This window comes from Coloeus monedula (assembly GCF_965178545.1).
Source record: "Coloeus monedula genome assembly, chromosome: 7".
NCBI classification, from domain to species: domain Eukaryota; kingdom Metazoa; phylum Chordata; class Aves; order Passeriformes; family Corvidae; genus Coloeus; species Coloeus monedula.
This window is the reverse complement of record NC_138787.1, coordinates 22,049,665-22,110,612: the sequence shown is the minus strand read 5'-3', so window position 1 is coordinate 22,110,612 and position 60,948 is coordinate 22,049,665. Positions and strand designations below refer to the sequence as shown.

General features: G+C 36.2%; 1 protein-coding gene across 8 annotated transcripts; it reads left to right on the top strand.

The window, feature by feature from the left end:
• Window positions 1-1,684: 1,684 nt before the first annotated feature.
• LOC309574964 (sodium channel protein type 2 subunit alpha) lies at window positions 1,685-55,004 on the top strand (the record flags this gene model as incomplete). Of its 8 annotated transcripts, none has more annotated exons than XM_082285006.1 (26): window positions 1,693-1,959; window positions 5,041-5,189; window positions 7,675-7,755; window positions 9,412-9,540; window positions 10,031-10,122; window positions 11,202-11,414; window positions 15,418-15,481; window positions 16,043-16,184; window positions 16,970-17,176; window positions 18,607-18,897; window positions 22,041-22,388; window positions 23,413-23,545; window positions 25,122-25,360; window positions 26,222-26,395; window positions 28,126-28,482; window positions 30,127-30,606; window positions 39,676-39,796; window positions 40,154-40,308; window positions 42,379-42,552; window positions 44,821-44,943; window positions 49,729-50,010; window positions 50,557-50,610; window positions 51,397-51,538; window positions 52,145-52,269; window positions 52,434-52,704; window positions 53,809-55,004. In XM_082285006.1, 26 exons carry the CDS (start codon window positions 1,693-1,695, stop codon window positions 55,002-55,004), a joined length of 6,009 nt encoding a protein of 2,002 aa, XP_082141132.1. The 8 variants fall into 8 exon arrangements, with proteins under 8 accessions (XP_082141134.1, XP_082141132.1, XP_082141130.1 ...); XM_082285004.1 differs by having other exon boundaries at window positions 22,041-22,421; XM_082285002.1 differs by having other exon boundaries at window positions 11,202-11,474; window positions 18,610-18,897; window positions 22,041-22,421.
• Window positions 55,005-60,948: the final 5,944 nt, after the last annotated feature.

Genomic DNA, 60,948 nt, shown 5'->3' with positions numbered 1-60,948 from the left:
AGGAAGTTAGGTGTGGTCTGTAAAAGGAGAATTTGAAAAAAAAAAAAAAAAAGAAAAGACATGATGGAATTTTAGCTGCAGTCTTCCCTGGTGCCATTCCAAACCCACATAAGTGCAAGATTCTTCACTGGTAATGAATTTTTAATTGTTTCCTGCAGTATTAAAACAGAATTATGCTTTTCTTTTTTCTTTCTTTCTTTTTTTTTTTTTTTTTTCCTTCTGTGATTAAAAATAAAATCTGACAGGATTCTGCTGCAGGACCACTTTCATTTTCCTAATGAACCCTTCTGCTGCTAGTCGTCAGTGCAGCTTCCAGCAGCAGTTTGGTACAGACCGTTCATGACAGAATGCACCAGGTGCATTTGCCTGCAGTGGAAGAGCATGCTCACCGGGAGACCTGCAGGAGTTGGGATGTGTGTGGATGTTTGTGTAGGTGGAAGTGGCTGTGTGCATATGGTTGAAAAGGAGGAGAAAGCATCATGTTGCAGCTTATTTAGCAGCCTTCAAAAATATGAATTTGTTGCGGCTGTGCTGGAGTATGTGTGCTAAGTGAGAGTAAAATAGGATCAGACTGATTGTATTCAAACTGTTGTATCATTTTAATCTGATAATTGTTTCTGGGTATATTGTCTTACTCAGAATTTGTTACTTTATTGCATTTGCTGTATTTTTAATGTGCTTACTCAGGAGGACTCCTGAGAAAAATTCTTGTAGGCTACAGCAGAGATACTGTTTGTGATTTCAGATCAAAGTATTTGCATTGGGAATATTTTCCACTTGTTCTTTTTAACTGAACTGCCCAGAAACATTAAAAAGAGATGGTCCTGCACTTCCTAGTGAAATTTGTGAAAAATATATACAATTGATATGATATCAGACATGAAAGATCTAAGTGCAGTATGTAATGATTAAAAATATTTTTTGTTTAATTCAGCAATTCTTCCAGTGCACAGTGTGTTGCCAGGCAGGGGATCTGAATACAGGTGCTTATGCCTGAACCTTGTTTCCTGAGCTGGCAGCTCTGCAAAGGCAGCATATTTGTACTCGAAGAGAAGGAGCATCTTGTATTGCTTTCAGCTGATCCCTCTGGCCTTACACGGCAAGAGTGGATTCAAAGAGTCATTTCTGGTCCGTATAGCTAGAGGGAGGATTGGTCCAAGATGCAGCTTTCAGAATAATAAGGAGCTGCATTGTCTGGAGTCTCACTCCTCAACACTGAACCAAATGCTTCAGAACTGTTGATTCCTCACACTGAATGCAGTGGAAAATATCTCCTGCTTTATTCACTAGAATGAATAACATTATCCTTGATAAAGGCAAAAGATGTTATTGCATTGCATGTGACTTTTTTTATCAGCCTGTAGAGTTGGCAATCTATTGGTGCAAGCACTAAGTGAATTTTAAACTAAATGTTTTAGGAATTGATACCTATGAGATAACTCTAAGAGGCAAGCTGCAAAGGAAAATGGTTTGTCTTGAAATAAAAACAAATTTAAAAAGTAATTTCACAGCAGCCTCCTCTTGGATGATAATTACTGAATTTAACAAAATGTCCCACACAAAATTCTGTGATGGTATATTGCTTTACGTTGTTTGTAGCTGTGTTGCTCTAAATTTTTTCTGTGTTTTTATATTTTTAGCACTTTTTTATGAGAGAGGCTAAACAGTAATTAAGAGGTGCAGGATGAAAAGATGGCACAATCAGTGCTGGTACCACCAGGACCCGACAGCTTCCGCTATTTCACAAGAGAATCACTTGCAGCTATTGAACAGCGTATCAATGAAGAGAAAGCTAAAAAATCCAAACAAGAACGCAAAGATGATGATGATGAAGATGGCCCAAAGCCAAACAGTGACTTGGAGGCAGGAAAGACACTGCCATTTATTTACGGCGACATACCTCCAGGAATGGTGTCTGAGCCCTTGGAAGACCTGGACCCATATTATATCAATAAAAAAGTGAGTGTGTTGTATATTTTTATCAGACTTTAAGAAGAATAAATAACAAAGAATCCTGCAATGACGTAGTATTTCTGTTATTTTTGACCCAGCCCTTCCATATAACAATTTCCCCAACACCTGATGTGGTTGGCAGAAATCTCCATTGTAAGAACAGAAATTAGTAATCCAAGTTTGTGGGACCTCATACATCAGTAGAGATGCACTTAGATTTTTATTTTTTTATAAACCTGGCATTTTATAAAAGCCTGTAACTTTCAGTGGTTTACACACGGGAGAACTGAAGTAGCAGCACAGAAGTTATCTTTAGAATAACTACTGAATGCTGTATTGTAATGGTGAAAGGAGCAGGTCTTCAATATGAAACCCGTATCAAAGGTAGCTAGACATCATCTTACTAGATTTCTTCACTGTCGTGGAAAGTTCAGGTTGCATTCTCTTGTCACTGGGAAGGATAGGGAAGTATGTAAAGGTAATTTCTCAGGATATGATGATGATCATCCTCATCCATATTTACCTCTGAAGAGGCATCAAATATCCAACTTAGTCTGGGTGAAAAAAATGTCTTATCCAGTTCTAATTTCTTCTATGATTGTTTTCAAAGAGGAGGTGTTTAAAAGAGGGACGTAAATAAAGAGGAGGTAGCAATTGCACTTGGAGTGTTGACAGAATGTTACATAATTGAAAAAAAAATTTTCATAGAGATATTAATTAAAAAAAAAAAATCCACATATTTGCTTTGATTTAAAGTAACAATTACTGCTGTGGCCAGCACTGAAGTGTTGAACTTTAGACTAGTGTCCAGATGGCCTTGGGTTTCCTCCAGATTTTCAGTCCCTTTGATTTTGGCATCAAATGTATTGCACTTTCATTATTCTGCTAGTAAAGAAGAAATACATTTTTTTCCTGTTTTCATAATTTTTTTTTCTCCTGCTTTCTTTTCTTTCCTGTGGAAACTAGCTAGCTAACAAAAACAAGTGAATTAAAAAACAAAACCCATGAAAGTGAAGAAACTGCTTCAAAGAAAAATGAAGAAAAACCCCAAGAAAAGTTATGAGTCAAACTCAAACTAAGAGAAAAATGCAAATGAAGATATTTCCTGCAGGAATTAGGGGTATGCCTCATCAGTAATATGTTGAAACAATAGCAATATAGGCATACCATGAGGAACTAAGCAGAACAGCTCAAAAAAATTAGTTGTGCCTTAAGTATTCATTGAAGTATTTCTAAAACTCAGTTTATGTATGGAGAATCATAAGCTAAATTTGAAAGCAAGGTTTTCAGTTAAATATCATGTTTGCTCCCTTTACTCAAATGATTTACCCTGTTGAAGTCTGGAAGGCAAATAGAATTTGGGTCAAAGTACTGATTCCTTTCTTTAATTATTTCCGCATTCTGTAGTAGTAAAAATCTAAATTCAGTGCCAGAAATCCAAAAGTTAGAGCATGTATTATCATGTTTTGGAAACTAGAAGCATAATTCTGCAATTAAGTGTGGATGTGAAGTAAAATCATGCTGAATTGCTTGTTCCTGATTGAGAGATGCGTAGCAGTTGTCATGATCTTTTCCAAAAGCATAGTGGTTTCCAATAGGAGAAGCAAAGACTTCAATCTGTATGTTTCAATCATAATTTCTCCTATTATTTTTCTTAGTGTTCTTTGCATATTTTTGTACATCATTGTTTGGGTCAGGCTCCATTTTCATTTTTTAGTATAACTTGATGAGTCAGCGTAACACAAATGATACTTCATCAGAGGTTTCATCAGAGTAAAGGGAATAGAAAACATAAGAACTGATTATTAGAGGTCCTGTTTTCATGGACTGCAGGAATAATAGTAAGAGAGTTGAAAAATGATGGTAGTAAAGAACATGTTACAGACTCCTGTACAATAAAGGATCAAAGTGCAGCTTGAGAATCACTAAGTATGGGAGAATGGAAATATGTTAAGTTTGGAAGCACTGATTTTTATAATTTATATAATTTTTATCCTTTATAATTTATTATTTCAGGCAGGGAGAGGCGTTGTGTTTTCAGCTGCTCTATTTGACACACCTGCTCAGAAAGTAGAGCATGATCTTGACAAATGCTGCTCTCTGATTCCAGTTGAGGCAGATCATGGCTGCTGGTAGTATTCCAGGTCTGCATGCCTTATGTGCCCTTTGGGCTTCCTAGGACTGCCACAATGCTATCTAGATCCACTTCCTTTCAAAAAGCATGAACTTTCATCCATGTGTAGAAAGAAGAGATGATGGAAATAGATAGGACTTTCCCCAGATATGTGGCAATCAAAATAATTGAAAAAAAAAACCCCTTAAAGGCTTTATTCTTTATTTCCTGGATTTTAAGAACACTGTTACATTTAGAAATGCTTTTTTAAATGTCGGTAATATGCATGAGTTATTGCTGAAACTGTGGAGAGACAGTGAAAATACAGGTATACAGTGAATAGGGTGAATTCTGTATTAGGTGAAAGTAAAGTATGACAAAGAAAATAGTTTTGCAGGTACAGAACTATCACAAGTAATAGTTGAAAAGGCGAGTAACACATTACTCTCAGAATATGGCAAAAATTGAGTGCATTAGTGTTATGTTCAGCAACTGGTTATTGAACACTCTTAATTTCCTTATTTTCATGATCACTTGAAATTTAGATCACTTTGAGGTACTTTTGTCTTAGTACTTTGATGTGATAATTTATGGTTGCTATTTGATTTAGGGATTGAAGTTTTAATGGCTCTCATTTTGATTACAGTTACACACCTCACTGTATATATTATACTGTACAAAAAGTGTACTAATTCTTCAAATATTACCTACATTACTTTTATACTTGTATCTGTTTACTAGCTCGCAATATCAGGATTACTTACGATTTTTAAATAGATGTATTTAAGTGTTCATTTAATTGTATTTATAGTAATTTGGCTGGACTCTACAGTGTGTGAACTGGACAAGGGGATTATGTCAATGCAAGAAGAGCATATTGACCAGATATGATTAATAAGGAAATGAAAATGATTCAGGGTTTGTAACTTGGTATCTTCTAAATGTTATTTTTCATTCTCTTTTTCTTTTTCCAGACTTTTATAGTATTGAATAAAGGGAAGGCAATATTCCGATTCAGTGCCACCTCTGCCCTGTACATGTTAACTCCTTTCAATCCTCTTAGAAAAATAGCTATTAAGATTTTGGTACATTCATATCCTTTTCCAGTGGTTAGTCTAAAACGGTAATGAATGAGATGTTACTTAGTATTTAAATAATTCTCTGGCACATGTCCCAGGATCAATATGATCTGTAGTGCTTTGTCCCTCTTCTCTCTACTATTTCTGTCTTCTGTTCTTTTTCTCATTCTCCTTTTACATTTCTGTTCATGGCTGGATCCTAATATAGTAATACCAGAAGCCAGACAACCATCCTTTACAATTTCTGTGTCTTCTTTCTTCCCCCACATAATTTTTCCTTCCCTCTTATTTTTTTCTGTAATCATCACATCTTTTTTTCATCTTTTCCCCTCCTCCACATTTTTCATAAACTGCAGATATGTTGCTCAGACTACTTTCAGTTCTTCACTGACACTGTGTATTAAAATCAAATCTTTGATCCCAGGCCTGTGCTTGCATGAATATTTAGTGAAACTACAGTTTCATTATTTCTTTTCATTTTCTGATTCAGATAACACTTGCAGAAAGATAGATTCCTAAAACAGCTTAGGTTTCTTGTTTTATTATGCATTCTTAGTCCTGTATGTATCTCACCTGTCTGTTTTATTTCTTGATCATTATTGCTTTATACACTCATAAGCCTACTGATGTTTTCATTTCAGTCTTCAAGCAGGTCATGAGATTTCCACATTGCAGGTAGAGATTTGAAAAGATAAATTATTATAATTACTTAATTATTATTTTGTCTTTTTCAGTGTTTTAATAGCTGACTATAGTAGGCATCCCACTGGTCTGATCCCAAATACCAATATGAGCAATGAGGGCATTGACTTCAGAAAGTCAGCTTACTTAAGGAACAAATACAAATGTTTGCACACTTGTATTTACAGAAGTCTAACATCAGCACAACAGAAGTAGTTTTGTGTTAGCATTGCATATAGGGATCCTAAGATTATGTAGACTAAATCTTGAAAGGATTTTTTTCAGTCTTTGGTATACTGGAAGACTGATATTACAATAGTTGGTATGCGTTGGATGTTGTTTTCAATGGCTAGCCTATGAATGACTTCCAAAATGATCATGATACTACATAGCCTGTTTTCAATTGGCTTGCTACAGATGCCACTACAAATAATTATTTTTCAAATATATGACACTCTTTACCATATTCTGGAGCGTTACTGAGTTATGTGGAATAATAGAAGATTGTGGGACTGAGGTATTGGTGAAGACCTAGTCAACAAAGTCGGAATGCTTAAACACGTTGTTTAAATTTATGGTAAGGTATATTATAGTTATTTTTCCACTAATGAAAGTGTAGTGTGGATTTGCAACTCTAAGAAGACATTTCATCAAAAAGGATTTTGAAAACCTATGCAAAGTACAGGCTGGTGAAACACCTGTAGCATGGTTTTTTATATTTTTAAAAATGTATTCCTTTCTCTTTTGCTCTGTTCATATATGAATTACATAAAGAGAAGCTAGGTTCTCAGTAAAGGATTTAAAATATATTCATTGCACAAATGAAAACCCAAAGAACTGTTGAATGTAATGCCACATGTTTTTGACAGTTCACAAGGCAGAGGTATTTATCATCACTTGAAGGTTTTTTTAATTAATGTAAACCTGCAGAGAAAAGTTCACAAGGGGAACCTCACAGTACTTCTCACCCCATTATGTTCGGATTTCTGTTTAGGAGCACCACATGAACCTGCAGCTGTTCTCAAACTCGATCGAGCTTTGTCCTTTCTGTAGCTTTAGGTGTTGGTGCCATCATGTGGACGTTTTGTGGTTCATCTGCGTGGTTTTCATTTTGGTCGTTGTATTTTTGTACCTTAGAAGAATGTCAGCAGTTCTGAGAGTAAAATGTTGTAGATTTAGAGCGGTTCTATTCAACTAAATGAAATTATTTATGACTTGGACCTGTTCCGGAATTCTATTTGGATTTCTTTTTTTGAGAATCACATGCGCCTTCCCCTCCCAACAGCATTTATATTACAAAAGTCATATATAAAACAAACAGCAATAAAATACTTTTCTTGCTAAGAGTTCCCTATGTTCTCTCCTACTATGTGGCAGCTAGCTTTCAATGTATCATCACGATAAGCAAAAATATTGATACATGCCTAATTTTATGGTAAAACATAAAAGTGAAGAAGATGTATTTTTCATTGCTCTGTATGCATGAAGCAGATCAGATTTGTCTAGATCATCTAAAAGAATTACTTTTTGTGTTATTCCATGGAATTAGAAGCTAATACTTCAAATGTTGACATTTTTATTCAATAAGAAAAAATAATTTAGAGTTGGGGCTCTTTTTAAAATGTCTTTCAGATTTTTTAATTTTTAGTGTATGATTGTTCTCTTCTAGCTATAAAGCAGTGAAGGAAAGCTTTAACATATTCAAGGCTTTTCCCTGGTTATTAAAAGAGCAGTGAAGGGATAGATGGCTCCTGATAGTGAAAGTCTACCAAAGCAGTGTGCTATTTGATACTCTTTTTATGGTATTTCCTGGCTTACATTCCTTAACTCTTGGCCTACATTATTCAGCATGCTTATCATGTGCACTATTTTGACCAACTGCGTATTTATGACCATGAGTAACCCTCCAGACTGGACAAAGAATGTAGAGTAAGTTAAATGGATTTTCTCTGAATAATATCCAGTAATCAGAAATAAACTACTGTCAATTACTTTAGATGAGGATGGCTTCCACTGGCAGCAGCTACCTTATTGGGATATCCTTGCAACAGCTATTCTGATGCTAGTTTGCTGTAACATACAAGTGTCTCATGATAAGTTCTTTAATGTCCTTCCTCTGTTTGCAGTGCTAGATGGGAAACGTAAGAAAAGCTATCCTTATGATCATACAGAAAAAGTGGATTATAAATATTTTTGACTGCGTCCTATGTCACATCTGTGCAAGAACGCAGGGAAATGCACTCTTTCATCTCTATTGAAATAACCATTACTGATAAAGGGACCATCTTATGGATGGCTGTGTTCATCACAGTGCAGCTTTCTCTTACCAAAATCAATGTAACAATGTTAAACTTGTTTGCAAAATAAGCTATAAAAAAGTATTGAAATGGTTAGCTAATCATTGGTGCAATATGATGTCAGCTTGGCTGATTGGTCCAGTACGATGTCAGCTGCGAGGTGCCAATACACAATGACAGTTCCAAGGCTGCAGGCCGCAGTGTGAAACTGTTCTTGGGGCTTCCTTTCTGCTGCTGCTTCATTTCTTACTGCTTGGGCTGATACATGTCTGTTCAATCTTCAATAACCAAAAGTGAAGTCATAGGGCTATTAAGGTCAACAAAGACATTCTCATTTTGAGTTCAGTGTGAATACATATGTATTCAGGATATCTAGCATGTCATAAGTATTTATGATAAAGATTGGTTGCTTTGGTATTTCTTCATGTCTCTTTATTGTACCATTTGGAGTTACCATGCATGTCCTCATACGTGGAGTAAAGTTCTGCAGGAAATAAATTCTTTAGTAATTGAACTGAAAACTTTTGTATTGGAAAACTGTTTTCAGGTTGGTTCAGTTAGAGTAAGCTTTTTAAGCAGTTTAATTTGAATTCCTTTTCATTAAAGATATAAATAAAACTAAGTTTCAGGATGACATCACTTGGACACAGAAGACGAAATTACTCAAAATGCCAGAATTACATATTTTTTCAATTTACATTTCAACTACATTTTTTAGTCAAAATGAGTACCTGAATTTTATTGGCATTCATAAATATTTTTGGTTGTTCTTGCACTTGTTTGATTCCAGTACTACATCTGTCTTGCTGGAGGAGAAGTACTGGATATTCCTGCTCTGTAACACAGTTACAGAGGAATGAGGACTGATGAGGGTTGGCACTCGCCAGCTCTTGGTAATAAGCAACATTTCAGCATAAAAATAATATTGAAGAAAGGAATTTTTAACTGAAAGAAACTTCTAAAATCCTAATGTAATCCATCTGTGTGTTTTGTTATAACATGGATTCAGACTGGACATAAACATGCACCACTGTAGTAACTGGGAATTTTGCATGTGTCTTATTGTATAGATTATAGAAGTTGAATTTAAGATATAGGTTATCAGTTTTTTAATCCTAATTTCATTCCTCTTTCCCTATGGTATGAATTATGCAGGTGTTAAAGTTGGATGTAACTCTCACTATTTCTTATGCCACTTAAAGTGAAGAAAACGAGAATAAAACAACTAGAGAGCATCAATTGCAAAGATAACATGATCTATAAACTCTGTCTTGCGTATTTTCCTCAGATACACATTCACTGGAATTTATACCTTTGAATCACTTATTAAAATTCTTGCAAGGGGCTTCTGTTTAGAAGATTTTACATTTCTCCGAGACCCATGGAATTGGCTAGATTTCACTGTCATCACATTTGCGTAAGTCTTCTACTTGTTTTTTTAAATAAAAATTCTTTCTGGTAGCATGAGATTAGTGACTAAAAATTGCCTCGTATCTTGTCAGCCAGAGTATTTGGAGCCTGGACTTCCTGCAGTTTCAATATGTTTCTTCTACCTCTTTTACACATTTTAGTATTTCTAGCCAAGCATGTGCTGCAGAGGCCAGCATGGTGTGCCAGCCCATTAGGATTGTGAATGCCATCACCCTGAACTGTTCATATCCTGTCTCCTTTCTGCATACCAGAATTAAAGGGATCCTTTTGACTTCCTGCTGATAGCTGACCAGATTAGTTTTCAAACATCAAGTCAATGTGGTTTATTATTATAAAAATTAATTTAATTTTATGGCCAGAAGCATTTTTATAACACAGGCAAAATACAGTGAATGGTGAAAAGGTCTTGCTCAAAGACCCAAGCAAACAGAATAAAATCTGCCTCAATTCTGAGTAATTGTGATTTAATCCTACAGGTATGTAACAGAATTTGTAAACCTAGGCAATGTTTCAGCTCTTCGAACTTTCAGAGTATTGAGAGCTTTGAAAACTATTTCTGTAATTCCAGGTAAGAAGTAGTTGGTGTAAGGTGTTAGGCCCCTCGTATCTCCAACTGTTATTTGTGTGCTGTCATTGTGTTTGTGTGTGAACTCCCCTATTACAGATATGTGACAGAGTTTGTGGACCTGGGCAATGTCTCAGCGTTGAGAACATTCAGAGTTCTCCGAGCTTTGAAAACAATATCAGTCATTCCAGGTGAGAGCCAGGTTAAACACCGAGGCTGACTTTTGTCCTACAGAGGCTGTACTCACTTTTTTAAAGCATAAGCCTTGTTTGCTACACATTGTCAACAAACCAAAAAAGCAGGAGTCAAGACATGTAATTTTATTTAAATTGATTCATGCTTGTATTTAGTTGTATTTTCTTCTCAAAAAAAAATCAGCCTTTGAGTTTAACAAATTCTTGCATGAGATATTTGCAGTAAACAGCCTATGTGATTTGCATCTTATGACATCAAGCTTTCCTTTACATGTTTTAAATATAAGTTAATTTTAAGCTTTCATACTGATGCAAATTTTCTCATTTATTGAAGGCACTTGATATAGCTACTTAATTCAGTTTTAAGTTATGTCTAAAAAATTGAACTCTAAAGGATAGCATGGGCCATGCATGGGGTATTGTTTTAAAGATGTCTTTCTTCTCCAAACCATCACCCCTCTTATATTGTAAGAAGATTATTATAATATCATTTGAATATTCATGTATAATGTCTTTACAATGGGGTTACTAATATAGAATACATCACAAAAGGTTCATAAAAGAAAGGTTTGGGCAAGAAGCATCAGCGAAAGCAAACAATGCTATTCTATGTAGGGTTGAGATGTAGCATGAATAATAAAATCACTTGTTTTGGCACAAACAATATGTTTGGAATTATCTACTTTTTATTTTTATACACCATAAAATAAGTATAAACTTACATATTTTCATTCATCTTTCCAAATAATAAGGCTTTTCATGAAAATTATTGTGTCACAAATTACTAGTCTTTTTGCATGAAATCTTTACCAGGAAAGCAGTCACATGACTTTTTGTGTGTGTTTAGAATCTATTTAACATCATAATAAAAATCTTATCTCTTTGCAGGCCTGAAGACTATTGTTGGAGCCCTGATTCAGTCTGTGAAGAAGCTCTCAGATGTGATGATCCTGACTGTGTTTTGTCTGAGTGTATTTGCACTGATAGGGCTGCAGCTGTTCATGGGCAACTTGAGGAATAAATGCCTGCAGTGGCCTCCAGACAATTCTACTTTCGAAACAACTGTTATTTCCATTTTTAATAGCTCTATAGGTGAAAATGGTACATTTATTAATGCAACAATGACAACATTTAACTGGGATGAGTACATCGAAGACAAAAGTAAGAGTTAGTTATATCATCTACTGCATTGATTTTCTGGTATTGTTTTAAACAGATTTGAGAACATCAGTATCTTTCCTTTAAAAGTGTGTAACCTGGCCAAGAAACATAAAAGCACTCATTTTTCTCTAGTAAATAAAAGCACAGTCATTATATAATTTAACATACTCATAATATTATACTGGGTAGCAAATTATCTTTTTTACCTTTCACTGAATATGACTTTTAGAGTAAAATCACATTGCAGCATAAACCAGAAATTTCCGTGCTAGCTTCAAGCCTCCTGAAATAGTGTGACAGCCCTAACATGGGATCTGAAATGTAAGAGCTAGGTTAGTGCAAGATAGTGCTCAATATCATAAGCCCACATCTGAACATCAGCTAGCCCAAGAATCCTGCCAGAGCACGTAAACGTAGCTACGTTGTTCCTCCTGGAGTTGAGTGCCTCTGCACCACATGCCCTTGCACAGCACAGACACACCTTTAAGAGAATACTGGTGATTTATCCCATCTTTCTTGCAAAATAAGAACTAGATTCCACATTTCTGTCTTTTAATTTGTTTCTTATCTTTGGAAAATCAAGAAATGAGCATTTTGTACCTCATAGTACACTATTCCCACCATTTTAGGTAGTTAATGTTAGTATTGTGTTAACAAAACTTGTTGAAAAATTCAGATAAAACAACTCTGAACATATATATAGTACACTGCTATTTTGTCTTTCATAATACTATTGTTAATCTCTCCATTTATCTGTTCAGCCTCTTCTATTTATTTTAGTGTATTTCGTATATTTAATGTATTCATAATTAGGCCTAATAGGTTTTTAATTAAGTCTGTATAAATATTTTAACTGGTGACTATATCACTGAAAGTTAGGAAACCTCAGTTTAAGAATGAAATGCTTTTGTATCCAAGTCTCATTGCCTTATAATCTTTTAATATACTTATAATCTCAGCATGCTTGAAATATACAAATGTCATGCAAAATTTTGGATCATAACCTATTCTTAAAGCCATCTGAGGAACAGATTCCATTCCATTCCCCTTTAGTTGTTTCTGGTACTATGACACACAAATAGAAAGGTTTTTTTCTAAATATCTGACCTACATTTTCCTAATTTCAGATTGAATATATTACTACATCTGCTGTGGACTTAGAACTAAGATTCTCATAGACTACTTTATATTAGTCTTTATGCAGTTTAAAAACTCTTATCCTCTATATTTCTGGTCTTTCCCAAGTCAAGCAATCCTATTTTCTGTTTTGCATTTTCTATACCTATTTTCTTTTTTTTTTTCTTTTTTTGAATCTTTCCAGTTAGTCTGGCATTTTTTTCTTGTTGTTGTTTTTCTTTTGCCCTTTTTTGTACAGCTTTTGTTTGCTTGAGGTTTTTTGAGATCCTCAAATTGGGTACTAACTCCTCCAGCAATTGCTTCTATTTTGTATCTTTCCCTCATGCCATATATGCAACATTCCTATTAACACATTTCAAAATTACCTCATTTTAATGTCATCACTGTATTGTTGATTCACAGTCAATTTGTACTTTGTGACAGGTATTGCATCTTTTGGTACAGCGGTGGCTGTGGCCACATCCTGACTGTATTGTATTTATGTATTTGATTTTGCCTTGATAAGTGTAGCATTTTCCACTTGTCTCTATTGGAATAAATCCAATTGCTTTTACTTGTCAATTTGTAAAGGTCATTCTAAATTTCAAATACCTTTTCTCTAGCTTAATGTCTTCAGAATACTTGATGCATTTTTTTTCTATTGCTTTGTGTCCTGAGTTAGTAATGAAACTTGTTAGAAAACCATGTCTAGCACAGATACCTGGGATATCTTCAGAGAGTTGCCCTTATGAATTGGCATACCATGGGTCACTGGCAACTGCTCTCTAAGAACTTTCTTCAAGTATTTTGTGGTATTTCCAGCCAGAACATATCTCCTTTATTTCTATCTGGAATTGTCATGTAGGACTTGTACCCATTACTGTTCTGTTATTAAGTTGGCAGGAGACAGGAATAGTTTTGTATCTGGCATATTTTCTACAAACTCATATTTGCTATTTTTATCATTTTATCATTATCATTTTTGTATTAAAAAAAAAATCTTACTTAAGTGTTTTCCAAAGTAGTGGACTAAAAGTGGAGCTGTGCCACATAAGAATGTGTATTAGGCCCACAGACAGTTTTGCAAGTTCTGCTTGGAGCCCGTTTGCATCTTTAAACTTCTTTTTAAGTAGGGGTTAGATGTCTCACAGGGTCTGACTGTGTGATCACCAGAATGTCTGAAAACCCACTGATTTCTTATATGGTATCTGAGACTAGAATTGCAGATACATAAATTATGGACATAATTTCTCTCTCTCTGTAAAGTAAGCAGATTTTATGCTGCCTCTATTGTATACTGGTGATGACAGAGTAGAAGCAGTCAGTAGGAACTGGTTGCAATTCTCTTCTTGTCTGTTTAGCATTAGCCCTCAGTTAGTTCATGCCAGCTAAGCTAGTCCATGCCATCTGGCAGTGAATCTCATGGAACCATCTGCTTCCTGAGAACAGCCAGAACATACCTAATTCTGGCAACTTTAGCTTAATGTGCCACCTGACCCAAAAATCTCCGTTAGAGATTCCCATTTTACCCTAAGAATGCCAAACTAGGAATTGATGGCAAAATGTGTTTCCCTTTCTGTTGCAAAGAAGGGAAAATAAAATAAAATAGAAGAATTTGTTGTGGGCTTTTAGGGCTTCTATCTCTTTAAATTATATTTTACCTCATCTTAATAGTTAGCCTAAACGTTCAAGTACATTCCACCGCTATTGAATTTTGTGTATTAGTTTTGCCTAATGTACAATAAAAGCTTGGTTTCTCCCTCAGCTGTTCAAATCAAGATCCAATTAGAAATTTCTTGAGCATGTTGTGTTATCACATAATCAACTGGAAAAGACTTTTGAGGTCATCGAGCCAAACCTATGACCTAACACCACCATATCAACTAGACCATGGTACTGAGTGCTATGTTGTCTTTCCTTAAACACCTCCAGGGACTGTGACTCCACCACCTCCCTGGGCAGTCCATTCCAATGTCTAATCACCCTTTCTGTGAAGAAATTCTTCCTTATGTCCAACCTAAACTTTCCCTGGCACAGCTTACAGCTGTGTCCTTTCATCCTGTCTCTGGTTGGCTGGGAGAAGAAACTGACCCCCACATGGCTACAACCTCCTTCCAGGGAGTTGTAGAGACTGACAAGGCCTCCCCTGATTCTTCTGTTCTCCAGGCTAAACACCCCCAGCTCCCTCAGCTGCTCCTCACAGGACTTGTGCTCCACACCCTTCACCAGCTTCCTTGCCCTTCTCTGGACACAGTCCAGCACCTCAATGTCCTTCCTGAACTGAGGGGCCCAGAATTGGACACAGCACTCGAGGGGTGACCTCACTGGTGCTGAGTACAGGGAAAAAATCTCTTCCCTAGTATTTCAGGGTTTTTTTCAAGGAATACTTGGATAAAATAATATGTAATGAATAATTATAATTGAATAATACTAAACATTATGTATCAAAATGCGCAAATGAAGGCAGAGAATTGCCCTCATCCTTTGCTTCATTTTCCTGGTATTTTTTTGATTTGCTAACATACACAATTTGGTATTTCACCTATTGTATCTTATAATTTGGTTAGGTTGCTAAGAATTAACTGTATAACTAACTTTCTGTTTTCTAAAGAAAGGCTAACTTGAAGATTCTGTTGGAAGTAATTTTCCTGTCAAAAAAATACTTACCATGCTTTTTTCATTCCTAACCACTATATATTGCAGTTGAACATTCTGTTAGCTCTGCTAATTTCTTTCATGTGTAAAAGTCTGTATAATTCCTCAATTTTCATTCGGCATAAATATTATCTTTCTCATCACCTTTTTGATTTTTTTTTTTTTTAAACAGGTCATTTCTACTTCTTGGAAGGACAAAATGATGCACTACTGTGTGGCAATAGCTCAGATGCAGGGTAAGAAAATTATCATCATTCTTCTTTATGCATCAAAGAAAAATAATTACCTACTTAGAATAGCTCAGGTAGTCAACTTTAATATCAAGTGTACTATAGAATTGCAAATTACCAGTGTTTTGCATTTGAAGCTATACCTAAATACAACCATCCCTGTGACTTGAATTTACACAGGCCTGTCCATCAGCCTCTTAGGCTACTTTTGTAAAAGTAACCACATGAATGATCTGTGCATAAATGTTGCTGCCAGCTTGCTGACAACCGTTTATCCGCCGTGCTACTTGATGTTCTTCTCTCGTCCTGGTGGAGATATGTTATGACAAATTGTGGGGAAGGGTAGAATGCTATTAGTTATATTATTAAAGCATTGAAATATTATTAGGAAGTGGAATTACAAAGTGAAAAATAGTAAGCTATATATTTTTATCTTAGGTATGTAGAATAATATTTTACTTGTTCATAATTTCATTAGAAACTAGTACTCCTGAACAATTTTGTTTTACTGCAGCATATTGTAATGTAGAGTAGTTGTTAAAAATAGCATTTCCTCTTCTTTTGTAGTCAATGCCCAGAAGGATATATATGTGTGAAAGCTGGTAGAAACCCCAACTATGGCTACACAAGTTTTGATACATTCAGTTGGGCATTCTTGTCACTGTTTCGATTGATGACTCAGGACTTTTGGGAGAATCTTTACCAGCTGGTGAGGACTTATTAAAATAAACAGCACCATCACCAATACCATTACTACATAGTACTTGCATAGTTATTTTCATTCACTTGTCCTTAAGGCCTTTGGAACAGAAATGATCTTTAATTTCATACCTGTAAACTATTGTCTAAAACAGTAAGGCCCTTATTTATGATTTAGAAACTCGTGTGCTTCTTAAATACATAATAAGGAATAGCTGCTATTTTATGAAGATGGTTAAGCATTATTGTTTGTGTACCTAAATGAATAAATGAACTTAAGTTGTTAAAGTTTCTTACCCAAATATGCTATAAATAGATGCTATGTTAAATTAATTTGCAGTCTAGTACAAATATGTTTTGTTTGAAAATGTTACATCTTGTCCCTGAACTACACATATCCATACCTGAAAGACAGCAATTTTGTCCACTGTAACATATTGTATAATGAAATATTTTTGTGGGAGTGTAGTTTGGGACTGATGAGGCAAGAAGCTAAGGTGCTGATCAGTGGCCCCACCTACTGTTAAATTTAAAGGCTGTAATGTAGGTATATAGATTCTTATTGGTATAAGTTCTGAAGTATTCAGAATTGGATTTGCCTTGATAATAGTAGACACAAAACTTTTTCATATGTATCCAGGATATAATAATTCTATAAGGAAAAAGTAACGAAAGAATCTTGTGCTAACACAAATCAATCTTACAATGTTTTTCTAAATTATAACACAGAGGCTAACTTACTATGCAACAGTATTTAAAGTCTGCTAAAAAAGTGTATTATCTCTTTTTCTCCAGACCCTTCGTGCTGCTGGGAAAACATACATGATATTTTTTGTTTTGGTCATTTTCTTGGGTTCTTTCTACCTGATCAACTTGATCCTGGCTGTGGTCGCCATGGCCTATGAAGAACAGAATCAAGCAACAATGGAAGAAGCAGAGCAGAAAGAGGCAGAATTTCAGCAAATGCTGGAACAACTGAAAAAGCAACAGGAAGAAGCTCAGGTATCCCTGTAAAGTAAAATTTCTTCTTCCATTCGTGACTGTGAACGGATGCTTTATGTCCACATATGAGAATACTTTTACTCCCCTACTCCTAACAATATATTACTTTGTCTCATAAATTCCTTCATGTTGTAAACAATCTTTAATGTTTTCCATTGCACTTTTTTTTGCTGGTTTGAGTGAACCTGTTAATTTGTGTCAAAAATAATAACCAACAAGCTGAAGCACTGGATTTTCAAATTGGAGTTGGAAATTAACTTTTTAACGGAGCACTTGAACACGTTGCCCAGAGTGCTTGTGGAGGTAATGAAAAGCTGTCTGGATATTGTCCTTGGGCAGCCTGCTTTAGATGACCCTGTCTGTGCTGGAGAGTTTGACACGATGACCTCCAGAGGATCCCTTCCAACCTCAACCATTCTGTGATTGTCTGAAATGGAGGTGGAGATGTGGAAAAAAAATCCAAAGAGTAATTCTGCTTATAAAAGTAACAGAAGCAAAACTATTGTAGGTGATGGTGCTTCAGCAATATTTGGCTTTTTCTACTCCCTACACATCTCTCACAGCAGAAAGCCATAGCTTTCCAGTTCTAAAGAGAACTGGAAAATGTGGAGAAACCAAAGAAAACACTTCTGTGGTACAAATGGAATGATTACATACTGCTTTGAAATTCCTTTTCATTTTTTGAAGGCTCTCAAATCTTTAATAGAATAATTGGTAATGTCTGCTTGGCATGTGGCCACATAGAGCAGAAGTTGAACTATGTCTTCCACATAAGCACATTACTAAAGTCAGCAATCAGGATTTTTCTTTCATTGGTCAATTGCAATCTGTTGGGGGAGAATTGTGGGGGATTTTTGGTTTTTTTGTTTTTTAGCCTGTAAATAAATGTTAATAAAATTCTCCACACATTTTGAAAATAAAACAGCAACAAGTATGTAATGCTGTGTAGTTTAACTCAAACCTCTGATTATTATTTGCAAAACTGAGATATCAAAATTACAAGAGATCTTTAACAGACTAGGGAGTATTCAAAATCCATCAAAATGTTGTAAGAAGGTGTTGCTTCCTGTTAACAGGGATTTTACCACCTGTTTGAGCCTTGATTCTTTATTTTTACATAGTACTTCAGATGAAAAATTCATTGCAACATGTTGCTTCAATCTGAAACAGATGCTTGTTAACTTGGTTTTTTGACAGCCCAGTTTTCCCTTGGGTTACTCTTGCTCCTGGTTTATGGAGCAGTGGCAAATTATGGTTTCTGTGGTAATTCACAAATTATACTTCTTATGATATGCTGGGTTTGGTGAAGTGGAAACATTGTTTTTATTTCAAAATACTGATTTCTTTAAGAGTGGCAATAAATTTGAAATAGTGAGTGGTGTGTGTATTTGTATAAATGCTGTAAATTGCACATGTGCTTGTATGTATAGGCGGCGGCAGCAGCTGCAGCAGCTGACTCAAGAGATTATAGTGGAGTAGGTGGAATAGGTGGATTCTCCGAAAGTTCTTCTGAGGCATCAAAACTGAGCTCAAAGAGTGCTAAAGAGAGAAGGAATAGAAGAAAGAAAAAAAAGCAAAAAGAACAATCTGAAGGCGAGGAGAAGGATGGGGAAGAATTTCACAAATCTGAGTCAGAGGACAGCATCAAAAAGAAAGGTTTCCGATTTTCCATTGAGGGGAATAGACTGACATACGAAAAGAGATTCTCTTCCCCACACCAGGTACCACAGTATTATTACCTCTTAAACACCTTTTTTTTTGTCTACTCATCATATAAACAAAGTCCTGTAAAGTAGTTTGGTAAATTCTTGCAAGATACCATACATCCATTAATATCCTAAATCAAAGACTAACCAAGTAAAAACTTGCAGCCAAATAGGAAACTGTAAGAATTTGAGAGATTTTGGTTTTACTCTGAGTTCATGTGTGAAAAATCAAAATTACATGTATTAAGTAACATGAACTGTGTTTCAAGCTTCTTAATGAAAATGGACTGATCTCCCCATGAAGTTGGATGTATTCAGCATGATGAGTGGCTTCAAAACATGGTGCATACATACAAAATGTAATGTTTCAAATGAGGAAAGTGTTAAAAATTGGGATGCAAAAAGCTCAGTAGAAATTACATTAATGCTCATGTGAAATTTGAGAAATTAATTGATGTGAGAACATTAATTGTGTTATCTTAAGGTGGAAATATGTGTGGCAATGTGTCTTTGCATGTGGTCTCTTATACTGAAACACCAGTGACTCAGAGTGCCATCTGCATCTCCCATCCAGACATTTATTTCATTTGATAGTTTTGTAACGTTGTATCTTCTACAGTTTTCAAAGCTCCTCTTCATTTGCCCACCTCTCACTCTCCCCTTAGCACTGCAAGTCCAGATCTCGCATACATTCTCTCCTTTTTCTGCCCCTTTTTTTGCCTCAATATGCTTCTTTTATCTCCACCTTCGCAATTTTCCCTGGTCTTTATGACTTGCTTTCTCCCTCTTTTTAGTCATTATTACTAAACTCATTCCTGCCTTTTTAATCCTCTTCTATTTCTGTCTCTGGAAAGCCTGTTTCATCCCTTAATAGATCATGAGTGTTCATACTCTCTTCATGTATTGTTTTCTCCAGCTCCCATTCTCAAAGAAGCTCAGACCTCTTCATCCAATATTTTCTTACTAAAGACTGTCCTCCTTGGATCAGACTGTGGTGGGAATATAATGTTTCCAGCTATTTCTGCCACTCCTTCCACTCACTTCCTAATGTATTTTCTTTTTCAATAGTAATGCATCTTTCCCCCACCCCACCTCCTTGGTCTGCCAACGTTTTATGTTGTTAACTGTCTAACTAATCTCTGTGAGGCTTCATTGCTGAATTTAGTTCATGATTCATTCTGTTCCTTATACAAATTTTCTCACATATCGACTTCAACTTCATGTTGAAGATCCATTGGATCCCTTAGGTGCATATTCTTGCCTGTCTCATCATTCAAACTGCAGCCTTATTCAACTGCAGCTCAATTCATCCATCTTGTAAGAAATGAAGCATTCCTCATACAACTCTTTCTTCTAACATTTTCATCTCCAAGTTCATTTACAGTTGTTTGACTATGACAGTCTAGAAATCACCTCCCCTCTGGTTTTCCAACCCTAGTACCTTTTCACTGTGGATTCTAACCACTAAACAGATGTTCCACTCACCAGTTTTTAGTAACATTTTCCTAGAGAAAACTCAGGCTTATATATCATCTTTAACTTTTTCCTTGGCATTTCATTTTCTTTCAATGTAAATGACCATTTTATTCCTCTTGAAATCTTACTCTTCCTAACATTTATAACTTTGTCTCCTCTCAATTCTCCTGGTTTAGAAGATCCTTTTACCCCTTTGACAGTTTTCTAAGGGACTTCCACAAGGCCTTTTGCTAGATCCCTTTTCTCTCTCTTTTTCTCTTCTTTTTTTTTTTTTTTTTTTTTTTTAAACTCTATTCTGGATCCACAACTCTGAATCATTTTTAACTTGGACCTCTTTACTGCTGTATTCATCAAGAGTATTGTTGCAAAGACCACTAACCTATCCCATTGCTTTTCCTTAATCTGCTAGTAAACATATTTACCTAAAGAATTTTTTTTAATACCATGAAACATACTGTACCTAAAGTTCCTTCCAACCCACCTTGTCTACTTACAGTAAACAAGTCCCAGCTTTGACCGACCCATACCAGTATTCATAACCTCCTGTTAAATTTTCAAACTAGTTTCTTTGAGCCCTTTCTGGTATGCTGCCCTTCATGCTTGGAAGAAGCTCCCATGAGTTTTCACAGAACACTTCATTGCTTTCCTCAAATCCCTCTTTAAAACTCTCTTTTACCATGCTGCCTACAGAAAGCTTGACAGGGAAGTGACTTCAGGTGAGCTAAGATAACTGTTTATCATACTCATCAATTTTGCCTCTGTGTATTCCCTCTCTTTTTGTATCCATCTGTTGTGTTACATTTAAATGATAAGTTCTTTGCAGAGTGCCTTTTTGTTCTGCATTTTGCAGTCTCTAGAACAATGGGGTTCAGGTCCACAAAGATACGTTTTAGAAGAGAAACAAAGACACTGCTTCATTATGTATCATCTGCTGTTCATAGAGCTCTTGGGTGAAATCAGGTGCTAATACTTATCAATCAAGGCAATTACTGATACGAATTAAAATTAAGAACATGTGTAATTGTTTGTAAGATTAGAGCATTATTTTGACTCTAATACTGAAGAGATCCTCCCATAGCAGAACATTTACTCATATGAGTAAACTGATGTAGATTAGCAAACCCGATCATACAAAATTACAGGCAAATTATTGCATATTCAGGATAGCTAAGACTTTAAAAAAGAAATAAGAAACCCATTATGGCCCACTTGACTAGTATCTGAAAAGATATGTATGTTTTTTAAACTAGGCAGTATTTGGGAGCTACTTCTATGTGCAGACTGAGTCACAGAAAATTTGCCTAAAAATTTTATTTACTCAGCCTGTCATACTAATGCCAGCCTGGGGTAAACAGTGTCTAGATATACTTACTCAATTTATGCACAGTTGATAATAACATAGGCAGAATAGCAGAGGAAACAATTCTGTCAAGCAGTTTCTTTTACTCTAATTAAACTGATTAATTTCATATACCCAAAGCAGTAAAATAACTAGTCTTTGTCTGTCACTTATGTTCTCTTTGTTTACTACCCAAAAGGGAGTGTATTAGGGGGGGACTGTACCAGTTCATTTCTTCTTAGACGACCTTACCCTTTAAGACATTGTGGATTTTTCCTCTGTATGGAAATGTTGTATTTTAAAGGATTTCCTTCTGATAATAATTGTTTTTATTTACCTGCAGTCCTTGCTGAGCATTCGTGGCTCCCTGTTTTCCCCAAGGCGCAACAGCAGAACAAGTCTTTTCAGCTTCAGAGGTCGAGCAAAGGATGTAGGATCAGAAAATGACTTTGCTGATGATGAGCACAGCACTTTTGAAGACAATGAGAGCAGAAGAGATTCTCTCTTTGTTCCTCACAGACACGGTGAACGGCGCAACAGTAACATTAGCCAGGCCAGTAGGTCATCCAGAACAGTACCTGCACTTCCAGCAAATGGGAAGATGCACAGCACTGTGGATTGCAACGGAGTAGTTTCTTTAGTTGGTGGGCCGCCAGCTCTGACATCGCCTACGGGACAGCTTCTGCCAGAGGTGATGATTGATAAAGCAGCCACTGCTAGCAATGTAAGAAAGTCTGCAATAGCTCAGGCATGATGTTCTCTCCCTGTATGATCAGTCACTGTTTCCACAAAATTTAGTCACATGGCAACGATGACCTTTCTGGCTAAGCTGTGAATGCTCCTTTCATGTATTCTGGCTATAAGCTAATAAACTAAAATTATCCAGCTCTCATTAGCTAAATATGTGAAAATGCATGCTAATTGACTGGGAATTAACAGAATAGCATAGTAAACCATTGAATAAATTTAGTTTGTGTAGTCTTACACCCATTGATTCATTATGGTTAGACTTAACTGGATGGTTCTGTACTTGTATATCAGAAAGGATATCAAAATGGAAAAAAGAAATTAATTACATTGACTTAATGGAATATATTAAAGTATATATACATAGTGAGTATTTAGCTTCCTGGTGTCCATACGTGAAACTTTTGATGTTACCCTGGTAGTACAACATGCAAGGGTTATGATAGTGTTCCTGTAATATAGCTAATTTTTCTATGGGTTTTTTATGTCAACATTACTAAATATTTTTTCTTTTGTTTGAAAAATGTGCTAGGAAATTCATAGTTTATTCTAAATTAAGAGTTATCTTAAGAAAATACACTTATTCTTGGTTCCTTTGCTGCTAGCTGTGTGGGCTGTGCATTTTCATCTTTAGAAAAAGACCTCACTGCCTAAATTGAAAGATATTTACAGCAGAGCTCATTGACAAGCATTCTGGAACATTTTTTAGTCTGAAACCTGCTTTAATATCTCAGCCCTGTTTCAGCAAAGTACTTAAAATATATTCTTCAGGCACAAGAGCAATCCTACTGCAGTGTTTGACTATTTGTTCTAAACAGACTTAGGCACACCTCAGTCTATTGCAAAGCCTCAGTATAACTGGAGCATGGTGGGGGCACCAGTGTTTTAAACCAATAGAGTTCTGCAGTAGCTTACAGTGTTATTACATGTACAGTCAATTAGCTATTTCATTGGTGCTTTATTTTCAGGGCACTACTACAGAAACTGACTTAAGAAAGAGACATTCTAGTTCTTACCATGTTCCTATGGACTACCTAACAGACCCTAGTGCAAGGCAAAGAGCAATGAGTATAGCCAGCATGCTTACAAACACAATGGAAGGTATGTAACATAGATTTTTTTTGTATGACAGTGCCTTAGAGTGCTATTAAAATGTGTGATGCATTAAGTAGGAGTGATGTTTTAAGGCAGCTATTTCAGCCTACAGGGTACAGACAAGAGGAGATTTCTATATGGAGTTAGGAGTGGGGTTTTTTGGTAGTTTGTCTTTTTTTTAATATGGGACTGATAAATTTGGAAAAAGAGTCAAGCTTGCAATATACTGATAGGTTTGAGGTGGAAGCAGCAAGCTTCCAATTTAAATGTAAGCAAAATCAATTATTCAAAGTAGTCTTTCTCTAGTGAAGTTATGTTTTGGGGTAAGCTCTTTGGAGGTTACTGAAATGGTTATGCTTCTTGCAGTAGAATGATCCCCTTCTACCAATTCAGTAGACTTGCTGTTGCACAAAGGAGGGATCATGTTCTTCTTTCTGTAAGGCTAAATACAATTAATTTGAATCATGGAATTATGCAACTATTTGTAAGAAAGGGTGAAACATTATGTTGAGGTTTAAATGACCATGCCCAAAATAGCAAATTGGGAGATAATAATGAGCGGTTGTGCACATGTGGATCATAATGCTATCTAAATACTTGTCTGACTTCAGGCTTGTTTTAAATGTTTGTCTTTCCTGAGGAAACTTTAAAATATTTTATTGGAAGGGACCTTAAAGATTATCTAGTTCCAACTCCCCTGCCATGGAGAGGAACACCTTTCACTGGAGCGGGTTGCTCACAGCCGCATCCAACCTAGCCTTGAACATGTCCAGGGATAGGGCATCCACAGCTTCTCTGGGCAACCTGTGCCAGGACCTCACCACTCTGACAGTAAAGAATTTTTGCCTACTACCTAATCTAAATCTACCCTCTTTCTGTTTAAAACTTATCCTGTCACTCCACTCCTGATAAAGGCTCCCTCTCATCTTTCCTGCAGGCCCCTTATAAGTACTGGAAGGTTGCAATAAGTTCTCCTTGGGGCCTTCTCTTCTCTAGGATAAACAACCCCTCAGCCTGTCCTCACAGGACATGTGCTCTGGCCCCTGATTGTCTTTGTGGCTTCCTCTGATCCTGCTCTTATACTGGGAAGTCTAGAGCTGAACACAGCACTCCAGCTGGAGTAGAGGGGGAGAATCCTCTCCCTCAGCCTGCTGCCCATGCTGCTTTTGATGCTGCCCAGGAGGATCTTGGCTCTCTGGGCTGTGACCAACATTGTTGGCTCACATTCAATTTTTCAGCCACCAATAACTCCAGGTCTTTGTCTGCTGGGCTGCCTTCAATCCCTTCATCACCCAGTCTTAACGACAGGTTTCTAAGACAAATTTCTTTTTTGCATTCTATATAGCATTAGCTTGTGAATGGTTCTTTTATCTCTTGAGTCTTTTGTATAGGTAATTTTTTTTTTGTTTTCTATGTTATTTTAAATTGTAATTTCTTTTGACTGACAGCAGTCTTAGTTTCAAAATACCAACACAGTTTATCAACAGTACCTTGGAAAACAGCATTTAGGCTTCAAGGAAATACCCAGGTGATGCTGAATAGAGAAATATCTTTTAAATATTATTTTCATTTTTCTCTCTAGAACTGGAAGAATCGAGACAGAAATGCCCACCATGTTGGTATAAATTTGCTAACACTTGCTTGATTTGGGACTGCTGTACTCCCTGGCTGAAAGTCAAACATATTGTAAATTTGATTGTGATGGACCCATTTGTTGATCTGGCCATTACCATCTGCATCGTCCTAAACACCCTGTTCATGGCCATGGAGCACTACCCAATGACAGAACAGTTTAGTGGTGTGCTTTCAGTAGGAAACCTTGTAAGTCTTTCATGATATGCCATGTGTGTGAAATGCATTTTTCTTTAATTCTCCTGTGACTTATGCACATTCACATAAAAGAAGTTGACTATTTATCGGTTTGGGATTGTTGAACTTAAATTTAAGCTGTTGACATACGAGAATTTCACCACTTTTATTTTACAGAATAAAGGTCTACCGAGTCAATATGCATTTTGATTTTTAAAACCTTCATTTTCTGTCATTGAAGCTTGTTAAAGGAGGTTTTTTTCTTGGATGAGTAGTAACAAATCATACTTTCAGTTCCATTCCCACACCCGTTCTGCTCCTCATTAGCACCTCCTAAGGATCTGGGTGTTCAGGGAATTTTAGAGGGGAAAGACCCAGTAAGTATGGCAGATGTAAGGAAATAATGAAATAGAATAACAGTGTCTTCCACAGGCCATCCTGTAGAAGAATAGTTCTGCTCAACTTTCTGTATAATTTTTTTCTTAATAAAATACGTTTATAATAGGACCAATTATCTTCATCACTAGAAGTAAAAAGATGGTCTAAGGGCAAAGATGAGCTCTAAGGAGATAAAAATGAGCATTAAAATCAGATGCTGTTCTGTGTATTGGCATACATATATATTAGAAGGCTTGATAAAAACCACATTTTCCCATTTACCTTTTTCTTTGGAACCCAAACATTGTGATGCATATGTAAGCTTCAAATATGAATTTTATCCCTAACCCCATCATATGGAAATATAGAGAAGCTATTCAGATTTATCATTAGTTTCTTGCTGAAAATATAACTTAGCAAATATCGATACTATTAGTTTTACTTTTTAGATATTTTCTTCCTAAACTGGAGTAAGAAACTTTATTTTCCTTGCAGGTGTTTACTGGAATTTTCACAGCAGAAATGTTTCTCAAGATAATTGCCATGGATCCTTATTATTATTTCCAAGAGGGCTGGAATATTTTTGATGGTTTTATTGTGAGTCTTAGTTTAATGGAACTTGGCCTTGCAAATGTTGAAGGATTATCTGTCCTTCGATCATTCCGATTGGTAAATATACTATTTAAAATATGTTTCTACATTACATTTTTGTATTTGTACATATATATTTTGTGCATTTTTCATTTGCAAATTATGTATTTGGCTAAGATAGAAGATCTTTTCAGAACTTACAAAATGCTAAATTGCATACTTACTAGATGGCATGTATATATTATGTCAAGTTTGTTTTGCATATTACCGTAGTAATGTCTATTTCTCCTCCAAGATGTGTTGTCAACATCAATTCTATTCTTGCTGAAAGTGTGCTTGAAGGATTAACTTTTATAATAGAAGTATCTCTTAGAGTCTTCTTCCTAGATGATGGAGTCAAAAAAAGCAAGAGCCACAGGGCCCTCACTACCTGTGACTGAAGATGAGTGAATTGCTTGGTAAATAATGGGTTAGTTAATAAAAGTTTATTGACAATTTTAGCTTATAGACTTCCATTAGCAACTGGCTTTCATGGTTAGTTTTAAATGAGAGTAGTGTTAGAATTTTTCATTGTCCAGGGGCTTTTCATCCCTACCAGCCTTCTCCATACCATCCTCTGCAAGGGTCTATCTGCTGTCCAACAGCTTTTCTGTTCAGAAGTCATTACAGTGTCTCTGTCTGTTATTAGATATCTCTTTCATGAACAGGAACTTGAAAAACCTTGGTCTTGCTGCAGACTAGGCTAGCATGCAAGTCAATGTCCAAATCCTCTTCTGAAAAGACCTACACATTGAGAGACGTGAAGCCAGAGTTCCTAGTCATCAAGCTCAACTTTTGCCTTAAATTTTAAAAAAATATATTTTACTTTAATTTCAAGTTAAATAAATCCCCTCTAAAAAATAAGGGTTTTTAAGTAAGTCTGTTTTCTGGTTCTCTGCATAGCATTATACTGTACTGTGCCTAAAGTCTAAAATCTGTCTGGATTGACTTCTCTCTCAGTAGCAGGGTCTGGTTTTAACTTGGCATTTATGTGTTTCATTTATAAAACATAAAATCATCACATTAAATAATATTTAGTTTTATATTCATTTTAGTCTTCTGCTCTTTCAATTGTCTGAACACTTGCTGTATCTTTCCAATAATTTTTGTCTGTTTCAAGTTGTACTTACTAATATAATACTTTCCTTTGTTTTTCTCAATGTCATATGACAAACTTTGTAAGACACATTACATTTCTTTTAAAAGACAGAAAACACATTGTTAAAGATTCCTTCAAGTCACTTGTATGTCTGTCATTAACAACTCTAGCTTGTTTCTCTTTTTAGGAAAACCGTTTCCTCCAGCTCACTGCCAGTTAAGATGAAAGGATCTGGAAGTGACTATACACTTATTGTCCTGTTAAATGATCACATTTCATATGTGCTAATTTATTTTTATTAATATTTTCTTATAGCTAACTACAGGAGAAAGACTGTTTTGTCCAACTTGTTTAACAAGTACAACTTCTTTGTAAATACTTAAAGATACCAAAAGAGTCAAAGTCTGAATTGGAGTCTTTGTGATAATTGCAATTCAATTGGAATGAGCATAGAGACAGTATTTTTGATTTCTTATCACTTGAATCAGGACTTAACACTGCTGATGTGTAGTGTTGTACAAAGAACTGGAAACAAATTTTGTAACTAACACTTCTCAAGGTTACAAGAGACGTGATGTAGACACAGGGTAACTGAAATATGGAATGTATAGCAGTTATTTCATTACAATTAGCATAATGAAGAACCATATACCATTCTTCTGTTTTGCAGCTTCGAGTTTTCAAATTGGCAAAATCTTGGCCAACTCTAAATATGCTGATTAAGATTATTGGCAACTCAGTGGGAGCTCTGGGGAATCTGACCCTGGTGCTGGCCATCATTGTGTTCATTTTCGCTGTGGTTGGGATGCAGCTGTTTGGCAAAAGCTACAAGGAATGTGTCTGCAAGATCTCCAGTGACTGTGAACTTCCTCGCTGGCACATGCACGACTTTTTCCACTCTTTCCTGATTGTATTCCGAGTGCTGTGTGGAGAATGGATAGAAACGATGTGGGACTGCATGGAGGTTGCTGGCCAAACCATGTGCCTTACAGTCTTCATGATGGTCATGGTGATTGGAAACCTAGTGGTATGTGATCAGTGGGGATTTTTAAAACTTTTAGGACATATTTTCTGTTTTTCATTATTTAGAAATCCAAGATGAAGACTGGAGAAGGACTTCAGGAAATCATGTAGTTCACTTGTGCTCTCTGTAAACCAGGTTCAAATACACCTTGATCATTTATGAAAAATGTTTGTCTACTTTTTCTTTTAAATCTCAGTAGGTTTATAACCTCTTTAATATGATCAGTGCTGAATTATGCTTACAGTTAAGAGTGCCTTTTAAAAAAAATCTAATTTAAATTGCCTTTTACATCCCAGTAAACTAAATTGTCTCAATATTGATGGAAAACTGTTGGTCTTTGTGACAACATTTATAATACTGAAGAGTTTACTGTTTCCACTTTCACTCTTTCTTTGTGAAACAAAACAAGCCTAGCTCTTCAATTTTTTCTCATAGGTGATGATTTGTAAACGGCGTATCCCTTTTGCTATTGGCCTCTGAATTCCTCCCAAGCAACATTTTAAATAAAGACACAAGTATTGAATAATGTGGAATAATGATACTTCCATTTCTAACATTCAGCATTCTTGTAGTACACCCCCAAATGACACATTAAATTTCTGTACCAGCATTGCTTTCCTGATGCAGCCTCTGTGCCCCTTTCTGCAGTGCTTCCGCCTTGCCAGTTTTCACACCCTCTGTATATATACTTTTCATTTTTCTTAACAATCCTTTCTACAACAGTACTTCAGAATTAAATACCATATTGATTTTGAATCATTTCACCAATTTGCCATAAACCATGTTTATGTAGTTCTTCCTCCTTGAGTGCTGGCATCCCTTCTCTTTTTGGTATGATCCACAAATTTTATAAATATGCTTATCCACAGTCATCACTACCAAGTCTCACCAGACTAATGTGAGTCCTGTGGCATATCTTATAAAATATTCTGCAAGTTTGAACAGGCAGAAGTGACAAATATAATTTAACTGATTTTTAATTTAAAGATTTTTAATCAGTTTTGCACATGGTCTGTCAGAATTGCATGCAATCCAAATTTCTCTTTTATGTCTATAAAATGGCATGCAAGAAAGTCTGAAATAGTTTCTTGAAACTGAGGTTAAATAGTTTCTTGAAATTGAGGTGTATCACATTTGTGGACTCTTTATCTCTTAGCTAGTGTTCCTGCCCAAAACCAAGATAGACTCATATATACTTGCCAAATACAAAATTTTACCATATTCTGAATTAGAGGTACTAGAACTACGGTCTGTTGAACTGTAGAAAACTAGAATTTGCCTACCTTCCCCTGGCCTATGAACACTACAGCGGATGTAGCTTGCATAAATTACATTATGTTGTACTCCACCTCGTTATGCTGTTCTCCATTTTGAGGAGAAGATCTGCACTACTGCCATTGTGGAGGAGACAGTCAAGGAACAGCTCAGATTTTCACCTTTATTAGTCACGTTAAACCAGCTAAAACTGTTTTTGGCGAGATAATAAAGTGTGAGGGACAGGGATTATGAACTGAAAAGAATAGCAGGGAGGTGTGTTGAAATAAAGTGCTAGCTGTGAAATGAAAATTATCTCATATTGAAAAACTCATAATGACATTGCTTTTATGACTTAAAAATAAGAGTAATTTTTTCCTTACTGTCTTTTAGGTACTCAACCTCTTTTTGGCCTTGCTGCTGAGCTCATTTAGTTCAGACAACCTTGCTGCTACAGATGATGATAATGAAATGAACAATCTCCAGATTGCTGTGGCAAGGATTCAGAAAGGCATAGATTATGTGAAGAGAAAAGTGCGTGAATTCATTCAAAAAGCCTTTGTTAGAAAACAGAAAGTTTTAGATGAAATCAAACCTCTTGAAGACCTAAACAATAAAAAAGACAGCTGTATTTCCAACCATACAATAGTAGACATAGGTAAAAACCTTGCCTATCTCAAAGATGGGAATGGAACTACCAGTGGCATAGGCAGCAGTGTGGAAAAATATGTTGTTGATGAAAGTGATTACATGTCATTCATAAACAACCCAAGTCTCACCGTGACAGTGCCCATTGCTGTCGGAGAATCAGATTTTGAAAATTTAAACACAGAGGAGTTCAGCAGTGAATCAGACCTGGAAGAAAGCAAAGAGGTAAACCTATTCCTACTTTTAAAATACTCTGATGCTTTGCTTTTTTTTTTCTGAGGTTACTAGTGTTGAACTCAAATCTTTCTTTAATTCCTTTACAACAGCATGTACAAACTCGTAATGTTATTTAAGGTAAATTGATGTAAGGTTGTAAGTTTTGAAAGATGGTGATACAATATTGCATTTACAGTAATAATCAAGATGCATAAGAAAATTTTTTAGAAAATTAATATTTTCTTCTATTTTATTTAGTTAAATCCTTAGCAAGCAAAGGAACCAGTTTAATAGCCCTGGATACCAGAAGTCATACAAAGTGTCTATGGCTGGTGCAAATTTCTCCATGCGTATTTCATTAGAGCAGTTTACTCTTTTATCTGTTTTTTTAATGGTTCATTCTGATGTATTTAACCTTTTTTATATAGCGAAAATGCATCCATATATTTTATAGATAGGTACATTTGAATATTGGACTAGCATCACTAAACAATTTCATATAAATCACTAATAATCCATCTGACGGCAGCAGAACCACTGAAGAAGTGAAGTAATGGCCTTATTGTAAAAAAGTTACAAAGCTTAATATCCCAGTATAAGATCCTTTCATTTGACTACTCATTGTTATTTTCAAAGCTGTAAGATATTTGAATCTGTTACCTACTGTGACTAATAAAATGTACCTCTTTCTGGCACTATGTGGTACCAAGTGGATAAATCCAAGCTAGCACTGAGAGTGATAGTGGATACCAAGGCATTATTATTGTATGTGTATTATTAACCCACTGCTTTGTCCTGCACAACTGAAAGTGGTGGAGACACATCAACCCAAGTGGAGTAAGTCTGTGCAATGCTTAATATTAATGCTAGTTCATTCAGCATTAGCATGGGTATTTTTGAACAGTATTGCATGCTGTGGGGTAGACATAAACTAACATAAAGGCTTTCATTAGTAATTTTCTCTTACTTGAATCTGAGGGTATAAATATGGGAAAGATTCTAGTAATTTTCTACCTGCAATCCTTTTTTGTACAAACTGCATCACACATTTAGTCATATTTTCTTGTTTCTTATCACAAACGTCTTTATTATTCTTATGAAAATATTTCCTTGTTTCAGATTGATTGTATTAACATTTATCTTACTCTTCAAAACCAGTACTTGGGTGTGGAAGAAATGAGTTGTAGTTTAACCTTCAGTTGTTATGGTTTTTACTGCACAAGAGCACTATGTCACTAGGAGAGGTGGAGGATGAACTTCATACAAACCTCTGTGTTGGTGGTTAGCAGGGCTGAGTATGACAATGGTGCATCTCTTACTTCATGGTATAACAGGATGATGTGACTTATGACCGTTTTCATTAGCCAGATCTTTGTTTTCTTCCCATGGAATGACCCTAATTAGGTTATTCTACAAGGTGACAAAAATACTGACTTCCTATAGGAAAAACTTTAAAGCGGATTGTCCCATATTTGAGACATGACCTCCAGTCATTAAGCTTCCACCATAAAAGAAAAGCTTTCTACTCCACATACCATATTTAAAAGAAAACAGTGTCTTCATTGCATTCTTGGAGGCACTTAATGCTGTTGTGCTTCAGGAACTGCAAACTGAACAGGTGATAAGACAAAGAAATACATATTAAGTCAGGGATGAGCTAGTGCCAAGCAGTTTTGATTGGCCAAGTCTGAAACTCTGCTGAGTGTATTCAAGGCCAAAATTTCTTACTAATGCAGAAGTTGAAGGTGAAAAATTGAAGGGAATGTTTATCAGTTTCAGGGATTTTCAAGAGAGACACAGCAGTAAGTAAAGATTGTGATCATATTTCTTATTAAAGTACCTAAATTTCAAGTGGATTTGAGTCACATAAGCGTGACACAAAAAGCACAAAATCTTAATCCTAGTTCCTACTCTTCACTAGATACTCTTAACCACCACAGGTTTTGATATAGAGGAGTGTTGGCTTATTATTTCATTCTTGTAATGAAAATGATCCATAGGAAAATAAGGCATTTTTTAAATTAAAAAATTGACTACAAATGGCTTTTTTACAAGGCTTTCTCTTTTTTGTCATGCCATAATGTGCCATGGATTTCTGGCCTCTCATGTTTTCCTTTTTATATGACACTGCTGTTGCCGAGTTGATCTGCCAGTCATTCCATTGCTTACACCACAAATGAAAAAATTGAAGTTAGAAACTGCCCTCAAACTGTGTTCTGTTAGCAGATATGCAGATGAAAGGCAGCTGAGGCATCCAGGTACTGTGAGGACACTGCACAAGATAGCCAGATGCTAATGAGTGTGTATCTGTGTGCTTCTGCTTGCTTCTGTGTCTACAACCAAGTACATGTATTCACTGTTGTATAGGGCAATAAGCTGAATTTCAACAAAATTGTTTTTATTTATTAGCAAGTTTTAATAAAGCATATTATTGTTTGGTGAATTCTTTATTATAAAACATGTATATTCCAGTAGTTTGACAGAAATGGTAACTAGATTATGCCTTTGTAGAAACAATACGTATAATGTTGTACATGCTTAGTAGGTGTGAATTAACAAGGAATTTTCTAGAAAATTACTGAAGCCTAAAATAAATTTAATTATAAAAACTTCATGCCCATAAGAATGTCAGTGGGTGAATACAGTATAATAAGGGAATTAGAGAACTAATACTAAATAAAACTTTATCATGGAAATAGGCCATTAGTAATTGTGGAACCACTCTGCTGAGTCCATTGGCCTATAAATAAAGGTCTGTGGATCTGAGCTGCATTACTGCTATTTAGTGTAGAAACTATAAAGATATTTTTTCCATTTTAGGTTCTTAAGTACTGTGGGGATGGTTTATATGGAAAATTTTGTTGTACATGTATGTATAATAATTAGTTAAAATAATCATAATACTGGGTAATAATTAATTTATGCTAAGTGTAACTTATAGGCTAATAATAACACCAAGATATACGAATGACAAAATATTTTGCAATGCTTTGAAAAAAATGGGATCTCCTAATGCTGTTGCAGACACATTAATAATGTATATTTTACGTAAAGCAATATTCAGCGCAAAAAAGCAGAGGTGCTGTGTCCTGAACTTCATTTCCTACCGTTCTTACTTCTCACAGGAGTAGAACCAAGCTGGATCAGTCAAGCGGGCAGCTCTGGTGCCTTTTAGCGAGGCAGAGCATCGTGTCACCAGTTTTACACAGGTTACCTAAGCAAGTTATACATCTCTCTCTCTATATATTTAATCACCTTTTAGCGGATATTGACTGGCCTGCATGCTCTTCAGCTATGATCCTGTCCCATTCATTGCAATAAGTACCAACATGCACAGCTGCTCCCTGCTGAGCCACGGGACTCGCATCACAGCATGGTCAGGCAAGAGCAGCAGCCCCAAGATTTCTGTGGTTCCGATACTTTCCGTGATATTTCAGTAGTATTTTGCAGTGCATGCTATGTACCTTTCCCAGTCTTGATATAGTTGTCAGGATTCTGTTCTTGAGGGGTTTTCTTTTGTTTTGAGGGAAGACAGAATACGTAACACATACGCCATGTTTCTCATCAGAAGCTTATATATTTTTATATATATATCTATGTCCATCTGTAAATTGTGTTGATAATGAAAAGCTGATAGCTGTTTTAGAAAACTTTCATACTATTGTGTTTTAACTTCTAATGGAGGTAACCTGTAAACTCATCATAGTCATGATTTTATTTTTCACATCCTTTTTTCTTAGAAGTGCTTTTCTTTAGTACTTGTATAAGCATTTCGTTATTTTGGCGATTAATATGCAGTACTTGAAGCACCATTAAGCATGAAATTAATTTAATTTCTGCAGTCAAAGCATGTGACCATAATTTGGTTAAAAGAATTAATACAAAACTCTTATTTGGCTGGTCAAACATTTGGAGATCAGTTCTGCTCTTACTTACGCTCACACTTAGGTGTACAGGTGCAAAGAGAAAACTAATAGCAAGATGTGGCCCAATTCAATCTTACTATAACTCTTTAATTTATGCTCAAAAATAATTACCTCCCCAAGCATCTAAAATTGTCTGCCTTGAGAAACTTATTCTCATCTCATCAGAAATAAATACAATTCAACATTCTAGTAAATGAGCTACTGAGTTTGGATCAAAAGGTCCGGAAGTTCACCAGCTTCAGTATGATCTACATCTCACCTATTAAACATTGCCATAATATTTACAACACCAGAGTTGCTGCTTTCAGTTTGGTAAATCAGTGGAGTTAAAATATACTTGCTTCAGAGCTTTTCCTCTTATATTTGGTAAGAATAAGTTATCTGATAAAATGTATTCTGATTTTAAAATATTCATTATTTTAAATCCTTTGATACTCTGAAGAATTTAGCCTTTTTCTTGTCAATGGTCCCATTGTATTGGCATAATGTGATTCACTATGGATGATAATAAGTTGTTAATGTTAGGGTTAACTGAAGTTCGCTTAATTAATATTTTCAAACAGCAGTCCCTTAGTTGCAGAAATATCCTTTCAGTATTGCTTGTATAAATTAAAGAGCCTTTTTAAGTAGCTGCTGGTGGGAGAGCTTTTTTCCCACTGGCGCATATCTCCACTGCTACTTAAAATCCTTTTGCTTTCATACAACTTCTTTGCAAATATTTTCATTTATGAAGTTCTCATGAATAAGTAGATCAAAGGAATTATGAATACCAATAAAGTACAGAGTGGACTATAACTTAGAGATAGTGGTTTTTGCAGTATTTGCAACCAATAATCATCACAAAATTATTTTGTTTTGATTTACGGTGTTCCGTTTTTTTGTACTGATAGAGTTATTCTGCTTAACTCTATAGGCATTAGAAAGAGAGACATTCAGATTCCACTTAATTACACCAGTGGAATCACAGTGATATCTACCACTTCAAAGATTTTATAGGTGATATAGCTGTACTGAAAAAGACTGGATACTTTGGATATAATATTGCCATTTATATCACAGAACATTTCATACTGACATACACACTACTGAGAAAATAAAACCAGTATAATTTCCATTATTTAGCATTTTCACAGGTATTTGAGAGGAAAGGAAACTGAAAGCAAAATCAAAATGGTGGTTTCTCTTGGCGCCATCTTCCCACTTATGTCTGTCCTGCTCTTTGCTCCTTCTGTCCCTTAAATTATTTCAACAGCTATAAGTGGCATCCTGGCCAATCATGAAATTTCAGGCTTTGTTAAAAATGTTAAGCTAAGAGCTGTCCAGCTACTCTCAGATCATCTTTGGAACAAACCAAGAAAGAAATGTTAGAAGGTAAAAGGTTTGGCTGTAAGTGAAGCAGAATTGTATGAATCTATGAGATGTTGTCAAGGTTCAGAAAGTAATTATGTCAAAAACTTCCTGACCTAAACTTGGCTGCTGCTTTTTGCAATGCTTCTCTGATAGGCAAGCTGCTTTCCTATCTTGAAAGCTAAACTAAAATCTGTATCTCATACTGTACTATATTGCTGACTAAAGCATGACTGGCAAGGCTGTTGGTACACGTGATGTAAAAGTTATTTCAATCTTTATGATAATCAGTATACTGCTGCTCTAGAAACATGTAACTACTTTTGTCCCCTTACTGTTTACTTTGAAAAGGAGGTGGAGTATGTACATTCTAAGGTTTTGAAAAACAGTTTTCTCTGAGAATAATTTTCTTAGCATACTATTCAGAAAATTTCTATCTTCATAACTCTCAAAGAGTGTCTAGTGCTTGATCTGGATAAATCTCTTGTAATCTGCATGACTGAATACTTTTGAAATCTAGAATCATGGTATAACAAAAAGCTTAAAAGGGACTTACTATTAGATCAAAACTAATGCTTGGGTTTGGTGATTATCTTGTTTCTATAGGTTCATTTTTTTAAAAAGCTATATACAAGTCAAGTAAATAGCCATTGCCTAAATCCAGTTTTTGTAATGCTGGTAAGCAGAGAGCAATTTACCAGGTACAAAGGTAACTTTCAGATATGTTCAGGTAAAGAACTGGGATATATGCTATATACCTAACACATCAGGGTCTGCAGTTAGGGGTAGTCTAGCTATCCAGTTGGATTCCATATGCATGAACACTGGCAAGTCACAGTAAGTGCTAGAAAAAGTCTTCCTATGTATTAAGGCATGGACAAAACATAACAGCAATAACATGGCCCATTCCCAGGTGATGTTGTGTTGCATACCCAGAAATCAGTACAAAGTCCCTGGGTCAGGTGCTTTATACCAGCGCGTAAGTTTGCTGTGGACATATGTGAATGTTACTGAAAAGTTTTCCTAGCATACTGAAATTGAGTTGATAAAATCTTGAGATGTTGTATCATAAAACCTTCCTAGATGTTTCTAATGCATACTAAATTTTATAAATTTTGTACATAATGACATACAATAAATTCAATGTTAAAAATTACAAAGAAAAATGACAAAATAAATTATACTGTTGAAAATTTCTATTTTTTTTTCCTTTCCCAAATGATGCTGAATTATTACAGACTGAATTTATTGAATAATTTTTATAATGTTTTTCTTTACCTACTGATCAGGTTGGGGCTAAATTTGGGTATAATAGAGCAGCATGCTAAGGAAATACCCTTAAGTCAACAGAAGAGTAACTGAGTTCTCAGTGGGACAAGGCATTTATTGTTGCATTTCAAGTATCAGCTGCTGTTCATTCAATTTAGGATTTTTCTGTTTGGTTTAACTCCTGTGATTATTGTTACAGCTCTGTAAATGAAGCATACCAGAGTTTTAGTGAGAAGAGACTTGAAAGATACATCTCACCATACACAATGCCCCACATAAATAAAGTTGTCTTTTTGATGTTCCTGATAATTGACAGTTCTATTGATAATTTTCTACCTTCCTATCTGATATTTTTGATCTCTCCTTATAGTGGCTATCTCTAATCTTCCATGTTGAGTTAACTGTTAGTCTTAAACAATTTCAGTAATAGGAATTCATTACCCACTGTGCTTATTAAACTAACTGCATAATATCCGAGTCACTGAACTCTTCATTTTCCTGTTAGAGAATGGACAGTAGGTCTTTCAAACTTATGGTTCAGCCAGTTCATAATTTTTGTTTGCTCTGCTACTACTACAGCATTCTGCTAGAAATGCTCTCCAGATTGGAATGATGCAAGCAACATTTTAAGAAAACACCATGTAATAAAAACAGTCACTTCTCATTTTAAAAATTATTTACTGTATTGTATTGATAAATGGTAATTTTTAACATCGTATATAATTTTTTTGGAATGTACCTTGCATTTATGGTATTTCTGGCCTTTCCTCAAACTGATGATTGACTTCAACTGATGTTTAAATGCTGTGGTCCTTACTTGAGGACTACAGTATTTATCCCATACTTTCCAGTTTCTCCATTTTAGAGGCAGTATTCCACAATGACCAAACTGCCATGCATTATCTATAATTCAAACATATTGCAATGGGAAATTGGTCGATAATAATCTGCAGAAAAGCATGCATCCATCTCTTTGTACATTGGACCTGACCTCAATAGATGTTAAAACTCATGCAGAAATATGAGACATGAATGTCTAAGCTGGGATTTAAAAAAAACCATAGATGAAATGGGTGTGTAGGTGTCACTGAAACTAGGTGCATAATACACCTTCCAGTACATGTTTCCATTTGCTCGGCCTTCCTCTGAAATGTGCTCTATAGTGAACCATGGTACACAAAAATCAAAGTTACGCTTATGTCAAAATCGCAACACAATGTATTGTCAGTGTGATTCAATTGAGTCAGAGTGGGGGAGAAAGGAATGAATCTTTTGAATATTTGTTGCTATGTAAAATTCCATTAAAGTTTCAAGTTACTTTCTGTATCCACAGATTAATACTGTTTACATTTCCTTTACAAAAAACTGTATAGAATTTGAAGCTACTCAGAAATATTTTGAAGGAATAATGCCTCTAACTTCAGATTTAAGTGTCAGCAAAAATATGTATCTCTGATGTTACCATAGACCATCTCTGTCTAATATTGATTCCCTATAGACTCTATTCTAAATCTGCTTACATCATTCCCTTTATAAGATTAGCTACTTATCAATGCAGCCATTTTACTGATGTTATACTCCATATAGTGATAACATTAGACGAGTCATAGAATGCTGTAATCAAACTACTTTTACTTATTATAGTACTCATATTTGTCTGTTGCCAACATCATATGACAGGGTGAAAGAATAATTTTTAAGGTTTGGATTATATTATTGGTATGATTTATTGGTGCAGTATTATTTTATTTACAGTATTGCTTTAAAAGTATTTGTTTTCACTTCAGTATTTCAAAATATTTTTGGCCTTTTACAATAATTGGACATCTATGTGTACTGTACCAAAGTAATAAGTAGTTTCAAAATGCACAATAAATCCAGAAAATGCATTGGCAAGTGAGTATGCAAAATATCAGCTACTGCTCCTAAGGTAATGTGCTGCTCTTTCAGAAATAAAGATAATTAAATTATCCTATACAACTCATAACATGTGTTTTCATGTCGATAATAATGAAAAAATTATAGTCAAACTTTTTAGATTTAGATTTTTACAGACTTGCTAAAATAATATTTACTTGAGACATGAAAATACATCTGTGCAGCTTGCTGTTGGTTTGGTCATGATGTTGGAAATTTATTTGTATTAACACATGCTATTTGAAGTGTGATCTAAAATGCAGCCACATGATTGGAATAATTAAACAGTACAAATGTGGAAAGCACTCATTCTTAGCTTACTGAAATTTCACTTCAAAATTCTTATGTGTGGCTCAGAATAGTAGTCTAGTAATTTCAGCAATTCCTTGTATGAAAATATCAAAGTATTTTCAATATGGAAAACGCATATTATGTAGTTTCTAATCTTGTGACCTCACCTGTAGTAGAGCAATTTGGCACTATAGATTGTAAATAAGAAGTTCTTTCAATATCAGAGCACTCAATACATTCAAAATATTTTGATATACATTTCCAACATTAACTTCTATTCAAAATAATAAAACTGGAAAAAGATAATTATGTGGGGTTTTGTTCACAGAAATTGAATGCATCCAGTTCATCAGAAGGCAGCACAGTTGATATTGGACTACCTCCAGAAGGTGAACAGCCAGAAGCAGAACCTGAAGAAGTTCTGGAGCCAGAAGCTTGTTTTACAGAAGGTAGGCAAAAAAAACCCATATGCAAGATAAATAGACCTAATTGTGTTCACTTGGGCAGGATTCTCATTTTATTCAAAATCAAAAGAAGTTTTGTGATTATAGTCGTAATATCTGTTTGTATTAGTAACTCCTTCAGAGTTACTGCCATAGATTTACTGTTCTTGTGTGTTCTCTCTCTTTGGAGGGTATTATGAAAGATACAAAGCTTTAACTTTGAATATTGAAACAAAAATGAGGAGTTACAAGGATCTATTGCAGTAGGACTGAAATAAGTCAAATGACTACCATTCATTGTGATTCCTAATAAACACTTACTTTATTCTGACATCTCAAAATTTGTTATCACTTTACATTTAGGGTGTGTACGGAGATTCAAATGCTGTCAAGTCAGTGTAGAAGAAGGAAAGGGGAAAGTCTGGTGGAATCTTAGGAAAACCTGCTATAAGATTGTTGAACACAACTGGTTTGAGACCTTCATAGTCTTCATGATTCTTCTCAGCAGCGGTGCTCTGGTAAATTAAGTGTGGAACTATTGTGACTATTGTGATTTTAAGCAGCAAGCATTTAAAATTACAGTTAATCACATAGCTACAGGTAAAAAATTAGAATTTGATACCCAATTTATAAATGTTCTAATAAAAACATATACCCGCAAGTATTTGGCATATATTGTAGGACATGTAAGAGTTTGCTTGTGGGCTGTGAAACAAATTGCTTGGCAAGTTCAAAATGTAGTGTTAATGGAAATAAGAAATTAGTTTTATCAGACTGGTGTTCACATGTCTTCATATTGATGATAATAGCGCTTTTTTTTTGATACACATTTAAATAAAAACACAGCTGAGCTAGGAACTTACCAGCAGCAACTTGAATTGTCAAACTCAGATGTAAGTTGCCAACACAATTCCATGAGGTATTTTACAGATTGGTGTTAAATCAGGTGCATTGTGTAGATATTGAAGTAATGAGTTCCTCATAACAGGGGAAAAATATAATATTCTTGCTACAGTTGGCTCAATGCACAGTGATTCACTGTCAATGGATACATTTTCTTTTGACAAGACAGTTCTCTCTATTTAGAATTGCTTTGTAGGTTAGCATGCATAGTTTGGTTTCAATTATTCCCCAAAAAAACTGTATCACAGAGTGATTTTTAAATCCCTCATATAATTTTAATATAAATTTGTAACTCCCACAAAGGAGGTCCTTATGTCAATAAGCCCTTGCTATATGTAGTGATTCAGTGTATGACCCTGCCTGGATGACAGGTACCCACCAAAGGTGGTCTGTAACTCCGCTCCACAGGTGGACAGGAGAGAGGAAAATATAATGGAGGGTCCATGGGTTGAGATAAGGCCCGGGAGAGATCACCCACCAAATACTGTGGTGGGCAAAACAGACTCAGCCTAGGGGTATTAACTGAATTTATTGTTAACAAAATCAGAGCAGGATAATGAAAAGTAAAATAAATCTTAAAAACACCTTCACCCCATCCCTCCCTCTTTCCCAGCTCTACATCCTCCCCCAGGAGCACAGGGAGACAAGGAATGGGAGTTATGGTCAGTTCATCAGTGGTTGTTTCTGCCACTGCTCAGGGAGAGGAGTCCTTCCCCTGCTCCAGCCTGGGGTGTCTTCCATGGGAGACAGTTCTCTGTGAACTCCTCCAGTGTGAGTCCATCCCACAGGGAACAGTTCTCCACAAACTGCTGTGATGTGGGTCACTCTTCCATGGGGTATAGTCCTTCAGGCACAGCCTGATCCAGTGTGGACCCCCCCCATGGGGGTCCTACTGGTCCTACAAGTCATACTTGGACACCTGCTCCATGGTCTGCAGGTCCCTGCCAGGAGCCTGCTCCAGCATGGGTTTCCCAAGATTCACAGCCTGTTCTCGGGCATGCTCCTGCTCCAGCGTGGGCTCCTCCTTGGGCTGCAGGTGGATCTCTGTGTCCTTGTGGATCTCCATGGGCTGCAGGGGCACAGCTGCTTCACCATGGTCTTCACCAAGGGCTGCAGGGCCATCTCAGCTCCAGTGCCTGGAGCACCTCCTCCCCCTCCTTCTCCACTGGCCTTAATGTCTGCAGGGCGGTTCCTCCCACATATTCTCACTCCACTCTGCCTGCAATTCCACCTGTGCAATATTTTTTTTTTTCCTTCTTAAATATGTTGTCATAGAGGCATTACTATTATACCTGATTTGCTTGGCCTTGGGCAGTGTTGGGTCTGTCCTGGAGCCAGCTGGCATTGGCTTCTAGAAGCTTCCCACAGAAGCCATCCCTCTATCTCCCCCCACTACCAAAACCTAGCCACACAAACACTACCCATGGAAACAAATTAAAATGAAGTTTGAAGAGTGGTCTTACAGTAAGTTTTGTGTATCTCTGTTCAGCTCAGCTGATAGCTGAATATTGTTTGGACCCAACTTTATGAAAAGTGTTAACTGAAAGCCAAAGTTATACTTGAGGGAAAGATACATGCCTTATCATCAAGTATATATTTTCAATGCAAATTTTTTCCTGACCATTCTATACCACACTGCAAATTGTGAAGACATTTAATTATATCTTCAAAAATCTTTTTCACAGGCATTTGAAGATATCTACATAGAGCAACGTAAAACTATCAAGACCATGCTGGAATATGCTGACAAAGTTTTCACCTATATCTTCATTCTGGAAATGCTTTTAAAATGGGTGGCTTATGGCTTTCAAACCTATTTCACCAATGCGTGGTGCTGGCTGGACTTCCTGATTGTTGATGTATGTATTCATTTTCATGTGCTGTATGACAGGCTCTAAAAATCAGAATATTATGTTTTCAGGATAAGATATCTATTCTATTTAATGAAAACTCTATTTTAACTGTTGTGGTGGTATGGTTTATAATTTGGTTCAGAAAGGAAAAAATATTTGGACATACTTATTTCTCTAGAGGTATTTTGTTGAAATTCTCTAGTTTTATGAAGTTGTAATGCTTTCTGGAAATGATGCTTTTTGCTTTTTTTTTTTTTTTTTTTTTTGGTGGTATATAAGGGATGCTGCTCATCCCCTTCAGTTTTTGTTAGGTATGGAAGCAATTTCTTAAACTGTTTCTAATATTCTAATCAATTACTGTAGTTTCATTAGTTAGGCAATTAACCACTGAAATTTTCCTGTGGGTGTAATGAATTTTGCCTTATTTAAAGTAATTAATTCCAAGTTTAGTGTCTTTAAAGATACAGTAGCTCAAGTTGATGAAGAGATTAGTATGAGACATTTTAAGGTCTGATTCAAGTGTCCTGTCACTCAATAATATGAAAGGAATATGTGCAATATGAAAGGAAAATACTGCTAGGAATTGTCAGTTCCATGGTACTATTCAGTACTCTCACATTTTTCACTGTATCATGGGGGTAACCTCAAAGAGACACTTCAGAGAACCATAGATGAGTCCCCTTGGAATGGGTTCCCACATGATTTTCCAAAGGTTGCACTACCAAGGAGCAGATACACATTGTCTGAAGGAGACCTAGTGAGAAGTGCATTCTAATTTCAAGTCTACATGCTCAACAAAGTATGTACAGTACTGGGTAGCATAAATGGAAGACTACAGATCTTTAACCATATAGAAAATATTCATTTCCCTTCCATCCCCAATAGTCTGAGTTACCCTTGTCTGTGCTAAAAGGCATCTCTCAGTTCCACAGGTGTAATTCCTATGGAATGCAAGCTAAGAATATGTCTTAAACCACCTATTTGCACATTACGAAAAGCAGCAGAATTCTGTAGAAATTGCTAAATAACTCCCTAAAACTACAGTGATAGGTAATGAGGTTTTTACTACACAGAGCTTGGAAAACACTATAAGTGGTAAATCCAGACCAGCATTGCAAATCCTATGGTAAGACATGACTATATGCACATCTAGTATTTTATGATTGAGTCTGTACCTTTGTGAAACATATATTGGCTCAATCATCAGATGTGTAAATTGCCATGAGCAGTAGAGCTTCCATTTATCAACAAATACTTAATTCTTATTTGATAATCTGTGTTTTAGTTACTTCTGTCAGTACTACTCGCTGACCCTTGTAAGTAGCTTTGTTAGTTTTCTATGTCAACCTTACCCTGGTGAAATTAAAAAAAAAATCTGAAGCATTCTTTTTAATCTGTAGTCAGGGGATTGAGATAAAAAACCAAAAAGAACAATTTCGAGATGTAGGAATTGAGAGAATAGGAAGGATGGAAGGGAAAGGCATTAAATGGACAGACATAGAAGGTGATTTGTTTTATTTTTAATTTATTAGGGCCCTCCTTCCCAATGGCTATTAGAAATACATTTCCAAGGATTATTGATGAAAGATAATTGTATTATTTATTTTACAGCTATTCTAGTTTATTTACTCATCTGCCTGCAGACCAGACCAGCGTTTTGCAAGACAGAATTGATGAAGTGGTTAAAGGAGTCACAGGGAATGTAATGAAGTGTGGATATGCCTAAAAATGAAGCTTCTACCATTGTCTAACAAACAGTTGGTTCTCAGTCTTGATTAGTCTGGTTAAATCTGAACAGCACTGGTATCTATGGCTGTTGAATAAGATTTTCTGGACACTAGAAAGTTACATTTGACCAAAAGCAAGGTCTGGATGTGGTTTTTGAGAGCATTTACATTCTCATCAAGTTCTGAAGATATCATGGGAAGTCCTGACCTAAATTGTCCATTCCAATTCACCCAAGCTTTTGGGTGTTTTGTTTTTGCATGTGACTTCATTTTTCTTTAAATCCCACCAAGTGTTGACTGGTTTATGTGAATTTAGAAGGCACTTTTATACCATTCTACCAACATGATTTCATCAACAGGTATTTAGAATATACTTTTATTCTATTTTGTCTGACATAAAGATCTTTCTGCATTATAGAGGGTTTCCTGGAGAAAGAGGTCCAGCCTTGAATCTTCTTGAGAAGTTCAGGGCCCACATCATTCCCACCACATGTATCGGAAGGATATAAAGATGAATGAGCAATATTGCCTTTCTGTTTTTGTGTAGGTCTCTTTGGTTAGCTTAACAGCTAATGCCTTGGGCTACTCAGAACTTGGTGCGATTAAGTCCCTTAGGACACTAAGAGCTTTGAGACCTCTAAGAGCCTTGTCGCGATTTGAAGGGATGAGGGTAAGACAACATGAAAGAATCTGAAATAATGCATGCATCCACAGAAACAATGCATGCAGAATAATCAATGGCCAATCCATGCAGAAATGCTACCCTACCATCCTATATATTTCACATTTATCACTAACATATAAGCAAAAGGCTTCATCTGCTTATATGAATTCATGTGTTATTGCACATACTGTTACACTTAATGAGGCTCCTTGGCCTTTCACCATTTTTCATATTTTCATGGAGGGCCCAAGGATTTATCAACTGCATGGATTTATGCAGTGTTACTGAATTTATCCTATACAATTACATACTGCTATAGTCAGAACAGTTTAAAAAATCTCCAATACTGCCTCTTAAAAGTGTGTGCACATACACCCATGTATGCATGCACATGTGTATTTTGTACCAGTTTAGACTACCATACATAGTCTATATCTTTTAACATAGTATTCTGTGTATATAAATTGGGAACGTCTTTTAGAACTTAAAGTTCTGTAATTACTTTGTATGTTAATAAGTAAATTGGCACTATTAAAACACCTCTCTTTCATATTAGAACTACTGCATTCTATTTAAGAAAACTTTTCTAGCATATCAAAGATCGAGCTGGTTTTGTGATTTCTGGTTGCTTACTGCTTTCCATATTGATTGTAAAATGTTGATTATAATCTATAGAGCACTAAGCAGCCTGAAAACATGTTAGATTTTTGCTGGTATATTTGAGAAGTTACTGTCCCTAGCTGCTCATTATCACCGTATCAGCTACCACAGCTGAGACCCTCAGGGCACATTCCGTCTGTCTCTGCAAAGTCGAAGTGATGAGCATAGATCACTTCTTTGGTGCACTGAAATGGACAAAGACCTGATGTACTCTGCTATGACTCGAAAGCTCTAGAAATGTTTCTCTTAGGGGTAGTAGTGAACAACCAGATATGGTAGATATTTCTAGCCACAGGAAGATGTCTGGCTTACACTTTCAGGGTCCATCTGTCTCTCTTGGACATACTGCCATAGTGGGCATCAGCAGATGCACCAGAACTGGAACCCTACTGCCATAATTAAAAGGGATCCCTGTGTGAGCTCCCTCCTGTGATCACTATTCTTTGGCACCCCAGGTGATAAGCTGATTAGCTAATTTGTAAGTCAACTACAAATTGGTGAGCTTCTGAAGAAAATGTCATGCTCTGTGTGTGTGGAGAGTAAGTGAAGAGACTTCAACCAAAAAGGAAATGGACTTTGATAAAATGTTATAAATTCAAACAGGAAATAGCATTTCCTTGTCTCCAACAAATTTCTGGACCTTTACTAAAGCAAATTTGAAAATTGGGATGTTTATATCAGAGGTAAGGCCTGTCCAAAGCATCAGTATTATCTCACTAAAACCACATTAACTGTTGGGTTGGGGTTCTTTTGTGACAAAGATTAGCAAAACAAAAACAACAAAATAAAAATATTTCAAATTTTATATGCACAGTAAATTGCTTAAGTGGCAATTTTTTATTGCAAGGGAAAAACCAATAACCTTGTCATGAAGGTTTATGGGTAATTGTCAATCCCATGACTTCCATGTTGGTGTAAACTTTACCTATGGCTTTGATCCTGCTCTGCCAACTGTATCTCTTTGTACAATACCCAGATGAGGAGGAGATTTATGAGTTTAGCAAAAAACCAATAAAAAGTAGTGGATGAAGTTATATTTCTTAAGACTAGAAATGTGACCTGTAGTTTCATTAGTTAGGCAATTAACCACTGAAATTTTCCTATGGGTGTAATGAATTTTGCCTTATTTAAAGTAATTAATTCCAAATTTAGTGTCTTTAAAGATACAGTAGCTCAAGTTGATGAAGAGATTAGTATGAGAACATTTTAAGGTCTGATTCATGGAAATTCACATGCCTGTTCATAACATAATCATTCCATTGGTGTTTATCATGTATGAACTGAAAATATGACAATACAGTACCATGCATATATTTGCAGAGACACTTAAATTTGCTTCCATTGAGCATTATACTTCCCATATACAAGCAGGAAATCCTTTTCAATACATACAAAAATTTTAACTCACTGTACTATTCTCTAGGATTAGGACTTGTGCCTGCCCAAACTAGTAATTAATAAAAAAAAATTGCCCTTATGAAAAACGTGATTTTTTTTTTTTCCTGCATCTTCCTACCAATGTTATTGCTAGGAAAGATATACTTTAATTTGCACTTGGTATTTCATTAAAATAGCTGGTGGGAATATAATTAATCTGTCCCTGCTCTGTCCCAAGCAGTATCACTCACTGCTGTATGATGCTAGGCACATAATACCTTTTTCTTTCAACCAGAAAACAAAGGGTTTGATGCCTTTCTTATGCTTCCCCTACTTTCATCTGCTGTCAGGCCTAGCCCCCTTTTCTCACACTCTTACAACCAGTGGAAGCTGGAAGGTGTCTGGATCAGTGTTTTCAGTGATGCTCAACCATATGTTTTGAGTTTCTTCAGATGATTCATATCACAAACTGGTTCTCTATAGCTTCAGGACTCAGACTAAAACCAGAGAAAGTAGGTCAGCTGTAGAAATCCAGCAATTAAAGAAAGAACATGACTGGACCTGCAGCTGCAGCAGAAAGAGGAACAGAACTCTTGGGTGTACTGAGACTGAAAGCTCAAGGACAAATATTTTCACTTCATTAACTATCCCTTTATATCTCAAGAATCATTCCTGATGGATGATATTATTACATTTAAGAATATTTAAGAATATTTCTTAAGTAGAAGAATTGAGATAACTTTCAATTTAAAAAAACCTAATATATTTGGAAAATATTCCCAAATTGGGAAAAAATTATCTTTTCATTTATTATTCTGGTCAAGCTTGCTTTAAGAATAAGTGTGTTCATGATTTACCAATTTGAACTAATTCAGCATTGTTATTAGACTGTTCATTTGCATAGGTCAGACAATGCCTTATGGCCTTCCATGGTCATGTGGTTTACAATGCTATGTACAAGCTTGTCAACATAAGACAGCACTGTTGAAATAGAAGAGATTTATCCATCAGTCAGGGAATCCTCTCTACCCAGATGCTGACTTATATAATTCTATATTACTTTTGCTTATTAATTTATAACAGGTATAGCTAAGGAGATTTTTAGTATGATTAAGAAACAGTTCTGATTTTTTTTAAATTTCCCCACTAGAAATAACCACTTATTAAAACATTTGATTTAAAATATGTGGAAAAATGTACAAACAAACAAAGAAGCATGGAAGGTTTGGACTTTATGCACCATTCTGCACTTTTCTAGAGTCATGGAGTAGTTTACATTGAAAGGAACCTCATTTGATTCAGCTCCTAAATTTAATAGAACAACAATTTCACTGAAGTCCTATAGTCTCTCAAATGTTGTCCAAAGAATGTATCACCCACAAGAGCTAGTGTTTTGGCAGGAACGGGGCCCCTGAAAGTAAACCAGGAATTTCTCCTTTCCTTCAGCCCAATTCTACTTTATAGTACATGTGATGGTGGTTCATCACCTATCTAACATTCAAAGGGTTTATTTTCTGTTCTGTAAAAGGGCAAGGAATGAAAGCCGATCTACCTGGATGACTAATTTTAAAATTCATTGATTCTATGGATGTTATTAGTTGCAGATATAACTGTAATGCCAAAATCGTTCATAGACCTTCACTACATATTTGTATTTCAAACAGAAAGTAGTTTATTATGCTAGAGGATCTGCCCTAGTACCTACATCATATAAACTAAATGAATTATAAACAAGCCCATCAAAGTAATAGGTAGTGTTCTGCATTAAAAAAAAAAAACAACAACAAAACAAACAACAAAAAAGCAAACTTCACTAAATTTTAAGGGTCTGATTCAGTTGTTTTGGCAAAGCTGGCAGCAGTGCTCTATATTTAAAAATTTTTATATTCTTAGAATTATTTACAGAGAGATTTAAAATAAGAATTAACTTATTTAACATAATTGATTCCATCATTAAATTAATAATTCTCATTCATAATGGACCTACTTTCTCCCAATTTTTATTTTCCTTAGTGTTTTATTTTCATTCTGGCATGTTTTTAATCATTGCTCATCATCACACATGAATTCATTTTCACATTTTTCTTTCCTGAAGCCTGATTTTTCCCAAAATTCAGTTGGGAATTAAATCAAGTCTCTTTTTCAAGTTTTATCTGCCACTTGCCTGAACACTAACAGCTCTGGTGTGTTCAGATACTCAGTAGCTTTCCTGGTTTGAACATTTCTACTTTTCTGATTCTATATGTAAACATCCAAATGAACATCACTGGGTTTTATTTTTAAAAAGACTCAAAGTTACTTTCAGTTAGAAATTTACTCAGTAATAGATTTGAACTTACTTGGATTTGTTTATCCAGTAAACATGTAATATAAAAAATTTGGTTTGTTTGATTCAATCAGTGATTATAATTATTATGCTTTTGCAGACATACATTAAGTAAATATTCTAAAAAGCACTGATAAATACTACTTCTTCCTTTTTTTTTTTTCAGTTTAACTGGTTGGTTTTTATTATTCCCATTCTTTAAAGCTATCATTTGCTACTATTTGTATTTTTTCCTTCAAATTATGTTGACATTTTATCTTTTCTCTATACTGCTTTTCTGACTTGTTACTCCCAACAATTAAAGAAGTGTAACACAGATATTAGAATTACAATAGCATGTTACATTTGAGAAAGGCTGATGAAGCATTTGTAAGATACTGGTGCCTGTGTTCTTACAGTGTCTCTCTTCGGTTTCATTTGTACTCCAGGTGGTGGTGAATGCCCTGTTAGGAGCAATTCCATCTATTATGAATGTGCTTCTTGTTTGCCTTATATTCTGGCTGATCTTTAGTATCATGGGAGTAAATCTATTTGCTGGAAAGTTTTACTACTGTGTTAACACTACAACCGATGAGAGATTTGATATCAGCCAAATCAACAACTTTAGTCAATGTGAGGAGCTCATACAAAACAATGAAACTGCCCGGTGGAAGAATGTGAAGGTTAACTTTGATAATGTAGGCCTTGGTTACCTTTCTCTGCTCCAAGTGGTAAGTCACTAGTCCTTAATTTCTATTTCTCTTTCTATATCTCTGTTGTTTACTTGTAACAGTTAAAAGTTTTTTACTTTTTTTTTTTTTATTTAGAAATTTTGTCTCTCACTTCCTGGTTTGAATTATGAAGTGTGGGATAAATTCGTGACTCTACAGAAATAACACAAAGCCTAGAGGCTATACTGACTATGAGAAAAAAAAATGTAATTCAAACCTAATACACCTTAGCTGCATTGAATCTGTATCAAGTAAACCTGTAATGCTGATGCACAAAGAAAATACCTTTTACATCAGATATTATTCACAATAGACAAAAGTTCTTAATGGATGCTGTGTCCTCTATAGTCAGATATTAGACTTGGCTTGCAATTCTTGTACATGAATAAAACATACAATAGAAGGCAAGAGTCAGCTATTAGCATTGCACTCTGCTGGTTTCTATGATGAGGACTAAAGACACTTAGTCTTCAGCTCCTAAAAAATTCTTCTGACAAGCCATTTTCCAGGAAAAGTGTGACCTAAACACCTGTGTTCTTTTTATAGGCTACGTTTAAAGGATGGATGGATATCATGTACGCAGCTGTGGATTCTCGTAATGTAAGTATAGTCCCTTGACTCCATTTGTTTTGATTGTATGAGCTCCAAGATTTGAGAATGCAATTTTCACATCTTTCAGAAATAACAGTAAAAATGAAAGAACAAAGAGTTACTATAATTTTGTAGTTAAAGAAAATGGAAACTATGGGAAAAATACAAGAAATGAGGAAAGCAGAGGAGCAGTCCTAAAGGATTCCATGGTCTCTATGGTACAGTTGAATCAAAATTCCTCAATCCTACAACAGATTTACCTATTGCCATGAAATACCTTTTCATTGCCATGAAATACCTTTTCCTCCTCTCATTATGCATTGAGCCATTACATAGCTGTACCAAGAAAATATGCTTAGTATAAACATGGCCTGGATGCCTCTCTTCCATAATCCTGTGCAGTTTCCTAAGTGTCCATAGCAGTGAAATCTCCACAAGCCCACAACTGGGGCTCCCACAAGATCTACAGAAAATTCTGCAAATGTAAAGCTTGGTGTTTCTGGTTGTCTGTACACTCAGACAGGTGGAATGTTGCTAGTTTAAATCAATTGTGTTTTCAGTATTTATTCTACATTCATACAGGCCAGTTACAATTTTAAAAATGAAATATCAAGTTTGATAATAAAGTCTTTTTTCAAGAATGCAACTTCTTGTGGATTGAAGATCAGTGGAATGGATATGTCAGAACTTGACCGTAAGAAGCAAAGGTCACAATCATAGAGCCCTAAATTCAATCGAGCAGATATTTTGCGGTCACTGTTAAACTAATGCATAGGTTCTATGCCTTTTTTGCAGGTTTTGGATCAGCCTAAGTATGAAGATAACCTGTACATGTATCTTTACTTTGTCATCTTTATCATCTTTGGATCATTTTTTACCTTGAACCTTTTTATTGGTGTCATCATAGACAATTTCAACCAGCAGAAAAAGAAGATAAGTACCTCGTTATTCTGAAAAGAAAGTAAAAAAACCCCTTATTTTTGGTCCACTGATGACAATTTTATTCATAAGGTTTTTTTATGATAAATTAGTTAAGAGCTCTGAATAGTAAATACATTAAATTATTAAAGCTTACTGTTTGGCTTGATGAGGGTTTGATGGACAAGTGACAGCATATGACTCTCCATGGCTAGTGAAATACTCAATGTCATCTTTGTAAAGATCTGGATTTGAGACTGCAGCCTATAATTGAGTCATAAAAAGGCTAACCATTGAAATAGCAAAATGTAGCTTGAAAAATTCTTTGCTATACTACCTTCATGTCACAGAGCTCAGCAGTGTAGATTTCTGAACTTTGATAATAAACATTGTATTATCTTTATTTGTACGCTCTTTAGTCTTTGCATTTTGTCAACACTGTTTCAAAAGGTATCATTGTTCCAGCTGCCAAACTTAACACTTTGTGTAGCTTAATACTTAATATAAAGATTATAAAAGAGGATTTTTATGTCTGTCTTAAATTTTCCCACAGATGAGAATGTGAACAAGAGTGATTATTAGTATTATTTATAAGTAATCAATAAAGATACATGATTGTAACCAGTTTTTTTCTCTTTGGTTTACTTTGGAGGTCAAGACATTTTTATGACAGAAGAACAGAAGAAATACTACAATGCAATGAAAAAATTGGGTTCAAAGAAACCACAAAAGCCTATACCTCGACCAGCAGTAAGAATAAAAATATTTTCTGTTATTTTTACATCTATTTAAAAATTGGATTTTTCCAATTATGCCTTAGGCTGAAATAAGTTGTAAGCTAAAAAAAAATGTGATATTAGAAAAGACTTATTAATCTGAAATACCGTTTTTTTCTCTGTCTTCTGCCACAACAGAACAAATTCCAAGGCATGGTCTTTGATTTTGTAACAAAACAAGCATTTGATATCAGTATCATGATACTTATCTGCCTTAATATGGTCACAATGATGGTAGAAACAGATGATCAGAGTGAAGACATGGAAAACATTTTGTATTGGATTAACCTGGTGTTTATCGTACTTTTCACTGGAGAATTTGTCCTGAAATTGATTTCACTTCGTCATTACTACTTTACTATAGGTTGGAATATTTTTGATTTTGTGGTTGTCATTCTCTCCATAGTAGGTAAGAGTAACGCATTTTTATGCAATGTCTAATTCTGTGTAAACTGCAATATTTTTGGCGTGTAAAATCTATTTATATTTTGGTTTAAATTCATCACTAGAAAGTCTTATCCATAGGATAACTGAAAAGTATGGTAAGAATGTTTTTAAGCAAGAGGCTTCACACATTCCTACTTTTTTATTGGTTGAAATTAGATCTTTATTCTGAACTCAGTAGAGATTCCTATGCATACATGAAAGGTAATTTTGATATAAACTCACAGTGACAGTTGCAGGTGAAAGAGTCCAGCCATCCAAAATCTGAGAGCAAAATCTGCCTGACACTATTATTAGGGTATCATGCATGCACCCCAGACAGCAGGGTAAAACCCTTTGCTTACTTCAGTTTTGTTTTATCCTGAGAGGCTTTGTGCCTGAGCTGGAGTGAGCACTGCAGAAGCAGAGCTGAAGCAGATGTGGTAACAAATAATTACTCACTAATTGCTTTTTCTAGAGCAGCAAACTTGAAAGAACTTGAGTAAAAATTGTGTTATTTAAACTTTTAAGTACTCCTTAATATGCAAATCAGTTTTGCTATTTTTGTATCGAAAAAGCTATTTTTCTGCTTTGAGGCGCATAATATAGTGTTCAATTCTTCTACTCTTCTGTGAGTTATGAAAACCTTTTTATCAGTTTGTTTCTGTTCAGAATTTCTCTGTCATTAATAATAAACTTGTGTTCATGTTATTTTATGTATGATTAAGAAGTTGCAGTTCTCTTCAAATATACATATTTTCTTTGAATAGCCTAACTTGATTGCATGACATTTTAATACTGCTGTGCATATGATCTTTCTTCAGATTAACTGAGATTATTTTTGTTACAATTAAACAAATGGGGATTCCTCTGATCTCAGCATTCACTAACATACATATCCTAGTTATTAGTTTTTCCTAAAAAAGTATACCAAACAAAAGGTTTTGTAAAAACAACTGAATGGCTAATTACTAAAAATCTGTTTAAATATCCTACTCTTCTTAAAGTTCTACAATGCTTGTAGAATATATCTTTAGCAGTGGTTTTAAAATGTAATAATATTCTTTACTGATTTAACTTGTTTTTCTAGGTATGTTCTTAGCTGAGATGATTGAGAAGTACTTTGTATCCCCCACACTATTCAGAGTCATCCGACTTGCCAGAATCGGTCGAATCCTGCGCCTCATTAAAGGCGCTAAGGGAATCCGCACTCTGCTTTTTGCTCTGATGATGTCTCTTCCTGCTTTGTTCAACATTGGGCTGCTGCTCTTCCTGGTCATGTTCATCTATGCGATATTTGGCATGTCCAACTTTGCCTATGTCAAGAGGGAAGTTGGGATTGATGACATGTTCAACTTTGAAACCTTTGGCAACAGCATGATCTGCCTGTTTCAGATCACCACGTCCGCGGGCTGGGATGGTTTGCTCGCCCCGATCCTTAACAGTGGGGAGCCAGACTGTGACCCCCATAAAGATCATCCAGGGAGTTCTGTGAAAGGTGACTGTGGCAACCCTTCTGTTGGGATTTTCTTCTTTGTCAGCTACATTATCATATCCTTTCTGGTAGTGGTGAACATGTACATCGCTGTGATTTTGGAGAACTTCAGTGTTGCTACTGAAGAAAGCGCTGAACCCTTGAGTGAGGATGACTTTGAGATGTTCTATGAAGTCTGGGAGAAGTTTGATCCTGATGCAACACAATTCATAGAGTTCAGTAAATTATCAGATTTTGCAGCTTCATTAGATCCACCTCTTCTCATAGCAAAACCAAACAAAGTCCAGCTTATTGCAATGGATCTGCCCATGGTGAGCGGTGACAGAATTCACTGCCTTGACATCTTGTTTGCTTTCACAAAGCGTGTATTGGGGGAAAGTGGGGAGATGGACGCCCTCAGAATACAGATGGAAGATCGGTTTATGGCAGCCAATCCTTCTAAAGTCTCCTATGAACCAATTACAACCACATTGAAACGAAAACAGGAGGAGGTGTCTGCTGTCATCATTCAGCGTGCTTACAGACGTCACCTTTTAAGGCAAAAAGTCAAAAAAGTATCATGTATATTTAGTCAGGATAAAGGTAAAGAGGAAGATGATCTGCCCATGAAAGAAGATATGATTATGGATAAACTCAATGAGAACTCTACTCCAGAAAAAACAGATATGACCCCATCCACAACCTCCCCACCTTCTTATGACAGCGTAACAAAGCCAGACAAGGATAAATATGAAAAAGACAAGTCAGAAAAAGAAGATAAAGGTAAAGACAGCAGGGAAAGTAAAAAGTAACATAGAATGCTGTTTGTGATAAACTGTTTACAGCCTGAAAAAGTATGTATTTGTGTCAACAGGACTCCTGTAGGAGGTACATGCCAAACTGTCAGTTTTTACATATATAGATATATATATAATTATATATATATATATAAGGTCAGTGCCTATAGCAAGACAGTGACCCCTCGTCATCAAACTGCAACTCTGTAAAACAGGGTAACATCTTGACAGGAGGTTGTTGTTTTTAGTACCAGCTGACACTGCTGAAGAGATGATAAAATGGCCAACCAGACTGTAGGGACCAGTTAAAAAAAAAAAAAGGTGCAAACCTATGAATCTCTGTGTTTAACATGAAACACACAGTACAAAAATTGTATCCACTGTTAGCATTTCAACAGTCACATTTGCCATATTTTTACAAAAATCAGTGTTGGTGAACTTATCATTTTTTAATTCACAGGTTGTTTACTATTATATGTGACTATTTTTGTAAATGGGTTTTATGTTGGGGAAGGGGGTATGAGGACCAGGTGTTCTACTCTCGGATTCTCTATAATGTACAGACAGAAGTGATTTGCATGAAGGCATGCTGCACTTGTAGTTCATGCATGGGAAAACATGACGTCACACAAAGCAGCAGTCTGACTACTTCCATGTTTCAGGGTGGCTCTGTATGTTGAGGTGCTTAATAACAGTATCCATCTAGTATCTCATCCAGACAAATCTTAATGTGCCTGTAAAGTCCCATAGAGTCTACAATAATAGAACAGATGTTTTATTTTTTCATAAGTCATTTAACAATAGTTGAACAAACTCTGTGTAAAAATTCTACCGAGGGACATAGAATCCACTTTTAAGTATTCTTCTGCGGAAAACAGTTTACTTGACATTGGGAAATTGAGTTTACCAAAAACCTCCAAAACATAAGGATTATGAAGTTGTTCTGCTTCACCCTGCAGTATCATTTAGCCATCTTCTGCTCTCAGCAAGGTTGACATTGTATGTGTTGATTAAAAAAGTACCCTCTATGTAAATAGTTATTTTATCCCGTGGTGCATGTTTGAGCAAACAAATAATGACATGTGCACAATATTTATTGCATCAAATATGTACCACAGTAAGTGTAATTTGCAAGCTCTCAACAGCTAATAAGAAGTATTCTGTACCATTATAGATAGTTTGGAAGCTATCACTGATGCATGTTTATCTTGCCTTTGCTGCTGTAATTTTACTCCTTCCACTGTTAAGAGTCTAATATGGGAAGCCATATCTCAGTGGTTAAGTGAAATAAATTGTTCAATTGGTCATCATTCTTTCATGACATCAAGCAATAGTTTGCAGCTATTTAAGAGCTTCTTGCTTTGCATTCTAAAATTTTAAGTGACTACTGTACAGTGCATAGTCAGACTGTACAGGATATGTTGCAAACTGCTTAATCTGTTGAAAACTACATGGATAGAATTTTCTAAGAAAATATAAATACTGTAAAAAATACCATTTTATTTTATTTTTCAGCGTTTTGTACATAAAATAAGAAATGAGAATTATCTTCAGGTTGATGTTACTGTCACTTTTGTTACTTTCTATCCATAGCACTTTTTAATTCAAGAACTTCACAAAATAAGAAACAAAGGAAAGAATGGGGTAGCTTTAGGTTTCTGCTTTTTTATTAGTACTGTATTTTTGCACACATTTTAATGTGAAATAAGTTTCAAACTGAGTCCAAAATGCACTTGCTTCCAAATAGATATAACTTGTAATTGAAATGTGGTGGGGAGGATTTGTTTAAAATTCTAGCACTGCCTGCATCAGAAGTTTCAAGGTAGTCTTTTTATTCATGAAATCTTTACCAGTGTTTGTTTACATAGACTATTCTTATTCTTGTTGATTCATGCTGCACTAGAACTGTTCTAAATATAATATGGGATCCACAATGTTCTTTTTCCACAGGAATTAAATAGCAAACTTGTATAATTGATCACATCAGGACATTTTGTGTTTCTTACACAAGCAAAAATTCGATGTTGACTCCTCCTTTTACAAAAATATTGACTTGTGTGTCGGTGAACTGCATGCAGGAAAATGCTATTACCATAAAGAACAGTAAACCACATTACAGTTGAGCCAAAAGAATAAAGACTTCATTTTTTATTGTATATAATGGTTTTGTCTGGTTTTTTTCCCCACTAAAAACTACTGGATATCAAGAGGTGCTATGAAAATAAAATACGAATAAATGAAAGGTTAGAAACAGATTTGTGAAAAGTAAAGAAAAAATGAAGCTGTATGCTTTCTGAAAGATCTTAAACATGATTTGCACTTACACTCTTCAGGTTATTAATCTTATTCAGGATCCTAGTAGGATAATGTCTAAGAGCTCATGATGCTTCAATCCTTTCTTCATACCTTTCTCATATTTTGAGACAACTAGAAAAACAGATGTTAAAGAAAGTCTCTAGCTACCACGGCTGCAATGTAGGTATCATTTCAACTATATTTTACATTTGAAGTGAAGAATTATCTTTGTGTTATAAAGACAAAAATATTCATTGCATTATTTTCAAAGTATAACTTATTATTTTGTGCTAAGACATGAGAGCCAGATTTAGGTAGCAATCATATTTGACTGCTATTTCTTAAAAGAACTTCTCCCTGTTGTAAATTTAAAGTAATGCCATGAAAGTTACACTGAACAAATTGAAAGCACAATCTCTACTAATCATCATAGATGTGCAGATGTGCACTCTACATCAGATCCTCTGAAGAGTATTGAGAAAACCAGATGTACCCAGTCATCTGTGTGATGTATAACTCCGAGCTTTGGGTGTGCACCCCAGCAGGAACACTTGCAATGGAACAGTAGCAGGGTGCATGCCCTATGTCCCTTCTCTCCACAATTTTCTACCACTGATGGTCTGTTGAGATTGCTCACTCTAAAAATGAGTATCACTACACTCGTGTAGTGAGCTCTTAGGCTGCAGTGTTTTAGTTAGATTCTTCACCTCAGCTGTGAAAAAACAATTGTCAGGGCAGGGTGTAAGATAGGGAGAGATGAGAGAATTCAAAATCGTGTAATTAAAGGACAAGTTTCGTGTTGGTTTGGTTGGTTTTGTGGAGGGAAAGGTCTTGAAAAAAATGCAGGTACATAAATATTTGTCTGACTTAGACTGAAAACAATCAGTGTGTGTCTGAGAGGGGTTTGTACTTAACACAAGACTAGCACAAAGAAAAAAATTAATTAAATGCCTCAGACAACAAGCCGCTGTGGTTTTGCTTGGGTACCCCTCCCTTTGTTGTTTGTTTTGTCAACAAATCTCTAGCTGACACATGGGACACTCGCGAAGCCGGGCGTGTCCCCAGAGCATCCCCCCGCGGTCTGTGCCTGCGGCTGCGGCCGCTCGGTGCTGCCCCGGCCCCGCGCCCGCTCCCTCCCGGCGGCCGCCGCCCCGAGAGCGCCCGCAGCGCAGGTGAAGGAGCGGGGCAGCCCGGCCAGGCAGGGCCGCTCCCCGGGCACCGCGAGCCCCGGGCGGGAGGCGGGGGCCGAGCAGCTCCCCGGGCTGGCCCGGGGAGGGCGGAGCGGCCCATGGGAGCGGCTCGGGGTCACCCCGCCCCGGAGCGGGGAAAGCGCCGCACGCCGCGCTCTGTGCCGGCGATGGAGGGCGGGGGCTCGGCCTCCCTGCTGGCCGCGGCTGCCGGCGTGGGGCCGGCTGGCGAACCTGGGAGGCGACAGGAAGCGCTGGAATACCGGTGGCTCAGGTGAGGACCCGCAAGCGCAGTGGGTGTTCGCAAGCGCAGAGGCGGCGGAGCCCGGCGCACCCGCTGGCAGCGCAGGAACTGGGAGAGCCGGGCGAGGAGAACAAACCCCACCGGCATCTGCGTTTGTGAGTCACCCGGAGGGAGCGGCTGTCCCCAGATCGGATCCTCGCCTGTAAGACCGCCTGTCTTTCCTGGCGTTTGCGACACCTAAGGCGTAAAGGGATGCGAGGTGAGGTGGCCTGCGGCACCCCTTTAGGGCTCCCTGGGTTCTCGCTGTCCCTCGGTGCTGCCGCTGGCCCAGCACTTTCAGCCGCGGCTGCGCCCGCCGGCTCGGAGCCCCTCGGTGTGTGGGGGTGTCTGCCCGGCTGGCGGCACACAGCGCCCGGGCCTGGCCGCCTCGCTGCACGGGGGCCGCGGACAGAGCTGGGGTAGCCCCAGCTGGCCCCGGCATAGCAGAGTAAATGGGAAGCGTCTCAGGGGACTTCTGTTTAGTCTGTGGTTCTGGATAGGTCCTGTGGTGCTGCAAGACCGTGCTAGTCCTGTGTGAGAAACTGTGTTCTATCTCCACTCAGGACAGCAAACTCTGGAGTGACAAGATACCTCCAGTTTATTCTTCATCTAAAACATCTTCTGATCTAAGTAGACAGGAAGACACGCAGTTGTGAGAGGCAGTGGCTGACGCGGGCTAGTAGAGCTAAATAATGAACAGATTGCTTCAGGCTGAAAAACATGCTCAGTTTCCCATGTTCTTTCACACTTAATATTTAATTATACCCACCATATACTGCAGCGTTTTGAATGAGGTTATGTTCTACTGGGGAAAGATTGCTAACAAAAGTCTGCCACAAAAGATTTCACATCCACATTTGTCATCCTTACTTTATCAGTGTGCAAATTGGAGAGTGAGTTTTTGTATAGTGTGTGTGGAAAAAATAAAGCTCTAAGAGATTTGTAAATTTTAGTGTATTTACCCTGAAAAGTGTCAACATAAATAAAGACCCAAGGGCAAAGATGCTGGAGTGGCATACCCTAAGGTGACTCCAGAATAACTTCTATGCTGTATAGTCTTGTCAGAGGAAAGCAGGTTAAAGTAATCTCTAAAATACAGCTTTTAAAAATTGACTGTAAGGAAAATTGTATGCCTGTTCTTACCTGTGGCTATTGTTTCAGTATATTATTTATGTGTTTACTGTTTGAACAATAGTTCAGGTTAGCTCAGTAACATCCCTCACTAGTCACTAAAAATCTCATCATAATTTGTTTTAGAGAATGCAGTAAAATGAGAAAAAGTGGAGAGAGATTTTGTGACTAAGCATGCTTTATTTTAAAGTGTTCTGAAGTATCGTAAAGCTTTTTAGATCTATTTAGCCTTTACTGTGAAATAAATAGAACTCTCTGCAATATGTGGTAGAAGTTTGGTTGAACCTTGGGAAATCTGTTTGTATTTCAGGTTAGGTAGTATATATGGAATATAAAGTGCTTGAATGTAGACTGGCTTCTGCCCTCTTTGGGGACCCTTACTTGTGTAATAGTCTGAGAAGTGTTTGCAGCATGCAGTGGTACCTTGCTGTGAATTTATCTTTTTGATAGGCCTTGTGTCTGACTATCTAGATTTTTGATTCTGTCAGGTTGTTCTAATGACAATTTAAAATTATTTCCTGCCTCTGGGATTGCATAGCAACGGCTGTGGAGGGAATAAGCAATAAGCAACTGCAGGAGGCTGTAATGCGTGTTACAACACACATTCACTATTGTAAATTGTTGTATTTTGGAAACAAATGGCCTTGTAGAGATGCTACAGAACAGCAGACAGCCTAGTTTGGCACTTGTCACACTGATAGCTCAGCTTGCTTTAACCACAGACAGATGTTACTGCACGGATGTACTACATCAGTCTATTTGTTCAAAGTGAAGGGAGGCTGAATGGGGCTGAACTGTGGTTTGGATTACTTTCTGTAGGGGAATCTTCTACAGGTAGTTGATGGTGACTGATGGTTTTGGTCTAACCCCAGCTGGCAACTAAATGCTGCACAGCTGCTCACTCACTCCAGCAGCAGGATGAGGGAGTCAATCAGAAGGGTAAAAGTGAGAAAACTTGTGGGTTGAGGAAAAGGCAGTCCAGTAGGTAAAGGAAAAGCCACTCACACAAGCAAAGCCAAACAAGGCACTCATCCACCAGTTCCCATGGGCAGGCAGCTGTTCA